The following is a 70,668-nucleotide window of genomic DNA, read 5'->3' as shown; positions in this document are numbered from 1 at the left end:
TATTACTTATATGTCATATATATAGCTCTTTGTCTCCCTTATAAGGGCAAGGAAGTGGGTGTATCTTTTGTGGGTGTATCTTTTGTGATTGGTTCTACCAAACAGCCAATAGGAATTTCAACCAGGCTGATTGGACAGAGGCAGCCACAGGAGGAGCAAAGGGGGCTGGATTAAGGGAATATAAGTGCTGGCCAGAATGGCAGGAGGCCAGGCCAGAGCTTGGTAACCATGTACCACTGAGCCTCTCATTTATTTGTCTGACAAATAAATTACTATTTTAATTTCTCTATTGCTGCGTTGAATATTTCATTCCAGCTAAGCGTTAACCACAAGCAGGGTGCTACATTTTATGGTGCCCTGTGACTCGGATAAGTGGTCTGCTGGAACGCAGCCCCTTCGCCCTACTGGGCAGGGTACAAGAGAGAGGACAACTGCTTACCCAAAGCGCGCACTGGTAAATTTTTCCAGGGGGAACGCAGAAGACTCGTCTGTCTGATACCCTGCTCACTGGCGGCGACGGACCGGGGGAAACAGGGAACCAACCAAGGGTAAGTGCACAAAGGGATTTTTGGCCCTCCAATTAATTAGGAGGAAGAGAAGTCTTGATCAAACTTCTGCGTCTCAGTAAGGGGAAACTGAGTACGCTAGGTGGTTGGGTACATCAGATGGTGATCTGGTGTAGGGAAAGGGAAGGATTGGGAGGTAGAGTGTGGTGAAGTATCCAGCGTATTGTATGTGTGAGAAAGTACAGAGCAATCTGTAGCTGACCTGAGTGTGGAGTGGGCAGTACTTCGGTTCCTAGTAAGGCCGACTTCACTAGGCAAGGAAACCCACAAAGCGCGTCTGTGAGTGACTGAGTGGATACTTCACAGGGCCATACAATGGGAGTTGGGGGTTCAAAGGGGGAAAATACACCTCTTGAGTGTATGTTAAATAATTTTAAGAAAGCCTTCTCAGGGGCATATGGAGTCAAAATGACGCCAGAGCGCTTGAGAACGTTATGTGAACTAGAATGGCCAAAACAAATTACTGGATGGCCATCTCAGGGAACTTTTGATATAAATTTAGTAAGCAAACTTTGGACTGATATCGCCAAAGAAACTGGAGGGTGCCCAGAACAATTTCCATATATAGATTCCTGGCTGAGCACATTAAATAAAAATCCTCCATGGATAAGGGAATGCAAAGTCAAACGATGCAAATTATTGGCTGTAAAAGCCGAAGCTAGGAAAGGAATCTTGCCAAATAAACTCAAACCCATTTTTGAGGGACCAGAGGAAGAGGTGCTTCCACCTCCACCCTATGCTCCACATCGAAGGGAGCTTAATCCAAACACTCCACCAGTTGTAACCCCAAGGCAAGAAACTGGAATGAATAATGGGGGTGGAGTCACAGAGCTTGATTCCTTGATAGATTATGATAAATATCTTCAGGAGGCATTGGAGTCCTATAATAAAGCCCAAGCAGAAGTGGTTATTCCACCTGTGACTCCTAATAGACCTCCATCTACAGTCTCCTTTAGTGGAACAACTGATTGCCCACCCCAAACCCCTGTACATCCAAGTCCCAGAGAAATGTTACAGAAGTTACAGGGAGACCTTGCTCGGTCAGCAAGCAATACAGCCAGGCGTATAAAGCTGCTAAAAGAACGCCTTGCGACAGATACCATCCCCTATGATTTGAGGCCCCTAGAGCAAAGTGAAGAGAAAGGTCACGTAGTAGCCCCTCTTAGAAGAGTATTTGATGCACTTGAGGAGCCTGCGCTGGTTAATGGGCAACCCGGACCACGGCCACCTCGAACTTCGACCCTGCAATATATTCCATTCACAACTACAGATCTGATGAATTGGAAAACACACACCCCATCTTTTGCAGAAAAACCTCAGGCTATGATGGACTTGGTGACTTCAATAGTAAATACTCATAGCCCTACTTGGACAGATTGTCGCCAGCTCCTAAATACTCTGTTCACCACTGAGGAAAGGAGAGACATAATTGAAAAGGCACAGATATATTTGCGTGAGCAGGCCAGAGTGGGAAATATTTATAATATTGACCGTCATCTCCAAGATAACTTTCCCTTGGAAGATCCTAATTGGGATCCAAACAATGCAATTCACCTGGCCAGACTCACCACCTACCGCCAGACACTTGTGCAAGGTATCCGCAGGGCATGCCAGAAGCCCACTAATATGTCTAAAGTCTCAGAAGTAGAACAAAAACCAAATGAGAGTCCGGGAGACTTTTTAGAGAGGCTGCAGGAAGCCTATCGTATATGGACTCCTTTTGACCCTGAAGCCCCTGAAAACAGCAGAATGATTACTGCTACATTTGTGGCCCAGTGCGCTTCTGACATTCGTAAGAAAATTCAGAAATCAGAAGGATGGGAAGGGGTGCTGATGAGCCAAATTATGGCCATTGCACGCCGAGTTTATCGGAATAGGGATGAGGCTGAGAAGCAAGAGAAGAAGAAGTGGCAGAAGGAAAAGATGGTAATGCTAGCCACAGCAGTGAAGCAAGACCACCGCCCCTTAAATGGAGGGAGAGGGCGAGGAAAGAATCCACCACTGGGAAGGAATCAATGTGCAAATTGCAAGAAGGAGGGTCATTGGAAGCGGGAGTGTCCTGAACCCCTGAGGTTGGAAGAAGTACGCCCAGGCCCAGGCCCAGGCCCAGGCCCAGGCTCCGGCCCAAGAAACCAGGGACGGGGACGGGGAATGATCCGAGATGGAAGATATCAGAGACCAGGACAAGGAAGGAGTAGAGACAATTTCATTGGACTGGCAGAAGAGGATTTTACTCAAGACTAGGAACGACCGGACTCCATAAAGTTAGGCTTCCAGGAGCCCACGGTCACGATTCAATTAGGAAGCCATTTAATAGATTTTATGATTGATACTGGGGCTGAATACTCAGTACTCCCAGAACTATTGCAGAAAAAGGCATCTAAAAGTGTAGTCATTAAAAGTGCCACTGGACAGTCAGCCAAGAGGTCTTTCCTCCAACCTTTGGAATGCCAGATTGGGGGACATCGTTTAACCCATCAGTTTTTGTATATACCTGAGTGTCCAATACCTCTCTTAGGCAGAGATATGCTGTCCAAATTGCAGGCCCAAATCACTTTCACTCCTCGAGGTCCAGAAATGAAACTGCCATCAAAAGCAGCAGGAATAATTACCCTCTCAGTACCTAAGGAACAATCATGGCGCCTAATGTCAGCCTTGCAAGTCCAACCCACATTGGATACAGAATTAAACAAGCTCCTCCGAACTCTACAGGTGCCACCAGGAGTATGGGCCGAAAATAGCCCACCAGGAATGGCTAAGAATATAGCTCCAATTGTAGTAACCCTAAAACCTATGGCTACCCCTGTATCTGTAAAGCAATATCCCTTACCCCGGCGAGCAGCAGAGGGCATCCAGAAACATTTGGACCGCCTATTAAAATATGGTCTGCTTAAGCCTTGTCAATCAGAATGGAACACACCCCTTTTGCCTGTTCGAAAACCTGGGACAGATGAATACAGGCCAGTGCAGGACTTGAGGCTCGTAAACCAGGCTATCGAGACCTTGCACCCAAATGTACCAAACCCATATACCTTGCTGAGTTTGATCCCACCAGAAGCAACATTTTTTACTGTATTGGACTTGAAAGATGCATTCTTCTGTTGCCGGCTGGCACCACAGAGCCAACCTATATTTGCCTTCCAGTGGGAAGACCCTTTGACAGGAACAAAAGGCCACCTAACCTGGACAAGATTGCCCCAAGGATTCAAAAATTCCCCAACTTTATTTGGCACTGCCTTGGCGAGGGATCTAACAAGTTACCCCTCAATACCGGGAGAAAAGGTGGTTCTGCAATATGTGGATGATCTTATACTAGCTGCAAAGGATTTTGATACCTGTAAAGAAGGGACAGAGGAACTGCTCCACTTGCTCTGGGAAGCTGGCTACCGAGTTTCCCAGAAAAAGGCACAGTTATGTTTAGAAAAGGTCAAATATTTGGGCTTTGACATCTCACACCAACAACGAGCATTGAGACCAGAGAGGAAAGAAGCTATTTGCCTTATCAAGGAACCTACCACAAGAAAACAACTTAGGGGATTCCTGGGAACAGCAGGGTTTTGTAGACTATGGATACCTGATTTCAGTAGTCTGGCCAAGCCCTTACATGAAAGCACTCGAGGTGCAGAAAAGGACCCATTCGTATGGGGACCTGAACAGAAACAAGCCTTTTTAGTTATCAAACAACGACTTATGGAGGCACCAGCCCTTGGATTGCCTAATTCGGAAAAACCCTTTCAGCTGTATGTACATGAACAGAATGGGATTGCAGCGGCAGTCCTGACCCAGAGATTAGGAAGTTGGAACCGTCCAGTAGCTTATTTGTCTAAACAATTGGACTCAGTAGCAAAAGGATGGCCTCCATGCCTAAGGGCAGTAGCAGCCACTGCGAGCCTTGTCAAAGAAGCTGATAAATTTACCTTTGGCCAGACGATGTATGTGAATGTACCTCATGCTGTTCTGACACTCATGGAATATAAGGGTAGTTATTGGCTAACGAACCCAAGGATGGCTAGATACCAAGGCCTATTGTGTGAAAATCCCAGGATTCATCTACGAGTAGTGAATATGCTCAATCCAGCGACTTTGCTGCCCCTACCAGAGGTAGATGATGAGGAATCACATGATTGTCTCCAAGTAATGGATGAAGTTTATTCCAGTAGACCTGATCTGAAAGATGAACCATTGAAAAATCCAGATGTTGTATATTATACGGATGGTAGCAGTTACCTGCATGAAGGTGCCAGACGAGCAGGATATGCTGTGGTCACCAATGAGGAAGTTGTGGAAGCTGAAGCTTTGCCTGCTGGCACCTCAGCACAAAAGGCTGAACTTATAGGTTTAACTAGAGCTCTGCAATTGGCAGCCGGATGTAAGGCAAACATCTATACTGATTCAAAATATGCCTTCTTAACCCTGCATGCACATGGAGCTCTATGGAAAGAAAGAGGTCTAATCGGAGCCCACGGGAAGGCTTTGAAATATGGACCTGAAGTAGAAATCCTGTTAGAAGCAGTATGGGCTCCAGAACAGATTGCTGTAATGCACTGCAAAGGTCATGGACGAGGAAGGGATCCAATAACCAGAGGAAATCATGCTGCTGACAAAGCAGCCCGAGAGGCAGCCCAAAAGCCTGTGGGAGGATTTATAGCAGCCCTCATACCAGAGGTAGTTCCAGAAGATGTTAAACCTCACTATACCCCAGAAGAGAGGAAGTGGGCTGAACAGGAAGGAGCAGTTGTGAAGGACGGTTGGATGATCCTGCCGGACAATAGGATTTATGTACCTCATCATCTAGCAGGCACAATTGTAAGAAATTATCATGAATCTACTCACCTTGGCGGTACTGCAACTAGAGAGAGTCTCAGTCGGAAGTTGTATATTATTAATCTATCACAATTAGCAACTTGCATTTCACAGAAATGTGTTCTTTGTGCTAAAAACAATCCCAGGCAGGGACCGGTACAACCTCCTGGAATTCAGCATGTGGGATACGTCCCCATGGAAAGCCTAATTGTGGACTTCACAGAGCTGGTCCCTTCTAAGGGATTCAAGTATCTCCTTGTGTTTGTAGATACTCTTACCGGATGGGTTGAAGCTTTTCCCACCCGAACTGAAAAGGCACGAGAGGTAACTAAAAGACTCCTCACTGAATTGATCCCAAGGTTTGGATTACCTAGATGCATTGGAAGTGATAATGGGCCAGCGTTCATTGATCAAGTAGTACAAGATGTATGTCGAGTCCTACAAGTAAAATGGAGACTGCATACAGCATATAGGCCTCAGAGTTCAGGGAAAACTGAAAGAATGAATCGGACTCTGAAAACCCAATTGGCAAAATTAACCCAGGAAACGGGATTGGGATGGGTAGATGTGTTACCCATAACACTGTTTCGTGTTCGGTGTGCACCCACAAAAAGACTTAAGTTGTCACCTTTTGAGCTCCTGTATGGGAGACCGCCCTCCTTTGTTCAGGATATTCCAGCTGACCTTAAACAAATAGGAGATCATGTGACACAGGGACAAGTGCAATCTCTCTCCCGTGTTTTTGTTTCTCTTAACAGGTGGGCCCTCGAGCGCACGCCGTGCAGCATTGCCGAGCCGATTCATCAGTTCCAGGCTGGCGATAGCGTATGGGTGAAAGAGTGGAAACGTGATCCACTTGCACCTAAGTGGCGTGGACCTTACACCGTCTTGCTCTCTACTCCAACAGCGGTGAAGGTAGCTGAGGTGACCCCCTGGATTCATCACTCTCGTTTGAAGAAGTCCGAAGGCAGTTGGACGTGCAAAGGTGACCCCTCTAATCCTTTAAAACTAACTCTCTCCAAAAACCCCTGTATCTAGCCCTACCGGGAACGGGCTAGGTCACGGGCAACATTTGACGACCGGCCTGCTGCAGCCACAACCTGGAAGCTGGCTGACCTGCGCACGCCTGAAGCTTGAGGAGCGTCTGAACCAGCGACTGTGAACGGAAAGATTCTCTAATACAATTGATTGACTGCCCCCCTTGTGGAACAATTATCAGAGATATTACTCATTGGGGATCCTCGGGATATATGTTTTGGTCTTGGTGGTTCCCCATTTCTGTCACTGGGGGAATTATATTGGGGCTAATAATTATTTGCTATCACAATAAGGTAATCTTTTGTGGAAGGAATGCATATACTAGACATCAACATGATTTTATTATTAATCCTGATCCCTTGGGAAGGGGAAGGGTCCTTGAATCTGACCAAATTGGCTAAATATGGATTCAGCCATGACCACAATATGTGGGTAGGTTTAGCTGAAATGGTAGCTAATGTTGCAAATAGGACCAATTGCCTTGTTTGCTCTCTTGGGCCAGATGATTCAGAGGGAGGTATGCCCTTATTACCGATACCATTAGATGCCATTGGTATGGTAAGCGAAATGCCACACCAAACTGAAATACAGAATTTCCCCGGATGGAACTCAACTAAACCATTACGAGTTATACCTGTACAAGGGGAATTCTGTGTACATAAATCATCAGATGCAGCTGATTCTCCCATGATAGGCTCTTCTCATTGTCACTATACTTGGGATTATATTAAGAATAGTCATACCTGGGCACACGGTACTACCTATCGAACTCGGAATACCTTGCCCTGTGCACCTCCTTTTATTCACGCATGGAAAGTGGTGTGGAACATAACTGTGACAGAAAAAGGCAATCTAACATACTGCACTGTGAACTCTCTACCCCTTTTGGTATTTCGCCTTCTGTATTCCACGTACCAAAAACCTCAGACCCGATGGTTGTGGTGGATATGTGGAGAATGGGCATACAAGAAACTCCCTTCCAAATGGAGTGGGACTTGTTTCTTGGGTTGGGTATTACCACCAATGTGGATTATGCCCACTAGTTCGGCCAGGCGAACACGAAGGAATGCTGATATTTCTCATATAGCAGGAGGAAGTACCCAAAGTTGGAGCGGTACTGATGATTGGCCACCAGAGCGCATTATAGCCTATTATGATCCTGCCTCCTGGAATCCTGGTGAGCTCATACAAGGGGCACGGGATCCTATTTATAATCTAAACAGAATAATTCGATTGCAAGCAGTAGTGGAACTTGTAACCAATGCAACGGCCCAGAGTTTGAGACTTATTGCACAACAGTTGGATGAAAGTAGAGCCGCCATTTTGCAGCTGAAAATGGGAATGGATTATGTACTTGCCAGGCAGGGAGGCCTATGTGGAGTCTTGAACTTGACAGGGAATGCCTGTTGCTTTAACATTTCTGATAATGGTGAGGCAATCCGTGTGTTGGCCACAAAGATGGAGAATATAGCACATGTCCCAGTACAAACATGGGAAGGATGGGATATGGGATGGCTCACCAATTGGTTACCTAATGTCACAGGACTCAAAGGGATACTATTGTCTTGCTTGTTTTTCTTGACAGTAGTAGTATTGGTTTTATGTATGATGCCATGTATCATTTCATGTTTTAGAAGTACAATTAGCAAGATGGTTTCAAATGAAACTCTACCTCATATCATGGCCCTATACAGAGCTTTACCTCAGGAATATGATGAAGGTCAAGCTATCAAGGACACTTGGGATGAAGGTCCTTGAGCTTGAAAGGGGGGAATGAGGCACCTAACCATAAGCCTGCATTTTTATCAAAGCTTCTATATATTTCAATCAAGGCTTGTATTTAAAAATGAGCTTAAAAAGGATTTTCAAATGTTTCATGCCAGGCAGAGAAAACCTTGGCCATTCTCCTAAGACAAGAGGGCCCCATTGATTTATAGTAGAAAAACAATTCTCAAAGTCATAAAAAGGGAGAATTACATATGCTGCCCCAAGGCTGAAAAAACACTATTAAGATTCCATGTAAGATATATTATTACTTATATGTCATATATATAGCTCTTTGTCTCCCTTATAAGGGCAAGGAAGTGGGTGTATCTTTTGTGGGTGTATCTTTTGTGATTGGTTCTACCAAACAGCCAATAGGAATTTCAACCAGGCTGATTGGACAGAGGCAGCCACAGGAGGAGCAAAGGGGGCTGGATTAAGGGAATATAAGTGCTGGCCAGAATGGCAGGAGGCCAGGCCAGAGCTTGGTAACCATGTACCACTGAGCCTCTCATTTATTTGTCTGACAAATAAATTACTATTTTAATTTCTCTATTGCTGCGTTGAATATTTCATTCCAGCTAAGCGTTAACCACAAGCAGGGTGCTACAGTACCTTAATATTTTCCAAAGAAAGCCACCATTTATTTCTGCCAGTAGCAAAATCTTGCACCCAGGACCATGCAACCTAGTAAAGTCTATGTTCTTGCACCAACTGGTCTGTTTCTTTCTGTCTAGCGGCACTGTTCCTCTTTGGATTTTTAAAATAAGCAGTTCCACCAACTTCAATGGGAGTTACTCCAAAGTAAGCTTGCAGAAGTTTACAGCCCCCATAGCACCATAGCTGTCAACTTTCAGATTTGAAAATAAGGGATCAGCAGCCTCACCTGTCCTGGGGACAGTCTATGAGATATCTAACAATCCAGGGAAGCAGCGGGAAACGGTGCTGGAATAAGGGAATTTCCCGCAAAAAAAGCAAAGGTTGACAGCTATGCGTAGCACTATTCTGGAGTGAAAGGGAGGCGTAAAAGATGGCATCTCCCATTTTGACCAAAGGCTGCAATTGTGTACACGCTTACCCCTGAGCAAACATGCATCTGATCAAACTGCGTGCATTGGTTCGATTAACCGTGCTTAGGTTTTAAATAACATGGCGATAGGCAGTTTCCAAACACCCTCTTGTTTCTGAAGCCAGCACAGGCAAGGGGGTAAAGAGCTGATGAATGCAGGAAACAGAAAACAGAAAAGCACCTTCCGTGGTGATTAAAGGGTGCTGGTGTTTAGTGTGATCCTCAGTGTGAGGCCAGGAATGCGAGGGGAACACCAGTGCCCTTGTTTTCATCTCAAGGAAGCTGACTCATACCCAGTCTGTCCATTGGTCTATCTAGCTCAGTATTATCTACACAGACTGGTAGCAGCTCACCAGGATTTCAGGCATGAGTGTGTAGGGTCTCTCCCAGCCCTACCTGGAGGTGCCAGGAATTGAACCCGGGACCCTCTGCATGCAAAGCACTTAGCCATGTCCCTTCCCCTAATAGGTGACGATCATCTCCCACACTCCACTTTAGGGGCTTAGCTTCTTTTCACCACACCCAGGAATATATATATTTTACGATCCAGCCCTTTTCTTGATTGTGTATTGAGGTCCTATGTCCCCCCCCCCCCGGTTCCCTAAGGTGTAAATAACTAGACACAACACAAGATATTGGTTTGGGATCAAATAAGGCCACAGCTTTATTGGTTACAGATGTGAGGTTTGACCATAGGCATTGGGGTAAGGCAACTGCGCATGTCCCTCCCTCCCGCCCATGAAGCCTGTGGGGGTGGGAGTGATGCCCTATGACCTAAGTCAAATTGGGGTGTCCCCCAAGTGGTTCTCTTAGGAGGAGTGGTATGGCCCTAGCCCCCGTCTGGCCATCGAACAGGAGCCACTCCTCCTGGATCACTTTAACAGGATACCCTTACCTGTGGAGGGGCAGGCGGAGGCTACAACATCCCCTCCAACCACGACTAGGCTTAGCCAATGCCTATCTGCCTTACAAAGTTGTGACGATTGCAACGAGGTAGGCGAAAACCCAAATGGTGGTGCCAATTAGCCAAGTGGGGAAAACTCCTACCCTGCCCCTGAAAATTAGGCGCCTGACATTGCCCAATAGCAAGGTCAAACCGTACCTGAACAAAAACCAATCCAAGGGAGGGAGGGTAGGAAAACCGGCAAGAGAAAAGCCGAAAGGCCACGCTGGCCGGGCATTTAAACTTTCCCTGGGTGCAGGTGGCAAGGGCTGCTATTGGTCGGTTGGTCCAGTGCCCAGGGAAATGCCCATTAACTCCTGCCGCCATTGGCCAATTTGGCAGCAGGGATACAAGTAGGACGGATTTCCAGGGAGGAAAGGAGCCGAATGGACTTAACATCCAGTGTGAAGAAGAGTTCTGGGGAACTTAAAAGCTTGCTTCTTCCTTTGTGGGGTTTGTTGATCATTTTGACAGCCCCGCTTTCTTCCACAAAGACACACAAAGGTACCTTCAAAGGGGGTCAGCCTCTCAAGCAAAGCATCGTGCGCCTTCAGACCAGGCTGTAGCTACATGGTCAAATGGCATCCTCTCCTCCATTCCCAGTCTTTTCTAGAACCATCCCAATGGATTCCATCTCAGGGGGAATCTGCTGCGATTTTCCAAGGTCCTTGCCTAACAGCTGCGGCCAGGGGCAGCTGCTCTTCCTTCTCTCTCTCCTCATCACAGCCATGCCAGCCGAATTCACACTGCCCTCTGCCTGTTGCTCACATGACTGCAGCCTCTTGATAGGGAGATGGAAGTGGTCTTTGGTGGAGTCCAACCTTTGCAGGCCACACCACATCCATTTAAGCCAGGTTCGGGAGAAATGAGGCTGGACATTGCTCCAGAGAGCATCCTTGGCTTCAGACTCTGAACTGCCCTGGGCATGTCCAAACCCAGCCTTCCCAAGAACAAATAAGCTTGTAATGTGAGCAGGAACTACAGTGATTTAGAAACTGTGGGATGAGTTCTGGCTGACACCAGCCAGGAAAAGAAGCTGAGAAAACCTGGCTAGTTTCTCTTTTGTAAATAGTTTGGTAGCTTGTTCCTTCTAATCCAGTCGCTGTGGACCATTCGAAAGCTTGCAGATACTACAAAGCACTCCCTTACATGAATAAACTTAGGAGAGTTAATGTAAACAGGCCTAGCCCCAGGGATAGGCACGGCCAAGAATCTGTTCAGAGCCCTGCAGTTCAGAAAGGCCTTTTGCCAACTGGGCCTAGTCACTCGTGGCACCCTTACCTCGGGTATGATATACTGCTTTTAAATGGGACCTAAGCCATTTTAGGGGGACGCAGGTGGCGCTGTGGGTAAAACCACAGAGCCTAGGGCTTGCGAATCAGAAGGTCGGCGGTTTGAATTCCTGCGATGGGTGAGCTCCCGTTGCTCGGTCCCTGCTCCTGCCAACCTAGCAGTTCAAAAGCACGTCAAAGTAGATAAATAGGTACCCCTCCGGCGGGAAGGTAAATGGCATTTCCGTGCGCTGCTCTGGTTCGCCAGAAGCGGCTTAGTCATGCTGGCCACATGACCCGGAAGCTGTACGCCGGCTCCCTCGGCCAATAAAGCGAGATGAGCGCCGCAACCCCAGCGTCGGTCACGACTGGACCTAATGGTCAGGGGTCCCTTTACTTTACTTTACCCTTAAGCCATTTTATGGCTCCAATCAAATGTCTCCACAGTACAAAGAGTTCTAGTGTTTTGAGAGATTGAGAAAAGCTTTTCTCTCTCCATGCCAGACATACATTGATAAACTTTGATAATGTCACCTCTTACTCGCCTTTTCTCCAAACTAAGAAGTCCCAAACACTGCATACTTTCCTCATGGGGTGTCATGCCTTCCCCTTGACCAGACCCCTCGTAACCCTCCCCTGCCCTGCCCCCACCAGCCTCCCCTCTCCCCTGTGCCTCTTGGCCCAAGACTCACAACGGTGTGGTTTTTCTAGCCATTGTTTTTATTAAATTCAGAGATGGTTGGAGAAGAGGGGAAAGCATCTCTGTCCCTTTGGGGCCTCTTCTGCTTCTTGGGCCACTCTCAATGCCTCCTCTCTCTGCCCCCCTTTCTGCTTCCTTTGTGGTGTTTGTGGCTGGTGCTGGAGAAGGAACCCATGAGAATAGAGGAGATCTTGCTGGGGCTCCGGCTGGCAGCTGGAGGGAAAGGAGGAGAGACCCCGAGAGGAGTCAGTGGAGCTGCTCCCACCACCTTCACCTGCTGCCCCTCCCCTCCATGGGCACAGGAATGCAGCACTGCCCCTAACCTTCTTTGGCTGTGCCAGGGCTAGCCAACGTGCCCACCCCCGTTGTTGCTGGACTACAGCTCCAACATCCCCCTGACTATTGGTCATGCTGGCTGGGGATCATGAGAGTTGGAGTCTAACCAATGTCTGGAGCCTTTGCCTATCGAAGCGTGCCATGAATTTATTCCTGCACTGCAGAGGGTCGGACTGGATGACCCTCAGGGTCCCTTCCTATTTGACAGTTCAATTATTCCATTGCCTTATTTTCAAATGCTACAATTCTCAAATCCATTTGATTTTGGAAATGTTGATCCAATATGGCATCCCTGGATTAATGGGTGGATGGAGATTCATGGATTAAGGGCTTCTGCTTGCCCGTGCCTAGAAAGCACAGCTCCAATAGGTTTTCTGCTTGTCCAATGCTTTCCAGGCACAGTCAGAGTAGTTTCCATTTGCACCACCGCTTTGCTTTGAAAACCCGTCCTTTGCTGCTGAATCACAAATGCCAATCTGCAGACAACCCAACTGATGTTTGCTTTGATTCAGCGGAGGGACAGGCAGAAGCACAGCTGATCCCTGAGATGCTTACAGTGGCATGGATCTTCCAGCGTATTTGGGGATGGGATCTGAGAAGCTGGCCGGAGCAGCTCTTACCTCTCTTTGATGAATGGCTTCGGCGTGACTTGCTTGACCTTTTCCTTCTGCTGCTTTTTCTGAAACAGGAAGAGCACCTGTGAGAATGGCTGCCATGTCCACGTGAAACCTCCTCCATTCGCCATTCACCATGAGGACAATCAGAAAGTGGGTAGGGTCCCCCCACCTCACAATTAGGGCTTGTCCACACTGGAGTTTACTGTGGGTTTGCCGCTTTTTGCAGTCCCATTTAATTAGCACAATCCACATAATATTACCCTCAAACAGCACCAGTCTCAATGCTTTCCTCCTGAAAATTTGGCTTTACCAGATACAGGATGTACTTGTGGGGTGGGGCACTGTTGACTCCACCCTCCCTGAGCCTGCCCAGGCCTTGCTGCTGAACAACATCAGCCCCAAGCTGCTTTGCGAGGCTGCAATGATCCCAGCCTCACAAAGCAACACAAGGCTCACACTGCCCTCTCTGAGCAGCTTTGCAAGGCTGGAATCTGATTAGATCCCAGCCTCAAGAAGCTGCACCAAGCTGGCTTGGGGAGGGCGGCGTGAGCAACACCCCCCAAAAAATGTGCCCGGGGCAATCGTCCCGGCAGCCCCCCCCCCCACTACACCCCTGCCACTGTGAGAACAGAATTCTGGACAAGATGGGCCTTGGGTCTGATCCAGCAGCCCGGCTGTTCTTATACTATAGGATATTGCGAACTAGTTGTCCAAATAACCATATGGGTAGCCTATGTTGTCAGAATACAACTCCCATCATCCCTAACCATTGGATATGTTGCCTGGGTGTAATGGGAGCTGGAGTTCAAAAACATCAGGTGTATGTGTGCACCACCAAGCTTGCCATAATGTCAAACTGGAGCTTTCTGTCAGCGTATGTTTGTTTGGGGTGGTATGGGTTGAACCTTTTCGCCATCAGCCTCAAATCCTAGCTCCCCACTCTGGCTGCCAGCACAAAATTTCCCTGGTACCTGCTTCCAGACGAGCGGTCCTTAGGCCTCCTGTCCTTCTTGTTGCCCTTGGAGGACCTTTGAAGGAGCTCTTTGGAGCTTGGACCCTCTGAAGGTGGGAGGCTCTCTGATTCTGCTGGTATCCCTTGGCTGGGAGTTGGAGATGGGCTGCTGCTGGGTTCAAGGATGCTATACTGATTCGTCAAGGGCTCAGCTGGGTTCCTCTTGCCCTCTTCTTCTTGCAAAGTGCTTAGGACTTCTGCAAGGATGTACTCTCTGTCCGCAGGGAGCTGGGGCACAGGATTCTGGGTGGATGGAGAACAAGGTATTTGAAACAATGGGCATGGACCTAATTTTCTTTCCTGCGGACAGAGGCAGATTTAGGGCAGCGCGAACAGTTTCCCCACATTGGGTGCCAAGCCTAGGGGGTGCCGTAAGGCGTCACAACTATGACATAGTGAATTGAGCAGAACAGAAGGTGAGATGTGGGAGGGCGCCAAATTTTCAGCTCACACAGGGTGCCACTGAAGTTTCTACAACTATTTGACTGTAACATTATTTGTTTGAAGAAAGTTCTATTAGTAAAGCTTTGGAACCATATTTTGGGTCCGGACAATATTTATTCCAGGAGGAGTCAGTTTTTATCCACCCTATTGCTTCAAGCTGTGCAGTAGTAATACCTGCAGTATGTTGTAGGGATGGACAGACTTGAGGCTTGTCAGACTGACTTTGCTTGTTGTTTGCTAGAACTGTCAGATCAGCCAACCAAAGCCAGAAATAAATAACGCATTTTGAGCACAGGCTGAGGCTAGGAAGACGTTTTCAGAACCTGAAATGAGTGGAGCTCACAGTCCTCTCACATACGCACTCATGGTTACTCCAAACTTACTTTATTTTAGCAGCCTTATTTAAATGGAGAGGAAACAATGTGAACTAGTATTCAGAAACCTTTACTAATCTACTTCAGAACACACAGAGCTCTAACAAGCACTTCCCAATCTATTAGCACTCCACCCCAGCTCTGCTAAGTAAATTCCCTTTGAACCTTTTTCAGCTCGGGTTCCCCAGATGCTGTTGGACTGGGACTCTCATCATTCATCATTCATCCCAGACTAACTGCTATGCTGGATGAGCTATAGTCCAACAGCATCTGAGACTCCAAGGTTGAAGAACACTGCTTTTTAAACAGCTAAGACCAGTTCAATGTACTGTTATAGATTTGAAGGGTCTAGATTATACCTGTGGGTATAATCTAGACCAGTGATCCTGTGTATGGGAGGCCAGAATCTATAGGAGGAAGCTTGCTGAACCAATCAGGCCAGTTCATTTGTCAAGGTAATGGCTTCAGCTGCTCACTTAAATAAATACCTGTCATTCACATCTTAAAAGAGTGAGCTCTGATCCTATAGAGACATGTGGATGAGTTTTTTTCCCATCTGTTCTGGTTATATGCCACATCATCCTAGGATGGAGAATAATAGGCCAAGATTGTGTATGTGAAAGTTGTGAGAGAATTTTTGCTAATGCTGGCAGCTGGAGACTCAGAGGCATGTTTTGCTCGGTGCTGGACTCCAAAGCTTTGGGCTTCCCTGGAACTCTAATGGGGAGGCAATATCTGTTTTGGTGTTAATGTTGTGAGCCCCTCCATCCTATGCTCAGGTTGAATATGTGTCAAGAAAACCATATATCATAAAGACACCACAGTCTCTGTTGACCTTTATTCCAAGGAAACTGAACCCTGGGAAAGAGCAAGCACGCCTGGAGTCTCTCACTGTTCAGAGATTGGGATGTGTGCAACACTGGTGTCAGAAGTGCTGGAGAAGAGTAAAGTGGGGTATCTGTGAAGGGATGGCAGAATGCACCTCAAACAGCAGTCCTTGGTGCAAGAGTAGGGATGGTGGAAGTCCTCAAGGATTATCCTACTTCCATCTCTGAAATGGTAGAGATCATCCATCTGTGAGACTGGAGAGGGCTGGGGTCTTCTGAAGTAATCTTTGGTGTGAGAGGAGTGTGTGTTAACTATAGGTGTGTTCCTATTTTCTGTTGGGAATCTGAATACGTGCAACTATGCACACAGAGTCAATTAAGGTTTGGCAGACAGCCAAGGCAATGTGAAGGAGTAAGTCTGCCTGGTGATACAGAGGCATGGAGACAGCTCCATGATTGGTCAAGCTCTCTCACAGGAATATTGCTTAATGGCCTACTAACTGGAATGTACGAGTGTCAGTGTAGGAGTTGTGAGTCGTGTATGAGAGAGCAAGTTAAAGATCCGTGTTCTGTTCTGTTCCTGTAAATAGGCACTGTATATAATAAACACCTAACTACAAGTTACTGGTTCCTGCTTCATCCTTCCTGTCTGCAGCCAAGTTGCCAATTGCTTTCGTGAACTCTATGTTTACTCTGCTAGGTCTGGCTAAGGTCCTGCAACTAGTCAGAAAGTTGTGAAACACCAATAGGTTTTGCCAATATTTCAACCTTCCTTCCCACATCCCCCCTGCATTCCTAATGGTCTGGGTGTCCTACTTTTAGGGGCTTCACTTCCATCACCCCAAAGGAACTCACAGCTGTAGCGTTGAGAGCAGGCTGGCCTGGCTTCCATAGGTCTTCAACAGGCTCCTTCTTCAGGCTAACGTCCGAGGGGGGTCGCAGCAGGTGGACAACCTTGACCCATGACTCAAACTCACTTTCCTGTGTATCTGGTAGTGGGCAGAGCTGGAGGTAGAAAGTGCGGCCGGTGGACATTTTGAATCGGAGCTGTTGCTTATCAAAGTCATGGATGGAGATCTTGACAAAGCACAAGGGAAGGAGCCTGCAGGGAGACGGGGAGAAAAAGGAGGAAGATCTGTACGTGTGTTTGTTGGGGGAGTGCAAAATGGGGTCCATGAACTGACTTGCCGTCACACCACAATCTGCACCTTCTTTATTTATTATGACTTTTTAATGGCATGCACAAGATTTAGGAACTTTCACTGAAATAGCCCAGCCATTCTTAAAAATTACCTCTGAAAGCAGCAAGAGAATTTAGAATGAAACAAAGTGAGGTTTGCTACACTCATGTCCTGCTTGTGGGCTTCCCATTGGGGTTGCCAACATTTTGGAGCCAGTGTCTACAGTTCCCAGAGTTCCCTGTAAGGAGGGATTGACTGGTAAGCCATCCTGGCCCAATACATTTTTGGTACTTGAGGTAAACCACAAAATGGTGCCCCCTTCCCCACCAGGTAAGAAGGGGTGAGTGAAAATCTACATCAGGAACAAGGGAATAGAGACCTATACAGTGGTACCTCGGGTTACATATGCTTCAGGTTACAGACTCCGCTAACCCAGAAATATTACCTCGGGTTAAGAACTTTGCTTCAGGATGAGAACAGAAATCGCGCAGTGGTGGCGCAGCGGCAGCAGGAGGCCCCATTAGCTAAAGTGGTGCTTCAGGTTAAGAACAGACCTTCAGAACGAATTAAGTTCTTAATGAGAGGTACCACCGTATTAGGATCTGCTGTCCCTGTGGATCCTGCCACCTGAGGCAGTCACCTCACTTTGTCCCATAGGTGGGCTGGGCCTGCTGGAAATTGTATCTCTATGGGGATAATAGGGGTCTCCTAACCACTCTCAGCACCCTTAACAAACTACAGCTCCCAGAATTCTTTGTGAGGAAGTCTTGACTGTTGTACCATAGTGCTCTAAATCATGCAAATGTGGCCTTTTTAAGCAGGGTGCTGCCTTGGTGTGAAAATGGGCAAGCTGGGCCTCACCTGGTCAGCTCAAACCTCGTATTCATCGAAGTGCGGTGTAACCGGGCGGCCTGGAGGCTTTGAGGCTGCTGTCGGGAAGGGAATATTGGCCGGGCCAGCAACAGCACGTTGGGGACCTGAAGGCCTGGGCTGGTGGCCGCAATGGCAACCCGCACCATCTGGACTTGATTGTGGACGTCCAGGGTGCCACCTCGCTTGCTGACCTGCAATGCAAAGAGAAGTTACCATGTGATGACTGTTGTATCAATCCATCAACCTCTGATGGATGACTTAGAAGGATTGGGTCCAGCATCACTTTCGCTACGAGTGTGTGTGCCAGTATCCATACTCGGCAGAGTGACATCTCAACGCAGCTCCTTCCTTGGAAGTGTCTTCAGGGTTGAAGGTACACACAGCAGCCAATAAACACTCATGGGCGCCATAAAGATTCGATCAAGTGTAGAAGCTTACTTGACAGCCATAAAAGCATATTGGTAGCAAATATATACAGGCATCCACCACTGCTGTGGTCAAGGCATGCTTAGAGTCCAACAAGAGTCCAAGACTCACTCTCCCTGCTTCTCACCTCTCTTTACACTTGGGAGAAAAAACTGACGCTGCCTTTAGGAGATAGAGATGAACTCCTTTTCTGGCCTCTAACAAACCAGCCTAAGAAGATAGCTCCCCAGAAGGGGTCTGCTTCCACTGACACAGACTGAGCAAAATCCCCCTGACAAACATCACCTCACTTCTCTGCCAACAACAGACATCACTCCCTATGTTCCTGGAGATTTAACAGCTATTTACTGAACTGTACTCAAAACTTGACAGCACAGCCTGCAATTCCATACTGCTCCAGTAGTGATAGGAAAACACTCCTGCTTTTAACTCCACAGAAAACTAACTTACTAGACTGCAGGTGTACGTTACCAGCTAACATCCTCACTGCATCTGTGAAACTCACTGACACTAGAACAGCAGCCTAAAGTGTTTGCTTTAGGCCCTAGACATGGGGGCATGTCTCGTATCAGCACCCCAGACTATTTGCAGGGGTGGTTACAGCAGGGAGAATTCTGCCAGGGCCAAATTTTCCAAACATGTTTCTGCAGTGATGGAGAAAGGGGAACTCTCTTTGGCTGAGTTTTGCCCAGTTCTTGAGAAACTCTGGATGTGAGTTGGGGAAGGATCTTGACTCAGTGCTCCCCCCGCCCCGCGCCTTGCATGCAGAAGGGTGTTGAGTTCAACGCCCGGCATTTCCAGAGTCCCAGGAAGCAAACCGAGGAGCAGGTTCCCATACCTGGACAAAGTCGCTTTCAAACATGGTGGCACACTTGAACAGGTTGTACTCCCCGGAGCGTAGTTGGCGCTGGAGGGGCCCCATAGCTGTATTGAAGAGGCCTTTGGTGGTGATGTGACTGGGTGGTTTGGGCGCCTCCATCGTCTTCCCTTGCTCCATGGCCTACATGGGGTGTGAGAGACTAGTGGTTAGAACAAGAGCAGGGAGGGGCGAGAGGCAGGCAAGAATTAAGGGCTGCAGCAGATAAGTATATGTGTGCATGTGTCAGGCTACTGTTATAAAGGCACAGGAGCAAAGCTGAGAGGAAAAGGTGGCAACCTTCCCTGAGTGCCTTGGTTTGTGAGTTGTTTTTGCAGGATTGCCAGGTTTCCCACTGACTGCTGCTCCTGTGCCTTTAACGGCCTCTTGATTTGCAGACCTTCTCAGGTTAGAAAGCTGTAGGTAGCTGTAGGTCAGGCATAGGCAAACTCGGCCCTTCAGATGTTTTGGGACTACAACTCCCATCATCCCTGACCACTGGTCCTGTTAGCTAGGGATGATGGGAGTTGTAGTCCCAAAACATCTGGAGGGCTGAGTTTGCCTATGCCTGCTGTAGATCTTGACCTTATAGGTATGGCTTCTGCAAAAGCAGATCAAGCTCTCCCCTCATCAGTTGGCAACCCAACTCATGGGGCAATGGGGCTAAGGACATGCTCCGGTGCCTGTGCTCATCGCTTGCTTCTACCACGGCTTGTTTAAAGGGTGTCAGCAACTGACCTGTGGTCTTTTTCCGGCCCCTCCTGCCAGCCCTGCTCAGTCCCTGTTTCTCCCAGGCCCCTTGGATGTCGCTCTCTGCGGGAGCAATCTTGTGATGTCATCCTTCCCTCTATGACCTCTCACTCCATTGCCATGGATCTGCCTGCAGAATTCTTGAGCCAAGACAGGTTGGTCCCCGGACTGCCACCTTTTTGTGTTTCAGGGGAGGGTTCTTGTGGATGCAACAGCCACAATGTGGACAGCAGAAATGCAATAGAGACAGAGGTTGCCGCACGGCGGTTATAAAGGCACAATGACTCCATCTAGTGGAAGAAACAAAAACACACTTTTCTGAAGTGCAAACTTTTGACCAAACGCTAATGTCTCCTCCCACACTATTGTTTATCCTTGTTAATAGACTGTCATATCAAGTGGGCTTTTAGCAACCATGGGCATTTAATTTCATGCCTAACTGATATTGCAGAATTAAAATGTTTAAAAAATAAATAAGAACGGAACACCTGAATAGCTCTGTTGATTAGAACACGGTGCTGATAATGCCAAGGTTGCAGGTTCGATCCCCTTATGGGACAGCTGCATATTCTGGCACTGCAAGTAAGGTTACCAGATTTTTTTCAATGAATCCAGGGACACTTTTCAACTTCAATGGATTTTGTAGGGGGACAGATTTGTAAATCTGGGGACTGTCCCCAGGAAACGGGGACATCTGGTAACCTTGACTCTGCAAGGGGTTGGACTAGATGATCCTTAGGGCCCCTTCCAACTATACAGTTCTATGATTCTAAGAGCCTGTTGGATCAGGCCAATGGCCCATCTAGTCCAACTGGGAAACCAGCAAGCAGAACCCAAGCAGAAGAGCTGTCTTCCTTCCTGCTACAATAGTCAGAAGCATTACTGCTTCCAACCAGGGAGGCAGAGCATGGCCACTGTAGTTAATAGCCATGGACAGCCTTATCCTTCATGAATTCATCTAATCTTTTTAAAAAGCCAACTAAATTGGTGCCAATCACTGCCTCCTGTGGCAGTGAGTTCCATAGTTTAACTATGCACTGTGTGAAGAAGTCCTTTCCTTTATCTGCCCTGAATCTTCCAGCGTTCAGCTTCATTGGACGTCCACAAGTTCTGGTGTTACGAGAGAGGGAGGAACAACAACAACAACAACAACAAAATCTCTATTCACTTTATCCAGGCTGCACATAATTTGATAAACTTCTATCACGTCACCTCTTACTTGGCTTATTGCAGCCTTTCATCACAGAGGAGCCACAAACTGAAACTGACACGGGGACAAATAGAAGAAGACGCCTTCACCCCGGTATGGTTCCCCCAGCCCAACAAGACAGCAACAATAATCCACCGACAGTATATGAATCAATCTGGCTAACCTGATCCACACACACCCGACTCACACAAAAACAAATCTCTTCTGTAACCTGAAGCATATGAGCCAACAGTGTGACGCGGCAGCTAAAAAAGCCAATGCAATTCTGGGCTGCATCAATAGGAGTATTACATCTAGATCAAGGGAAGTAATAGTGCCACTGTATTCTGCTCTGGTCAGACCTCACCTGGAGTACTGTGTCCAGTTCTGGGCACCACAGTTCAAGAAGGACACTGACAAACTGGAACGTGTCCAGAGGAGGGCAACCAAAATGGTCAAAGGCCTGGAAACGATGCCTTATGAGGAACGGCTAAGGGAGCTGGGCATGTTTAGCCTGGAGAAGAGGAGGTTAAGGGGTGATATGATAGCCATGTTCAAATATATAAAAGGATGTCACATAGAGGAGGGAGAAAGGTTGTTTTCTGCTGCTCCAGAGAAGCGGACACGGAGCAATGGTTCCAAACTACAAGAAAGAAGATTCCACCTAAACATTAGGAAGAACTTCCTGACAGTAAGAGCTGTTTGACAGTGGAATTTGCTGCCAAGGAGTGTGGTGGAGTCTCCTTCTTTGGAGGTCTTTAAGCAGAGGCTTGACAACCATATGTCAGGAGTGCTCTGATGGTGTTTCCTGCTTGGCAGGGGGTTGGACTCGATGGCCCTTGTAGTCTCTTCCAGCTCTATGATTCTATGATTCTATGATGTAACCTGAAGCGTATGTAACCCGAGGTACCACTGTAATAATAATAATTATACCACGCCCTTCTGGCTGGGTTTTCCCAGCCACTCTGGGCGGCTTCCAGCACATATAAAACATAATAAAATGTCAAACATTAAAAATTTCCCGATACAGGGCTGCCTTCAGATGTCTTCTAAAAGCTGTGTACAGTAGTTCTTTATCTCCTTGATATCAGATGGGAGGGTGTTCCACAGGGCAGGTGCCACTGTAGACGAGGCCCTCTGCCTGCTTCCCTGTAACTTGCAAACTCAATAAATGAGTTTCATTTTTTAAAAAGGTAAAACAGAGGGAGCACTTGGGCAAATCCTGCCTCCTTAAAAGCACCAGATTCACCTTAAAGTATCTTTCCCCAAACATAGGACCCTGCAGAAATTTTGGACTATGCCAGCACCATAAAGCTGGGCTGGCAGTGACTGATGGGAGTTGTAGTCCAAAACATCTGGGTTTTGGGGGGGGAGCCGCCTTAGGGCAGGCATGGGCAATCTCGGCCCTCCAGATGTTTTGGGACTACAATTCCTATCATCCCTGACCACTGGTCCTGTTGCTAGGGATCGTGGGAGTTGTAGTCCCAAAACATCTGGAGCGCCGAGTTTGCCTATGCCTGCCTTAGGGTCTCTTAGGCTTGCAAGCCGGCGCTGGCAGCGGGAAAAGAAGGGAAACCGTAACTTATCCCCGCACCTCCCCAGTTCCCCAAATGTGCGTGACTGGCGGGACTGCGCCTCTCAGAAACCGGCAGAAGAAGCCTGATGATGCCACAGGCAAGAACCGCCTGGAGATGCAACATTGTGAATTGACCTGCTCAAGTCGGAACGAACGTTAAGCTTGGAGGCGGCGGAGGAGGAGGAACCCCAACAATCAGGAGGAGGCTGGCATTCCCTTCCTTGAAGCTGACAGCCCTTTGCGTCGCTCATTGGCTCTATCCACCCTCTCCGACGCCTCCTCCCCTTTAAGAAAAGAAGAAGAGACTCGCTTTGGGAAACGCCATCAATGGAGCCTGCGGAGCAGCTGGATTGGCTCGTTTGGAAAGGCTGGCTCCGCCCCGTCGCCTGGGCTGCCTTTTGAATGGAGAGGGTGAGAAGGGAGCGGAGGGCTCGCTCTAATTCAGGCTGAAGGATGAATAGGGAAGCGGGAGGAGAGCGGGGGCAGGGGAGTCTGTTGGAAAGGGGCTCTTTTGTCAGGCCGTCTTCCCACTGAGGCTGCAAGCCGAGGCCGGGGGAACAAAGGTCTTCTAGCATCAGCCTCGGTCCCCTGCCTGCTCCCACCCCGGTCCCTCTGATGCAGTACTTTGCCATCCCCCCATCCCCACCCCAGACAGAGCACCCGATAGATCCCCTCCGAAGGCCGGCCAGCATTAGCCTGGCTGCGCAAACCCACTGGATTCAGAGAAGTGACACCCCCACCCCGGATGAATAAAGCTGTGTAAACTTTTTTTTAAAAAAAGTGACTTACCCTGACTGAATAGTTTCTAATATTATTAATTCATTCATTATTTTCACTTTGAAATCTCTTCCTGTGAAGTATCTCAAAATGATCCGATCACGCGTTGTGGCGCCTTAGGTTTCTCAGGACCGAACTCCACATGGCATTACCTGCATGTTTGAGGCGCCATGTGCACTGTGTACAGTGGTACCTTGGTTTACGAACTTAATCCGTTCCAGAAGTCCGTTCTTAAACCAAAGCGTTCTTAAACCAAGGTGTCTCAATTTACAAATGGAACACACTAAACAAGAAGCAAAACATGTTCTTATTCCAAGGCAAAGTTCACAAACCAAAACACCTACTTCCGGGTTTGCAGCGTTCTTAATCTAAGTTGTTCATAAACTAAGCTGTTCTTAAACCATACAGTGGTACCTCGGGTTAAGAACTTAATTCGTTCTGGAGGTCCATTCTTAACCTGAAACTGTTCTTAACCTGAAGCACCACTTTAGCTAATGGGCCACCTGCTGCTGCTGCGCCGCTAGTGCACAATTTTTGTTCTCATCCTGAAGCAAAGTTCTTAACCCGAGGTAATATTTCTGGGTTAGTGGAGTCTGTAACGTGAAGCGTCTGTAACCTGAAGCATCTCTAACCTGAGGTACCACTGTACCACTGTATTTTAGCCAGTATCTATATATTTTAACCAGTATCATACCAAGCCAACAGTTGTGGCCAAAGAACCCTGGGAAGTGTAGGTGCTGAGAGCTGCATTTGACAACTGTTTGTTACAGTTTTTTCATTTACTGAATTTGCCCCCAGAAGGCTAAATACAGCCTGGCATTCTGATGCAAGCAATACAATGGTGTCGGTTCTTGTAAACTTTTGCATGCATGACATCAGCCTGAAATTGATGGTGAGAGGCAGGCCGACAGAATCAAAGTGCTGGAGCATTTTCCAGGGCATTGTCGCAGGGTGTGTTTGTGTGCGTTCTGGGTCTTTTGCACTGACCTTCTTGCCTCTTCCTCAAAAACTTGCTTTCTTTTCCACTTTGTTTACAGAGTGGCTTTCCCTTTGAAAGCAGGCCTAAATTTGCATGTATAGTTTTGCAGATTTGTTTCATGGGCCCGTGAGGAGTTCAATGAAGGGCCTAGCGATGCCTCTCCCTATCAGGAAAAGTGTTGGGGCGTCTTTGAGTATTTTGGGGTGGGATTCAGTCACATGCTGGCAAATTCAAGTGGCACAATTGCGGATGATTGGGAGGACTTGTGCAAGGAACCCAATTCCCCAACAGATCAGACTTAGGGTGGGATAGCACTTCTTTGAAGCAATGTTATCTGACTAAAGCAAACAAATCGAAATGAATGCTCAATAAATAGCAGGCAGTCATCTCATCTCCTTGCAAACAAAGGATGAATGCTCAGTAAAAAAGGTTGTCTGGAAGTGGCCTTGGGTTAGAAAGAAGATGGCTAAAGCGATGGAAATGTGTGAGAGGTTTGTTAAAATTCTGCATGCTACACAAGGGAAAGTGGATTGCTTGATTCCCTTCCCCACCCCTGCTCCTCAAATCAGAGTACTACGAATCAGGGTCACTGGATGAAATGGATTCGCAAACAAACCAGTACAGGACAGTCCAAAGAAATACTTCACACATGAATATTACTTGTGGAACTCACTGCTGGAAGATGTAGCTTAAATGGCTCTAAAGCAGATTTATCAAAAGAAGTCTATCAATGGGTTCCTCCAGCCATGATGGCTAAATGGACCCTCCAGGCCTAGGAATTAGAAAATGGCAACTTCCCTGGTAGGGACGGAAAAGGGTGAGCCCCCCATGCTTTAAGGTCACACTTCACTTTGTGCTTCGAGAAACAGAATATTGTAATTTGATGTTTACAGGTTCCTGTGTGCCTAAAAGTACCCACACAGGAGATGTGTTGTATCTCTGAATGAGGAGGTGTGGCAAGAGATTAGGGTGTTTTCCCTAGGACTGCCCCCCCCCCTCCAGGCCACCATGAGATCAAGGCCAGCAAAGATGTCTTCCTTGGGGTCTCTCAGACCTCCTTTTCCTTCCTCAGTTCAAGGTTCTCATTTGCTACATTTCACCCACCGTTTCCGCTCTCTTTCTGCCTAATCTCCTCGGATCCTCCCTCCTGCCCTGGCCCCTGAAGGCCCCACTGAACAGAGTGAGGGGGTGAATGATCCGCAGGGCTCAGGGCAGGAGGGTAGGTAATGAGAGGTGGCAGTTCTAGGCCGCCCACTTGACCAGGGATGCTGTAATGACCACAAACCTGAACCTGGCAATTATCTCATTGCCCTGGTGGGTGGCATTTGTGGAACGCCGGGCGCAAAATTCAACCTCAATTAGAATAATGGGGCAAATTGCAGAGGGAGGGGGCAGGGTAAGGCAAATTCCAAACATATATAATGACTCTGTCTCGGAGATAGCTTGGGTGGTCCACTGGACTGTGGGGTGGGGTGGGGGGAAGAGCTGTGTTGCAGTCCAGCATTTCACAGACCAGGAGAGGGTCATGCTCACAACACACCAATTTTCTTACCAAGAACCACTTTGGAAATGTGAACTTCCCTCAATTCCACACATTGTTGATGGCTCATTGTCACCTGTCGGCTGATGCAAAATCCAAGAGAGCTTTCAATTTTTTTTTAAAAAAAATGCATTTGGAAAAGTATCATTGCCTGACAGTTCCAAATGTGAACAGTTCCAGCATCTGTGGTGCTGTGCAAAAATTGCAGGATGCACATGGCAGGAGGCTTAGTGTTCATGTGCATGCATGGCTATTATTTATCTTACTTGTTAAATTTCTTTCTATACTGTTCTTCCTCAAAAGACGATAAGGCAGTTTACAACAGACAACACAAATGCCGCAACGTAATATCTATGCAACGTTAAAAAATTAAAACAATTCTATAATGACAATACTCAGAATTACATAATAAAATGCAGGTTCTTGGAACAGCATGAAAGATAATGGAGGAGAAGATCTGCAGCCGGATATCAGAACCACAAATGGACCTTGCCTGGCACCGAAAGGATAGTAATGAAGGCCATCAGGTGACTGCATTTTATTTATTTAGGATTTGTATTTATACTCCGCCCACTAACCAAAGTTCTCAGAGCAGCTTACAGTATATTTAAAACACAATAAAACAACCACAATAGTTCCACCACCTTGTTCTCTGGTGTTCCACCAAGTGCTATTCTGCAGCTGATCTCCTGTTCGTCCCACACAGGCCAGGATGCCCTTGCTGGGCTGCGGCTCCTGCAGTGTATCACACAGTCCTGGCCCTGGTGGCTGATGCAGGAGGTGCTGGGTGGATCAGAGATGTCACATGCCTTCCTAGGCTCCTAGAACTCCATAAACCAAGCATAGGCAAACTCGGCCCGCCAGATGTTTTGGGACTACAACTCCTATGATCCCCAACTAACAGGACCAGTGGTCAGGGATGGTGGGAATTGTTGTCCCAAAACATCTGGAGGGCCGAGTTTGCCTATGCCTGCCATAAACTGTTGGTCTGTTTAACTTACTTCTGAGTAAACATTTCTAGGCCCCGGCTACACAGCTGAGCTGTAAGTCACAGGCTTGACATAGTTTAGCTTGCAGTGTGATCCTCTGCATGTTTACTCAGAAGAAAATCCCACTGTGCTCAATAGGGCTTCCTCCTGGAGAAACTGTGCATAGGATTGGCTTTCAAAGCCATCAAATTCCTGGAGGTCAGGGCTGCCCATGGCTATTAGCCATGAGAACCCAGGGGCGGACTTTGGCAATCTTTTGCAATAAAGTGCGCCATGCAAGCCCAAAAATTGGTGCCCCCAAATGGATCTTCTCGATTATGGATATTCTCAATTTAGCACTTTCTTGACCCCCCTTGTCAAAGGCAAACAGCAGGGGAGAGCAACTGCATTCTGTGGGCTTTCTGGAGGCATCTGGTTGGTCACTGGGAAACAGGATTAGGCCCTCACTCTGATTCAGGAGAGGTGTTCCTATAGCTGTATTTATTTGGCAGTTATGTAGGTCCCACTGAACCCTGTGGAATTTACTTCTGCACAAATGACCTTTTTGGATCACATTGTTAGACTGAATTGTGATCAGGTACTAAACATTATTTCAGAGGCTTTAAAAATAATAATGATAATAAAATTAAATCTCTTTCTGCTTGTCCTCCTCTAGTGTCACCTTTCAGAAGCAAAATTGTGGGGGGGGGGGGGAGAGATTCTAAGAATAAAAGTTTGGATTCCCAAGCCTGCCCCCTTCAGATTCCACCCCTCGCAATCCCATTCTACTCCCCCAGGAAAAGCAAAACAAAACAGGTGCTGTAAAACTAGGTTAGCTAGTTATAAATTGCCAGAAAAGAGAACACGGTTCTGCATAAAAGTTGCATGTGATAAAGAGATACAGTACACATTTTGAAATCAAATATACTGTTGATGAGATTCAGCTGGGTCCTACTCGCAGTAGACCCACTGAAATGAATGAACCTGGTTGTTGTTGATTAATTCAATTTGTTTCTCTGTTAGGAAAAGAACACAAATAACAGCTTGCTGGATCAGGCCCATGGCCCATCTGGTCCAGCATCCTGTTCTCAGAGTGGCCAACCAGATGCTCCAAGGCTAAACCCACAAGCAGGATCTGAGCACCAGAGCACTCTCCTCTCCAGTGGCTTCCAGTATTCACACAAATCCTGTTGGCATATCATTGCCATTGTGGTCAATTGCCCATTGATAGCAATGGCACAGGGCACAGCCTGACTCCCTCCTTCGGCAATCTTCGCGGAGCTCTGGCACAATGGTTGCCATTGGTTTGATTTGAATTAATTTTATAATGAATGATTTTAGAGTGTTGTGTTGTGTTGTGTTGTACTGTTGTACTGTTTTATTGTTGTTAGCCGCCCTGAGCCCGGCTTCGGCTGGGGAGGGTGGGATATAATTTATTTATTATTATTATTATTATTATTATTATTATTATTATTATTCTGCTCCATGAATATTTCCATCCTCTTTTTAACCAGTTCAAGTTGGTGGCCATCATTACATCTCTCTAGTGGGCTTGAGTTCCATATTTTAAATAGATGTACAGTACAATCCATCGACACCAGGCGACAGGGGCACCTGCTCAGGCTGCTGAGCAAATGCTACCAACTACTGATAGGTAATTTTAAGGCTCCTGTTCCTCTTTTAATGGTAATTTACCTTGAAGCCAGACTTGGATCCAACAGCCCCTCTGTACTAAAGGAATATATATATGTGGAGCTGCCCTATGTAAAATTAAACAGGGTATAGGAGCAATTCCCTGGGTGCTTTTTAAGTTTGGCTCCTGCCTCGGTCGTCTCCAGTTTATTTCCTAGACATCTCTCTCTCTCTTTTATTTTTATTTTAAAAGCGTTTGGAAAGGGTCAAAAGTCTGGAGAAGGCGAAGTTTCGCCCCCGCCCACCCTGCTTTCTGTCTTCCTTTCCCTTTAACAGTAAACCATAAAACTAATTGGGGCGGGAGGGAGAGTGGAGGCACTGGGAACTTCGCGGCGGAGACAATGGAAGCGCCGGAGGGAGGCGCGCGCGGGCCTGGGAACAGCCGCGGAGCGTCCACAGGTTCGAATCCTCTCCTGTTCACACGCCGGGAGACGCCGGAGAGGAGTGGATCCGGAGCTGCCAGTGTGGGCGGTGCGGCTGTTTGCAACGACTTCTCGCCTTTTCCCAAGGCGAGGGACCGCAGGCTTGTTGAATCCTTGTGCTCCCCTCTCCCCTTTCTATCTTACACATTTTCGAATTGGATTTCCTCCCCCTCTTCCTTTTTTGTAATTGCATGGAAAACGGAAGGAGACGCCCGAGAGAGAGAGAGAAAATTGGAATTTTGCAGGCAGTTTGGGTGGCTGGAGAGAAAGGGCCGGGAACGAACAAAAGCCGCCGAAGCAGGGAAGGAAAGGAAGCTGCTACGTCCGCCTTTGTCATACGCAAGCCGGAGAGCAGCAGGATCGGGGCCGCTGCTTGCTGGATGCAATGGTAATTCGGATCGGCTGGGTCTTCCTTTTGTTTCCTCTACCCCCACCCCCTCGAAATCAGAGTTTTGCAAGGATGGCAAAGGAAGGGGCCGTTCCGTGTCTGCGCTCTCCCCCGCCCCCCCCGCTTTCAGCTGTGGATGTGCGGGAGGGGACTTGAGAGGAGCTTGTTTGAGAGGAGGGGGCACTTGGAGGGGGTGCTGGGGAGGGCGTCTGGTACGACTGCTGAATCCTCCTGCTCCGATGGGCCTCTGTAGAGCCTGGGATTTGCCTGGGTAACCTGTCCAGGGGAAACGGGGGCATCGATCGCTTTGCAAAGGGGGTGTGGGGTGGTGGTGGGAAGCCTGGGAAATCTTTGCAATGGGGAGGAGCGGGTGGGGGAGGGAAACGGGTCTCGTACAGCGCTGGAGGGGGGTGGGCGGGTGCGAAATAGGCGTGGATGGTGGTTGCAGATTGATTTGGCATTTCCCCCACTTCTCTCCCCCCCCACTCCCGCCCCAATCTCTACTAAATTGCATCCAGCACGTATCTTTAAAACTGGAGGAAGTGGCGCGCCCGGGGAGCGGGGGCGGGTTTGCTCCCCTGCGTGGGCTGGTCAGGTGAAAATTTGCAGGGCTTCCAAACAGCTGGGAGCTGTTGATTTTCCTGTATTCCCCCCCCCCCGTTTTTTTAATCTGAATGATAAGAGTCTTAAACACACATGGGCGTGGGGAAACGGACGTTGGGAGCCCGCGGTTGCTCCGCCAGGGCCACGTTTGGAATGGTTTCGTGTAGAGCATTGTGCCTAAGGAGGGGTGTTTGGTGCAAATCGCTTGTGCAAACGGGCCCTGTTTGGCCAGGTAGCTGGAACAGTAACTGAGCCAAACGCCAGAGAGCCGGCGGAGTGATCGGCTGGGCAGTTGAAGCGCAAGTCCGGCTTGTTTCTGTGCCTGCCTCCTAAGGCGTCATGGGAATGCAAGGCGGCTTCTTTGGCTTGTTGCCTGGCCGTGGCCGTTGGAGCGGCGGTGGCCTCCGAAGCCAAAGGTGTGCCTGGCTGGGAACCCGGATAGAGCGCACAGATCGACTTGGGAGACTGTAGCCACGGTGGAACGCCTGTTTTATTTAGACCCCGAAAAGCTTCGCACGTGTGTGTGTGTCTGTGTATGAGAAAATTGGGTAGCTGCAAGAAAGACCCCCCAAAATGGAGGAATTTCCACCTTCTGTTGGATGGAAAGATGCTACGCCCTCGCCAGGGGCATCTTCCGTTCCTCCAAACAGGCATAAATACCCAGAAGGGAAGGTAGGGGAATTATGGGCTGTTCCAACACCTTTTCCAAAGCTACTTGGGGGTGGGCCTGTTTAGCACGGCAGCTTGTTTGCAGTTTTGCTGGCCTTCCAGGAGTTTCACAAACAGGACGAGAAGGTGATCTCCATGCCAGTTGTTTTGCTATTGTAGCTAGTTGAGGCAGTTTTCTTACTGCCACCCCCACCCCCAGTATATTTATCAAGACTCCTTTAAATAGCCATTTGTGGCAACATCCTGTGGCAATGAGTTCCAAAGATAAGCAGTGGGTCATGAGGTACTTCCTCTTTTTGCATATATAAACATGGGAGCCTTGGAGGCCATTCCAGGCAGGATGCTTGATGAAAACTTTGTCTCCCTTTAGACCAAGACAGAGAAACTCTTGACTGCAGCCAGATACTACTAAGTCCAGGGCCACCTAGTGACCAGACTAAATAATGGCACTATCCACATATCTTGATCTCTTTGTTTTAAAGGAACAATAATGAAATAAGTCAGCATTGTTGAAACATCAGGTCATTGAGGTTAGTCATTCATCACTAAATCTTAAACATTTCTAAATAACTTGACCCAAGAGAGTGATTGTCTGCAAAGTATCATTGCTGGGAGCCTTGCAAGATGGCTTTGGTAGTGTCTCAGAAAAGGTGAGCTTGCATTTGGCCAATTGCATTCTCGGGGATAGAGAAAAACAAGTTTTTGTATTCCACATTCAATGTCAACACGTGGGTGCTCCATGCTCCTTGCATAGAAGCTGGAGCCTAGCATTGGCCTGTTCACTGAGTTTGATATAAACTCTAAATATAGTTCTTGTGCCAAGTTGAACCAGCCCTAAAAACACAGTTGTAACTTCTGTTAGCTTGGAAAACTGAAGAAGCAACTTTTCCCAAGGTTGGAATGGGTGTTCCGATTTGTCTTCCCGTTTGCAATATATCTGAGCCAAATCCAGTGGCGTATCCAAAACCCAAGTTCTGTAGCTAAAAAGGGCAAAGTTTGGGTCATGTTAAGGTTTGCTGTCCTCATATGCCAATTCTCTCTGCTTTTCCATTTCCTTGAAGGTAGCGAGGGTGGGCGGTAATATGGCAAAATATATGGTAAATATATCCAGTTCACCTAGATCAGCTGTGGACCTTTTCCAAGGTCTATCTAAAATCAGGGTGTAGAGACAAAAGGTTCCTTTCATGATGTCGATCTGTTTATTCTGTAATAGCCACAGGATAAGATTTTATTATTTCTCATGTCCTGCCCAGCTCCAGCCCTTTTCTTTCCTCATAGACAACATTATTAGACTTTATTCGCTTATTAGACTTTCCAATTCACTTAGTGGCCCATTCTCAACAAAGTACTTAACAGTCATCTCTGAAAGCATTACCAGGATATTTAGGCCGTCCTGATCTGAAATATATTAAAAGGTTGTGGATTTCCATAAGTAGCTGTTTGGATTCACTGAAACCTGCATTTAGATGCTGCTAGGTTCTGGAAGAATGTAGTACCTTAGCAGTCTTCTCTGATTTGTAACTCTCTGCTTGTGTTTTGAGGGGGTTTTTTTTGGCAGGTGTTGGCAGTGGTATGGCCAACTTTTCTTTCTGTGATGTATTCAGCTACTGGGTTGAATCTTATCATTCTTGCGAGAAGACATTGGTGTCGTCATGGTCTAATTATTTTCCTTTTAATCAAGGTCACCAAGGGTTTATGGTCTGTGAGGAGCCTGGAACGAGCATCTGCAAAAGGGTTTTAGTGTTAAAATACTAGCTAGGCACTTCAGGCTTTTTTTGTTTTTTGTTTTTTTGTAATGTTTCTCTGCTGTGAAAAGCGTTCTGGAGTAGAATGTTGCTAGCATCCATTCTGAATCGTGTATTCTACCTAGCTTGCGGTTGTTTGCACAAGTGCTGTGTATGTTGGCATCATAGAACTGCAAACGTGGGGCAGTGGAGATCGTGTCCTTTATCTTTGTAAAGGCAGCCCGCTAATCTGATCTCCCAAACGAAGACGTGATGGATTTCAGTAATAGGTTTAGAGGGTGTGCTCTATGGGGTCGTCTTGCACATATCAAGCAAGATAATTCACATTTCCAAAACAGTGTGGTAGTTCTGCTTTTGAGCCTCTGATAGCATTTATCTTCACCTGGCATGTCTTAATTGTTGCAAGAACTTTGCCTCTGTGAAAAACGCATTTCTCCTTGTCTACCTTGAGTCCAGATTCATGGATCTAAGTCAAGACTGTCCCCTGTGTCCCCAATCTGTCTTCCAATACTGTACCTGATTGATGTCATCCATGAAGACCTCCTTTTATGCCTTGGACAAGTTCTGTCATCTTCCTTTGAAAAATCTCAGAAGCTGTTGCAATTCCAAATGGCAAGCATTGAAGAGTGTGATAGATGGCGTCGGTGTATAACTCTGGTATTTGGTGCTTGCCAGAAACTGCTTGAGGCATCCAATTTAGTAAATACTTTGGTTCCTGTCACTTTTGGGAGAAAGCCCTCTAGTGATGGTAGCACATATTTCTCACGGGCTACAACTTCATTAAGCTTCTTCAGAGATATACAGATTCATATCCTCCCCCTCCCATTATTGGAACCATCGATGCACACTATGGACCATACATAAACAATGTCCCTTCATCTTTCATTGCTCCATTTCCACCTTGTTGAGTAAGGGATGGGGAGTCCAAGGGCTGTCTTGTATGGTTTGATGTCTAAACAAAGCTGAGTGCACAGATTCTCCTCCTGTTAGCAGGCCAGTTTCTCCAGCCATACACTGTTTTCAGCAGTCCCATTCCAGCAGCTACTCTGCGAATGAGGAGGTTATGTAGTTATGATCCCATATCACATACATGGCAAACATATAACTGCTCTTCTTTGGTATCATTGTGCTTTAAATATATAGTGTGAATGTGAACCTACCAAGGATTCCAGAACCTCCCCGCCCTGGATAAGGCAGAAACCCTTTTACACGTCCAAGGGGAAACCTAGACTTTCTTGGATGCTCTGTCGCACAAGCCAGGACAAGGTGTGTGTCTTTACTGAATATGGAGCCAAAATAAAAATGGCGCTCTCCTGCTGTGGTCACTTTTTGCTTCATCTGGGAATGGTGTGCAATAGGAAAATGGCCCGTTAGTATGCATTTCCTGCATGGCGCTCTTACAACTGGACAACTGTCTCGTTTTTCCACCCCTTACATTTCTCTTATTGCTGTAGAGTGTTTTTAAAGAATATCCTAGCCTAGCTGTTGGATCACACCAAAGGCCTATCTAGGCTAGCATTCTGTTCTCCCAGTGGCCAAGCAGATGGGAAGCCCACAAGCAGGACCTGAGTGCACTCGTGACCCCTGGCGCTGCAACTTCCCAGGGAGGAGATTGCCATCTCCTTTTCATATCCTGCTGCAAGGTTTCTTCTTGGAGAAGACAATCTATGAGCCCAGCTATGGATAACAGGCTAAACCATGGCTTAGCTTGCAGCAACGCAGCAGGAACCGAGGATGAGCAAAGTTTGTGATCTCCTTTCCGGGAGCTTGTGGGTTTGCCCAAAGCCATGGTTTGGCTTGGTGTTACGTGCGAATGGAACCATAAATCACTTGCGTTTACGTATCTTCTTCCTTTTTCCTCCTGGATAAATATTGAATTGCTAATGGATCCTCACACCTGGGTTGCATCTTGTTGCCCTTCTGGGTTTTTTGTTCTCTGTATTCAAAGATCAGCCTTGGCTCTCTCTGCGATGGGAAAATGCTCTCCCGAGTGCACATTGGAGCTTTTTATTTGGTCCCCCCTTCAGGCGTGAACATAGTAATTGCTGAGAAGGTGCACAGGGAGAACTGCTTAATCAAGGAGCCCTGGCTGATTGCGCTGGGACTCTTTTATTTGGCTCTGGGGCTGATCCTGCTCTCGCCTGACTTGGCACCTGTGCCTGCATTGAGGATGTGTGTCAGTGTGCAGGATCCTGCTCTCTTGAGTTTTTTAATTAAGCCGTGACTTAGCTTCAGGCAGAAGACTTGCTTGAAACCCATCTGGATTTTTTAATTTAGGTGGCGATTGGGGGAGCTGCAGCTTCTCTGCCCCCTGCTGTCTGGAGTGGTGTCTTCAAGCAGGGAGAGATGTGGGGTCTCCACTTCGCCTGAAATCCCTGTTTCCCAGCCCTGGAAGCGCAAAGCGGGGGCAGGGGTTCTTCTTGCTTATAGGGGATGGAACATTGATTGATTATTCTACATGCTGCTGATGTAGAATCTTGGAATTCTGAATGCTACATGAATTCACCCTGTTGGGGATTGAGCCTTAGACCTTCTGCATGCAAGGCAGGTGTACTGCTACCAGGTGTACTGCAGGTGTACTGTATTGCTCTATCTAGATCGGGGTGGCCAACTCCTAAGAGACTGTGATCTACTCAGAGTTAAAGACTGGCAGTGATCTACCCCCTTTTGAGGGGTTTGGGTCAAACATGTTGAGCTTTTTTTAGGGAGCCAGTCTTGTTGAGCTGCTTTGAGGGGAGCCAGTGATCTACCACAGAGATCCAGTGATCCACCAGTAGATCATGATCTACCTGTTGGACATGCCTGAAATAATGACTGTGGTCTCTTAGAGAGCTGGGCTGCAGAGGCGAAACTGAAGCCCCGTCATGATAAAGGCCCAATCCCAAGGCAGCTGGCATTTCAGTGCTTTGTAGCACCCTGCTATAGGAGTAGGCAGCATGACTCCCCTCCACATGTCGTTGCACTCCAAGTACCACCAGCCCCTGCCAGCGCAGGCAAAGGCACCATGGGAGTTAATAGTTTCAGCAAGAATTGGAGGGAGCAGCCTTGGAGAAGGAGTGTCGCTGCTGCTGTGTACTGGGAAGAGGCGGGGGGGAGGTGAGGTCAAGGGTCGGGGTGGTGCAGGGGCACTGCCAGCCCTGCTGGTGCCCCTGCCAACCCCAATCTTACTGCCATGGGAAGCGGTAGCAACTTCTCCCCTCAGTAAGGAGACGGTTGAGTTGGAAACAGTGCAGAAAAGTGTGAACAAAATTCCTAAGAGGATGGAGCGCTACTCCCCTGTGAAGAAAGCTTGCAGCGTTTGGGACATTATAGTTTAGGGGGAAAGGCAGGTAAAAGGCGACATGATAGAAATTTATATAATTTGCATGGCACGGAGAAAATGAATACAGTGGTACCTTGGGTTATGTACTTAATTCATTCTGGAGGTCCGTACTTAACCTGAAACTGTTCTTAACCTGAAGCACCACTTTAGCTAATGGGGCCTCCTGCCGCTGCTGTGCCGCTGGAGCACAATTTCTGTTCTCATCCTGAAGCAAAGTTCTTAACCTGAAGCACTATTTCTGGGTTAGCGGAGTCTGTAACCTGAAGCGTATGTAACCTGAAGCGTATGTAACCCGAGGTACCACTGTATTGAGAAGTTTTTCACTCCCTCTTGTAACACTAGTATTCGTGGACGTTGAATGAAGCTAAATGTTGGAGGTGAACGTCAGGACAGAAGAATTACTTTTTCATGCAGCGCATAGTTAAAACTATGGAACTCCCTCCCCTGGGAAGCAATGATGGCCACCAACTTGGATAGCTTTAAGAGTATTGGACAGATTCATGAAGGAGAAGGCTATCGATGGCTACTAGCCGTGATCACTATACTTCTGAATACCAGTTGGTGGGAATTGCAGCAGGAAAGAGTGTTCTTGGGACCTGTGTGTGGGCTTCCCATTGCGGCATCTGGTTGTCCATTCTGAGAAGAGGATTTTTGACTAGAAGGGCCATTGGCATGATCCAGCAGGCTCATCATATGCCTTCTGGGCCAGCCACTCTTACTCCGGCAACTTAGGAGGCTACAGGCTGTTTATATTTGCTCTCTAGAATACTCTGTGCTGCTTTATTGGTAAGTGTTGCCATAAGAGTGTCTAAAAGAAGTCTGGGTGTTGGCTCAAGCCAGCGGCCCACCGAGTCCAGCATCCTGTTCTCACAGTGGCCTGCCAGATGTCTTTGGGGGCAGTGTTCAAAATTTGGCAGGTGCATTTTGCACCTGGCTATCTGCCACTTGCGACCAAGTGAAGATGCCGAGGTGTCAGGATGGCTCCTAACATCTCCACCTTCTGGAGATGCGTGTCTTAGATCTTGCCTGTTTTCACACAGCAACAACACATCCTGTAGAATTCTGTCTCTGGTATTTTATCTTCACAATCAGAATGAATTTCAGGAACCAAAAAGCCGTATCGAAAAATATGACCTTTCGAGCCATCTGGCCCCAAAATGGCAACTAGACATTCTGTTTTGGCAGTTGTAACCCTGGTTTTAAGGAGTCATTTGGCACCTAGCTTATATACCTGAGTTTCTAACACTGCTTTGTAGGAAGCCCAAATGTAGGATCTGAGCGCCACAGTGCATTTATGTGTGACACTGTAATTTATGAGGAAATAGCAGCCTCTTTGGCCTGGTTTTCATTGAGGTGGCTGACTTTTGTCTTGGATGTACCGCTAAGCTAAGGCCTCACCTGATGGAATGCCTCCCTCCCCAAGTTTGTTTTTTAAATCCCGCATGAAGGTTGTCAGGGAGAAAGCTAAGCAATAACCTTTCTTCTTGATCTGCTAGTTTCCTGTGGTCAATGTTTTGTTTTTAAAAAAGAACAAAAACAAAAAACCCCCAGAGTGTTGGAATTTTCATTTTATTGCAGGAAAGAACGTTCCATCATGTGAGCTGGTCCCCTTCAGTCATGAAGTGAGGCAACTACCTATTGTGGGAGAAATGGCCCTTTGGTTTGCAGATGTGCTGTTTTGCTGCACTGGTTTCTGTGGCAGGCATTTTAGGGTGATGATATCGGTGTGAATGCAGTCTCTGTTGTCTAGCAGGGAGCCTGCCATGCCACATTTCAGGCCTTCCATTTTAAGGGTTTTGTGTGGGGTTTTTGATCTGGAGATAATGAGGTGGTTGCCGGCAGCCCCTCAGTCAAGTGTTTTCATTTGCTAGGACGGCCTGTTGGAATGAGGGCGGTTGGGGGGGGGTGGCTCTGTGTGGGAGACCTCAGAGCTGCAGATGGTGTGTCCTGTTGTGGTGATCAGCCTGCAAATGACCGGGAGGCAGGGGAGGGGGGCAACTGATCCCCCTCGCTGCTGCTGCACTGGCAAAAACTGCTCTTGTGTTTTCCTCTTGGAAATGGAGATAATGGTCGTTGGGGAGTATGGAATTCTGCCTGCGTTAGGGGAGGAGGAGGAGGAATTCCAGGACTTGACATTTCTGAATGTAAGGTACTAGCTTTTATTGCTGGCTGCTGTGATTTGTGTTTTCTGGAAAACTTTTAACTGTAATGTCCAATCCCCCCCCCCCAGAGCAATCTTGCTTAGCCTGTTTATTTTATTTCACGTTTAGTAAGCAAAGCTAAAAACTTTGCAGCTTCCATGCCTGCCTGATAATTTTGCAATGCGTTGTTGCAGAGAGACAAAAGTAGTAGGAAATTTTCGGTCCCACAACACCAGCTTGCTAATCTGTACGATTCTCTGTTTTAATCGCAAAACAAGAGTCTTGCGGCGCCGTTTTAAAAGACAGACAATTTTTATTGTGGCAGAAAAACACTGGAACTAACTTAGTCACATATGCCCCCATAAAAGCTGAGGCACTGTTGAATCTCTTGGGCGTTTAGGTTCCACAATACTGTTTTTTTCCCCCTGCTGCAGCAAGGCTACCCTTCTAGAACTGGCTATAATTATAAAATTGTGGCCTTTACCTCCCCTTTATCCCTCTCACCAGCCCTGCTATGCACTCTTGTCTCTGCAGTTCTTGCTTTGGTTTTAATGCATCTTTCAGCTGTGATGTGACTGGACGGAGGACAGAGAGATGAGTGGGTTGGGGATGTATGGGGAAACTGCCTTTTGCGAGGCTGGTACGTAACTTTCTGTACAAAGGGGAGGCTCTTGCCTCTTGCTCTGGCTGTTCCCAATTTTATCTTTTGGCCTGTCCACCAGTGGCATGTGGCCAGTGTTAGAAACTGGGATATATGTTAGGCAACAAATTCCTCCTTACACCAAGGTTACAGTCGCTAAAGTGGAATGTCTAGTTGCCAGTTCAGGGGCAAGATGCCTCTAAAGTCTTGTTTTTCAAACGATGGACTGAATGTGATTGGTTCTCAGTTACACATCTGGCTAGTTCACATGACTACCTTGAGCTAGGTTAAGAGCTTTGAGAGAGCTTTAAGAAGACATGTCACTTGAACCAGGGACAATCCACAAATATATTGGCCAATTCCAACCTCTTTTTCTTAACGGCGCCTGTGCCTGCTCAGGTTGCACAGAAAAAGCAATTTGGTTCCTGAACTTCATTCCGATCATGCAGATAAAATATAACTGAGGGAATCCTACAGGGTGGGTTATTAGTCTGTGAAAACAGTCCAGACCCTCCCGGCAAGCAGTTTCTGGTCTAATTAATTTAGTTTCTAATGGAAAATTGACACTTTTCTCTCTAAAGGCTCCCACGTTGTGAGTAATACTTGAACAGAGTTGTGCTTTGCTGCACACTTGTAGGCGCAAGAAAAAGGTGAGACATTTATATGGGGAGATATTTATACACCTAAAAGCATGTGGTGTCATCCTAAGGAAGAGACAAGAGGTGGCCTGTCCTTTTGGAATAGCTTTGTTGTGGTTTGTGAATGTGCTGGAGAGAGAGAGACATAGGGGAGCAGTTTGCTTTTGCCTTATCTGCAGAGGCCTGGGAGTCCTCAGACTTTCTCCTTCTCTTCCCCATCTCTCTCTCTCTCCTCCCCCCCCCCCCGCCTGCTACTGTTCTAACAAAATCTTTGCCCCTGTGGTTGGTGGCAAGGGGGGCCGGCCTGGTGTTGCACGTTCTCCACGGGGGGTACGGCTGGTTGCAAAGTGATGGACGGGAGGCGAAGATGACCCTATTGTGCAAACCCAGCTAGGCATGCTCATTTCCTTTAAGCCAGAGAAAATCCTGCTTGGGAGCGCCGTTTAGCACTCCTGCCTGATGGCTACAGATGGCGGCAAGCAGAGGACGGAGTGTGTGTGTGTGCGCGCATGTTTGGGGTGTAGCCATGAGCACCTCAGCTGCGGAGGCAGGTGCTGAGCTCCTGCGTTACTGCAGATTTTGTAAACGGCTCCCACCTGTTTCTCCCATCAGCAGGTGCACAGTGGACTGCCTCTCTTCTTAATGCTACAATAGACTTTTTTAAAAAAACAACAACAACAGAAAACTCTTTTGCTTAACAGATAAAAACACAAAGAGACAGCTGGATCAGTCCAATGGGCCCATCCAGTCTAGTTCTTAAGCTTTGTATTTTTGTATTGTAAACTGCCCTGTGGTCCTTGGGTGAATTTAGTAATAATAATATAGCATCCAGTTCTCACAGAGGCCAACTCCATGTTTGTGGGAAACTAACAGGCAGGACCCCAGCACAGAAGCAACTCTTCCCCTCCTGCTGTTTCCAGTAACTGGCATTCAGAAGCATTGCTGCTTCCGACTGTGGAGGCCAGAACATAGCCATCGTGGCTAGTTAGCCCAGAAAGTCTTGTAGGACCATCATAGTGCCTGGCTGGGGCTGATGGGAGTCATAGTCTAAGATGCCTGGTGGGAGCCAGGTTGTCAAATGCTGCCCTAGTTGAGCTGTGGGATGCGTTGTCTTGCTCTGGTTTGTCTTTCCGGTGCAGGCAGAGGAATGCCTTTGTTTCACAAGGATGCAAGGAGAGGCTTCTCAGTCACGTCTGTCTAGTCCAGCAGTGGCCTAGCAGATGCTGTCAACCAAGGCAGGCTGTGAGGGCCGCCATCTTCCCTCCTTGTTTGCCCTCTGTACCTTGTACTCGGAGCTCCCTCCAAGCATTCTATTTAGTTAGCACTTCTAATTTTCCTGGGTGGGTTCATCCTCTTTTCATGAGTTTGTCCACTCCTGTAAAAGAAAGAAACGGTCAGACTTGTCGCTATATTGCGCGGTGTTGAATTCCATGAAAATTTATGCCCCAGCTGTGCAGTGCATACAGTTGTACCTCAAAAGTCGAACAGAATCCGTTCCCAAAGTCCTTTCAACTTCCAAAATGTTCAGAAACTAAGGCGTGGCTTCTGATTGGCTGCAGGCACCACAACACTCACTTCTGGGTTTGCGGCGTTCGGGAGCCAAGACGTTCGACTCGCAAGGTGTTCGACTTCCAAGGTACGACTGTACCATGGTTCCTTCTTTTGCACCTTCAGAGAAACCTCTTTCCACTGCTGAACCTAGGAAATTCCCTGATCCTTGGATGAACAGCCCACCTGTCTTGCCACTATCTACTCCCAGCAGCGTTCAAAATCCACCAGGTGCATTTTGCACCTGGCTGCCTGCCACCTGCGACCAAGTGAAGATGCCCAGGTGCCAGGATAGCTCCAGATGCCTCCACCATCTGGAGGCGTGTGCCTTGGATCTTGCCTGTTTCCGCATACTAGCAACACATCCTGTAGAATTATTTCCATTATATTTTATCTGCACAATCAGAATGAATTTCAGGAACCAAAAAGTCTGACCCCAAAATGGCAACTAGGTATTCCATTTTGGCGACTGTGTAACCCTGGTTTTAGGAGCCATTTGGTGCCTAGCTTTGATATCTGAGTTTCTAACACTGATCAACGGCCCACCTGTATTCACCATTATCTATTCCTAGCTAGCCAGGTCTTGAGCAGGAAGAAATCTTTCCCATCACTGGAGATGCTTGGGATTGAACCTGAGGCCTTCTGCAGTCAGAGCAGACACTCTGCCACAGAGCCAAATCCTTTTGTTGGCGGACCTGCTCTCTCTTTATGGCCTTCGCAAGGCTGAATTGGTCTTGCTCAATGTGAGAAGTTGCTCAGTAGTAGTAATCCTATCCCGCTGGGGCCCACCCTCTCTCTCCCTTCTTCTGCAAAACGGGGGTTTTCAAGTGGGTTTCCTGCATTAAACCCCAAACATTTAATCAATTGCCCACATGCTGGCTCAGCTTCGGCCCTGTGGGGTTCCGAATGCAGAGGAAAGACCCCTGCAGGGGCAGCTCCTGTGTCAATATGTCCTGCTGATGTGGTCGCATTCAGGCAAGAGCCCCTGGAGCGCAGAATATCTGAAATTGTTCCCAAGAGTTGCCCTGTGTGTGCATATGCAGGAAGGGTTTGGTTCATCTGTTGTATTAATGTGGGTTTCCTAACCCGCCCACTCCCAGGAATTCTCACCCGGGAAGCTCCTCTTTGCCTTAGCTGGATCTGCACTGATTCTCGCCTTCCTGGAAGATTTGGAAGTGGGCGGAAAGGGAAGCTGTTCTGATCCGCTTCACTTCGTAAGCTGGGGAAGAGCCCACCCGCTTCTCTCACCCCCACCCCCAGATCTACGATAATTACACCTATTTGGGTAACTGTTGCACCAATAACTGTCAGCTCTTTAAATCGGCGAATTAGTAGAACGGTGACGAGGCGGCTGCTAATTGCAACCAAGAAAACCCCCAAGTTAGTTAGTCTACCATTATAAAACCATGTAATTAAATTCCAAACTATTGCTTGCAATCAATTATTTACAGCCAGCCGTGTTCTGCAGACACAAACAGACGGCAACCAAGGGCGAGGGACCAGATGCTTCATCTGAGCTTCCTGGTTCTGGAGCACCAGAGAAGAGCCCCAAAACAGTGGCAAATTACTGCTTTAAATTGAAGCAAGGAGACAAGCTCAGTGACTCTTAAAAAAAAACAAAAAATGGATGATTCTTAGTTTTTGAAATGCAGTTGTGGTGCCGCTACCCAGAACACCGGAAGATGCTTTGTATTCGGTTCAGCATCTCATCCATTCAGCGGAAGACTATCCGTTTCAATTGGGAGGGTCTTGGGCAGAAGGAAGTCTCCTCTGTTAACTGGCAACCTGATCCTTTAATTAGATTTAATTAGAGATGCTGGGGCTTGAACCTGGGACCTTTTGCATGCAAATCATGTATGTGCTGTGCTACTGAGCAACAGTCTTCTTAAATGGCCAGACTCCTACAGGACCAGAGAGTACCTCACCAGCTACTTTTTGTTTTTGGATGGCAGTTGGGGTGCCAATTGGAGCACTGGCAGGGAAGGGGCATCTCTCAATAAAGCTGGGAATGCCCCCTCTCTGAAACGCTGGAGAACCACTGCTTTTTTTTTTTTTTATAATAATTTTTATTGATTTTACAACATAAACAAAAAACAAACAAACATAATGCGACTTCCCCAAACCTCCCCTTCACTGCATCCAAATTTCAAAATTTTTAGCAATTCTTCATCCCATTTTTATATTTAATTCTCTTTAAAAAGAGTTTCTGCTTTATAAATTTCGATTTATAGCTGTAATTCTTTGTGTCCAATCCCCTGACATCTTAACATTCCGAAATTTTACAACAATTTTTAAGATAGATTTTAAATTTTTTCCAATCCTCCTCCACTGTCTCTTTCCTCTGGTCACGGATTCTGCCGGTCATCTCTGCCAGTCCCATAAATTCAGTCACCTTGGTCTGCCATTCTTCCAGAGTAGGTAGTTCTTTAGTCTTCCAATACTTCGCCAAAAGGATTCTTGCTGCTGTTGTTGCGTACATAAAAAAGGTCCTATCTTTCTTTGGTACCAATTGGCCGACCATGCCCAGGAGAAAAGCCTCCGGTTTCTTTACAAATGTCCACTTAAGGATTTTCTTAATTTCATTATAGATCATTTCCCAGTAGGCCTTAATCTTTGGGCAGGTCCACCAAAGGTGATAAAAGGTTCCTTCACATTCATTACACTTCCAGCAATTGTTATTGGGCAAATGATATATCTTTGCAAGCTTGACTGGGGTCATGTACCACCTATAGATCATTTTCATTAAGTTCTCTTTCAGGGCACTACATGCCGTAAATTTAATACCTGTGGTCCATAACTGCTCCCAGTCAGCAAACATAATATCATGGCCGATATCTTGTGCCCACTTAATCATGGCTGATTTAACCGTTTCATCTTGTGTGTTCCATTTTAGCAGCAGATTATACATTCTAGACAAATTCTTAGTATTGGGTTCTAGCAATTCTGTTTCTAACTTTGACCTCTCCTTCTGAAATCCTAGTTTTCTGTCCTGCTTAAAAGTTTCATTAATCTGGTAATAATGTAACCAATCTCGGACTTTAGGTTTCAATTTCTCAAAACTCTGTAGTTTCAACTTTTCACCATCATATTCTATAATTTCACAATATTTTGGCCAGTCTGTATCCATGTTCAATCTTTTTACCGCCTTAGCTTCCATTGGTGACAGCCACCTGGGGGTTTTACTTTCAAACAAATCTTTATATCGATTCCATACATTATACAATGCTTTCCTAATAATATGATTTTTAAAATTTCTATGTACCTTTACCTTGTCATACCATAGATATGCATGCCAACCAAAACTATTATCATAACCTTCCAGGTCCAGAATGTCTGTATTCTCAAGAAGTAGCCATGGTTTCAGCCAGCAAAAAGCTGCTGCTTCATAATAAAGTTTTAAGTCCGGCAGGGCAAAGCCCCCTCTATCCTTTGCGTCAGTCAAAATCTTAAATTTAATTCTGGGTTTTTTGCCCTGCCAGACAAATTTAGATATATCTTTCTGCCACTTCTTGAAACAGTCCATCTTATCTAAAATTTGCAATGTCTGGAACAAAAACAACAATCTCGGCAATACATTCATCTTAATTACAGCAATTCGGCCTAACAAGGAAAGTCTCAATCTTGACCATATATCAAAATCTTTCTTCACTTCAGCCCAGCATTTCTCATAGTTATCTTTAAATAGGTTCACATTCTTAGATGTTAAATTCACCCCCAGATATTTTACCTTTTTGGTAATTTCCAAACCAGTTTCTCTTTGAAAACTATCTTTTTCCTCCACCGTAAGATTTTTTTCCAACATCTTTGTCTTGTGTTTATTCAATTTAAAACCTGCTACCTGACCAAATATTTCAATAAGTTCCAGAACTCTTTTTGTGCTAGTTTCTGGCTGTTGTAATGTCAAAACTAAGTCATCTGCAAATGCTCTTAGCTTATAATGTTTAGTTCCGACCTGTATACCTTTAACCAGCTGGTCTCTTCTAATCATATTAAGGAAAACCTCCAGTACCGATATAAACAATAGAGGGGAAATTGGGCATCCCTGTCGTGTCCCTTTCTCTATTGGAATTTCATCCATAACCATACCATTTACAATAAGTTTAGCCTTTTGTTCAGAATAAATTGCACTTATACCATTTTCAAAGTTCTTGCCTACCCCCATTCCTTGGAGATTCCTCTTCATAAAGCTCCAACAAATATTGTCAAAGGCTTTCTCTGCGTCCACAAAAATCAAAACAGCTTTTCTATTTATATCAGTTTCCAAAAGTTCTAGAATATCTATAATATTGCTGGAGAACCACTGCTGGTCAGTTTAGTCAACGGTCAGACTTGGTATTTCTGGCATCCCTGTGTTCCTTAATGTGATTACCATGTTGGATCAGGTAAATGGTTCTGTTTTTGGTCATGGCTAGTCTGGCCCCTCTGGGATGAAGCTCCCAAGCAGGACATGGAAGATGATGGCCCTTACCTGAGTGTTTGTCCTCAGCATTAGACCTTCAGAGGTACAGTACCACTGTACATGGAGGTTCCATTTTAGTGATCTTGGGACATAGTGGTTGGATTTCTTAAGCCAAGTGGCCACCAGCTTATTGTAACGGCATAGCTGTGCAACCCCAGCAGGACATTTGCTGCCTGTCAGACGTGTGTTGCAGCCTGCCAAGTGACAGTCTTAGCAATCCCTGTGCGTTAGCAATCCCGAGTATCCGGTTCATAGAGGTGTCTGGCCTTCTGAATGTGGATGTTCCACTTGACTATCATAGCAATTAGCTGGTCAGTACAACTCCAAGGCTTGATGTGGTAGCACTCTGCAATATTCAGCTATAGGGCAGCTATCATCGAATGCAAGGCAGTCAATTGACAGTAATTAGCAGGTCAATTGTCCATCGTCCCAGCTCTATAGACCCTTGGGCTATCCCGCCTTTCAAGTTTACTAGCTCTGCAAGAAGAATCAAATGTGAATTTGTTAATAGTTGAGTTGTGAAACTGAGTAACAAGGTACAGTGGAATGTGCTGGTTGCCAGACTGCTGTGATAGAATCATAGAATTGGAAGGGATCCTGAGGGACATCTAGTCCAACCCCGTGCAATGCAGGAATCTCAGCTAAAACATCCTGTCCACTAGCTACAGTGGTGCCTCGCAAGACGAAATTAATTTGTTCCGCGAGTTTTTTCGTCTTGCGATTTTTTCGTCTTGCGAAGCACGGACTTTGGAAAAGCTTCAAAAATCACCAAAGTCTTCAAAAACCTCAAAAAAGGCTACCACACCGCGTGCTATGAGTTGCTCCTCGAAGTGAATGCATGGTTTTAAGAAAAAGGAAACAAACTTGCAAGACAAAGGAAACAAACTTGCAAGACGTTTTCGTCTTGCGAAGCAAGCCCATAGGGAAATCCGTCTTGCGAAGCAACTCAAAAAACGAAAAACCCTTTCGTTTTGCGAGTTTTTCGTCTTCCGAGGCATTCGTCTTGCGAGGTACCACTGTACTTCATTCAAGGCACCTGCCCAACCACCCCAATAAGAAACCAGCCCCTCTCTGGCCCAAACCATCAACTCTTACTTTAGAAACCAATTTGGATGGACTCATTACTATTTGGCAGCAGAAGGAAGCTGAGTCAAATGGGGATGACCTCTTAAGTGAGCCTTCGCCAGCCTGGGGCCCTCCAGGTGTTTGGACCACACCTTCACAGTGTTTCTTAAACTTGGGTCCCCAGCTGTTGATGGACTACAACTCCCATCATTCCTGACCACTGGTTGTGATAGCTAGGGATGATGGGAGTTGTAGTCCAAAAACAGCTGGAGACCCAAGTTTGAGAAACACTGTGCTTAACCCACAATAACTTGCAAGTTTACCTGTAAGATTACCTTAGCCCATATATGCCTGTTTGACTGTTTTGATTTGCAGAATGCCATGTTACAAGTGATACACAATATCCATTCTGTGTTTGTAAGAAATTGAACTTTGGAACTCCCTGCCTATTGATGTCAGGCAGGCAGCTTCACGGTTACTCTTTTCGATCCCTGTTAAAAAAAAAATTGTTGAGGCAAACCTACCCAGATATGTAGAACTCTGGCGGGTGTTTTAATCTGTGTTTTAAGCTTACCAATTTTAATTACTCTCTGAATGTTTTAAGTACAGTGGTACCTTGGTTTACAAACTATTTATAATCCGTTCCAGAAGTCCGTTCTTAAACCAAAGCATTCTTAAACCAAGGTGTGCTTTCCCATAGCAGCGGGGGACTCAAATTACAAATGGAACACACATATTCTGCTTCCAAGGCAAAGTTCACAAACCGAAACACCTACTTCTGGGTTTGCAGCGTTCTTAATCTGAGTTGTTCATAAACTAAGCTGTTCTTAAACCAAGGTACCACTGTAGTTGTTTTCAGCTGTTGTTTACTGATAATTTCATTGTTTTGTTCTTTTTGTAAACCACTCTGAGGTTTCTTTTGCATTCATGTGTTTCATAAATTTTATGAAACGAGAAACAAAAACATCTCATTAGCCCACAGAATCACAATGAGACATATCGTCCACAGGGCTCCAGGCCCCTCCTTTTCAGCTGAGGCGGTGGGTGGGCGGGGCCTGTGGACACCCCCCCCCCCGTCTTTCATATACCAGTGACTTAGAAGGGCCAAAGGGCCAACACACTTCATTCCCTGCTTTTTGGAACAGTCTGGACACGCCTTGTCTTGCAGATAAGTCCAGAGACATTGCTAGGCTATAAAGTGTCTGGAGCCAGCAACTTCCAAGGCTGGTTCTTTGTTGTTGTGCATTGATGGCCTGGAGGGGTAGAGAAGGAAGGGAGGAGGAGAAATGACTCCTCCAAGTTCACAACTATTTCTTCGGCTGGTTCCCTGGAGGGAAACCTTTATGTGCTATATTTGACTACGCCTGCCTTGCAATGAAGCCCTTGTTGCGTGTCCACTGGATAGGCAAGTTCCTCTGGAGTGTACCTAGGGTTTGCAGTCTTAGTTTCTGTGCTGTGGCATGGATGGGTTCATACCAGTGTTTCTCAAACTCTGGTCCGCAGCTGTTGTTGGACTACAACTTCCATCATCCCTAGCCAGCAGGACCCAGTGGTCAGGGATGATGGAAGTTGTAGTCCAACAACAGCTGCAGACCAGAAGTTTGAGAAACGCTGGGTTATACTCTGCCTCTCCAGGCCAGGAGTGAGACTGAGCCACCCTTGTAAAGTATTAGACAAAAATGATGCTGCTTAACCTGGTGACAAAAACAGAATGCAGAGCATTCCACAAAAGGGGTGCCACTGCAGAAAAGGCCCGTTCTTTTGTTGCCACCCTCCAGACCTCTCATGGAGGAGGCACACAAAGAAGGGTGTCAGATGATGAATGCAGAGTTCAGGGTTGGTTGTTATGGGGAGAGGTGGTCCTTGAGGTACCCTGAAGTCCTGGGGTCAACATGGTGCAGATTGAGAGTGCAGCACAATACACGAAAGGGGGCTTGTTTGTCTCCCATCTTGTGTTCCGTTCCTCATGTCTAGTGTACTTTCGATGGTTGTTTACGGCCAGTGGCTTCAACAGCAATAAGATGATCACTGAATGACCCTCCTTATCCCAGGCCCAGTGGAGGTTGTTTTCTTGCTTGCTGATCTCCCATTTCGGGTTTGGTCTTTCCACAGCTCGCTTCCAGAATCCCTGCATCGCGGCCGTTGTAGATGTTGAAAGCTGGGGCTCTCCCCACGGAGTGGGACGGGGCGGGGGGTCTGACCCCAGCTGCTGAGTGTTTTGAAGGCTCCATGATGCCCAGCCACTTGCAGGACTAAGTGGATGGTGGGGGAAGGCACTGGACCGTCAACCGTGACTGCGCCTTGGTGTGCCACCAAGTTGGTGAGTATTGCTTAATTGCTTAATGCAAGACGGGGGTTGGGGGGGTTGCGCATTTGGAGTGCAGACCTCACGGTCTCTGCCCTGTCCTGAATTTGCTTTTCTTTATTTTAAGTGCATTTCTGTCTGAGAGAAGTGTCTACCTGCTGAAATCTTGGAGGTGGGGGGTTGAAGACTCACAGGCCTGGGAGCTAAATGTAGCCCTCCAGGCATCTCTTTCTGGCCCTCTGATCTCTCCCCCAGGACACACCTCTCATCCTGGGCATTTCTGGTTGGTTTGAATGTGCTCTAAAATGCCGATACATAATGCTCTTGCTTGCCTGCATGGAGGATGAAGAGGGATTTGAGTGTGTTTAGAAACTAGCCTATTATACAAAGATGAAATCTGCATTAGTTGCTCTGCGCCACGTACGCCTCTGGCCTGCCCTCCACCGGCATTTTGCTCTTGGAAGGCTGTGTAGAAGGGACTATGGATAGCTCAGGCGGTAGAGCATGTGGCTTAATCTCAGGGTCGTGGGTTCAAGCCCACATTGGGCAAAAGATTCATGCATTGCAGGGATGACTCTCGTGGTCCCTTCCATTTCTACAATTCTGTGATTCTGTGGCTTTGGGCTTAAAAGATTATTTGCCCTTCTTGGGAGGGTCTAGAAATCCTTATGGTAGGAAGATTTTTTTATTAGTAATTATTATTTATTGTTCATAGTAGGTAAAGGTAAAGGGACCCCTGACCATTAGGTCCAGTCGTGACCGACTCTGGGGTTGCGGTGCTCATCTCGCTTTACTGCTCTAGGGAGCCGGCGTACAGCTTCCAGGTCATGTGGCAGCATGACTAAGCCGCTTCTGGCGAACCAGAGCAGCGCACGGAAACACCGTTTACCTTTCCGCCATTTACCTTACCTATTTATCTATTTGCACTTTGACATTGGCAGGAGCAGGTACCGAGCAACGGGAGCTTACCCCATCATGGGGATTCGAACCGCCGACCTTCTGATCAGCAAGCCCTAGGCTCTGTGGTTAAACCCACAGCGCCACCCGCGTCCCAGTTGTTCATAGTAGTTTTGATTAAAACCAAAACCTAAAAAGATTAAAAGGAATAGTAAGGGCAGAGAAGTGTGTGTGTGATGTGCATTTTGTCTTAGCTGCTGTTTTTGGAAATTTTTTTTTTTTTAAAGTCAATAGTGAGTTCATGAACCAGGAAGAGAGTTTGGTGTTCAGCTGGCTGTGGTTTGTCCTCCTAGTCAGGATGAACCTCGTGGCAGTCAGTGAGAGGATGTCTCTAGGACCAAAGAAATCTTGATTACACGTCTCTGCCCAGAATGAGGCGATGAGCTCATGGGCCTAAGATTGCAAGTTGTGTTCATCCTTTATCTGCTTCTTGGCTGTAGCCCTCTTCAAGCAATCTTTCGGTGCTATGGACAAGAGGGGTGGTGCTGGGCTCCCTAAGCTTCACACCTTTGCATGTTGAACAGGAAAGTCTGAAGGGGATTACAGGTGGTACCTTGGTACTTGAACGGCTTAGTTGTCGAACAAATCGTCTCCCGAACATCACAAACGGTTTGCGGACGTTTTTTGGAAGCCAAATGTCCAGCGCGGCTTCCGCAACTTCTGATTGAGTGCAGGAAGCTCCCGCAGCCAATCGGAAGCCGCGCCTTGGTTTTCGAATCGTTTTGGGAGTTGAATGGACTCCCGGAACGGATTAAATTCAATAACCAATGTACGCCTGTATTTTCATATCCTGCCGAATGTGCTTCAAAGCCTCCACTGGTTTTTCCTTGCGGGGAGATTCCTGGAGCTGCAGGAGACTCCTAGCTTCAGACAGTCACTCTCCATGAGTTGAGAGGGTGATGGGCTGTGAGGGCATGAGAAAAGACAAACCTGGTGCCTGCATCACACCAAAGGCCTGTCTAGTCCTCTGGGAAGAACAGCTCAAGCAGGGCATGAGGACAACAAGACTTTCCACTTGAAATTCCCAGCAACTGGTATTCAGAGGGTACCACCTCTGATACTGGAGTAATGTACAGCCATCATTAGTAAATATGTACCCTCCAGACATGGTGACAGTGACCCTCCCTCCCTTGTTTACTTAACACTCAGTGGATTGTGTGTGCCAGGGTGTGTGTGTGTGGACACCAACGAAAATGCTTGTTCTATTGCCAGCCCTAGCTCAGTGTTTCCTAAACTTCCAATCTGTGATATGGTTTTAAAAAAAGAAACAAAAACTTTCCACTGTTCAGAATCTGGATACCTGATGGAGGTTGTTTATTTGACTTATTTTGCTTTTGTTTGCTAACATGCATGTTACTAATTTCATGTTTCATGTAAAGATTTGCAGAGTTTTTCCATTCACCCAAAGTACCTGAGATCAAATGTTTGCATGGGTTAGAGGAAAATCATAAATTTCATTTAGGCTAAAATCCTATAAATAAATAAAATAAATAATTGTCCAGTAGCACCTTAGAGACCAACTAAGTTTGTTCTGGGTATAAGTTTTCGTGTGCATGCACACTTCTTCAGATACACATGAAAACTTAAGCCCAGAACAAATTTAGTTGGTCTCTAAGGTGCTACTGGACAATTTTTTAATTTTTTTCTTTATTTCGACTGCGTCAGACCAACACGGCTACCTACCTGAATCTACAATCCTATAAACACTTAAGGTTACTCCCACTGAGTGTAATGGAGCTTACTTCTGAGTTGACAAACATATTGAAATACTGACTTCAAAATTATTTTTATTGCACTCCTTGTATATATTTTAAAGTGTGACCGTTAAATAGTGTATATGCTTCCTTTCATAGTTTTTAAAGTAAAAATGTCACTCAAAACTATTTAACATATTTATTTTAGCAGTTCTTAAGAGCTATGCACATAAAATATATGTACTTTCCATGGAAGTTTAGCTGGAAAAACAGTTGGTTACAAATGTGATTTTAGATTTGACTAGGTTTCTCAGTTGCACTCGTTTTATGCCACTAATTCATATTTTTTAAAAAACAATGTTTTTCTTAAAAGTGGGTTTCTGTCCCAATTTTCTGCACAAGTCATGGGCATTTTTTCTCTTTGGATGATGCTCTGCAGAAAAGGTTTCTCCCCTCCCACTCCCCACTGCTGCTTCCGATTGCTGAAGCATGTTTGTTTTCTGACTTCAAGGCAGAGGTATGCCAATTCATGGCTTGAAAGGTTTACTTAAAATAATCTCCTGTCCTTGGCTAAATAAAACTGGTTCTCCTCCATTTGACGGGAGACGCTGGGAATTGGAACTGGCAACTTTCTGCAGTTGCAGAGCATGTGTAATTAAGTCCTCGGGCCTTGCAGGAGCTTTACACCCAGATCAGCAGCTCATGCAAAACCACAGTGTGGGCTTCTCTGAGGGCAGGTAATATCTACTCTGATGCATCTGGTGAAAGTTAAGCATTGTAGGGTGAAGAACTGTGCTTCTGGATGAGTCAGTGTTCCGGGCACACATCTCCTGAGGGCAAGTAATCCTGCCACATTGCTACAGAGGATTATTAGGTTGCTTCCAGTAGCGTATTGTTGAGGTCTGGTAGTATGACCCATTAATTCCTCACCCCACCTGGAGGCTGGCTGGAAGGAAATTAGGCCAGAGAATGACCCGTGGAGAGAGGCAGCCTCCTCCAAGTCTGGGTAATCCTCCTTCAGGTCAGACTGCACCATGCAGTCACACTCTGTGCAGCTGAAGCTGCCTGCTCCCCAGTGTCAGGAGGCGGCTGGACCAGAACAACAGCTCATTCAGAGATGCAGTGGGAAACCTCCTCCCATGTCTAGGAAACTAGGAAGCTGCCTTGAATAGCCCTTAAATAATAATAATAAAATTTTTTTATTTATATCCCGCCCTCCCCAGCCGAAGCCGGGCTCAGAGTGGCTAACAACAGTAAAAGTAACACTTCATTCTAAAATCAATTCAGAATCAAATTAATGGTTTAGTATTGCTTATGCTGACTGGCGGTGGCATGCTAGGGCTTCACCAAGCGATACCTTCTGCATGCAGAGCAGTTACAGTGCCCCTGAGCTGCACCCAAAGTCCGGGGCCTCACAGGAATCACGTTAATGTAGCTTACTTTTCCACTGCACATCCTTTGGGACTGATTCCTAATCAGAGCCCCCCCCCCAATCCCAGCTGGGTGCTGAGAACAAGAGAGGGTGTCTTTGGTTTTTTATTTTTGGCTTTTCCACTGCCATGCCTTCCTCTTTTCCATAAATCTCCCCCAGAGACACCGCATAACACTGTGAATAAAATTGAGAAAATGCAATGCCCGACCCCTGGTTCTTTCCAAAGAGGCCCCTTGTCCTTTGGCCTGTTCTAAATTTTTCATCCTCCTCCTCCCCGCATCTTCTGCTGCATTGTTTCTTAAGAAAACCCTTTGCCTCCCTCCAAACAAATCTTGGAAGGGGGTGGGGAGAAGGCGGGGAGGCAAGGGAACACTCCCCCCTTCCTCCCCCCCCCCTTCTGCTTTAGTTCGCTTTGGATGCTGGCCTGCAAGCTCTCAGGCCTTGTTGCCATCGCCTAGGCAACCAGGGTGTGCATGTTTGCAGGGCGAGCTTTTGTTTCCTCTTGTGATAAATGTGCAAGAAAACCTCCTGGCATCTTGTACAAAAGGCCACTCTCTCCCCACCGCCGCCCGTTCTTCGTCCTCTTTCTTTCCCCTCTCCCCATATTCCCCGTTTTCGTCTCTTCGAGGCGAAAGAGTTTGGACAAGAGCAAAAATTCCATCCCTTCTCCTCACTAAGCACACACCCCACTTCCTTCAGTGACATGAGTCCTATTCCCTGCCTGTGCTTTGGAGGCTGCTCTGTGAAGGGGGAGGTCTGCTGATTGCACATAGGCCCTCCCCACAATTGGGAACCCCACAGCAACAGTGCAGGATAAGGCCTGCCCATGTGCCCCCACCTCCATGAAGTCAGGCCACAACCCTACCATACTATTGTTTACTGAGGGTACTGAGAGTTGTGATGAGACGCTGCACCCCCCTAATTCCTTTTCTGGAGCAACAATTCCCAGAGTGATTTATCAGTTCCCTCCTCACAGAGAACCTTGTGAATTGTAGCTCTGTGAGGGGAACAGGGGTCTCCTAACAACTCTCAGCACCCTTAACAAACAGTGGCTCCCCTCCCAGAATTCTTTGGAAGAAGCCATGACTTGATAGTGGTACCATAGTTGTTTAAATGCATACCCTCCAACATTTCTCTGATGAAAATAGGTTCATATTATTTAATAATAATAATAATATGCATACATACATACATACATACATACCCACCCACCCCACCCCACCCATCTGGCTGGGTTGTCCCAGCCACACTGGGAAACTTCCAACATATAAAAAAATAATAAAACTATGTAGGGCTGTCTTCAGATGTCTTCTAAAGGTTGTATAGTTACTTATCTCCTTGGCTCTGAGGCTGCATAGCTCCCTACTCTACAACATTTCTCTGATGAAAATAGGGATGTCCTAAAGAAAAGCAGGACATTCCAGGATCAAATCAGAAACTGGGATGGCTTCTGTAAATCTAGGACTGTCCCTGGAAAATGCATGTAAATGTATGGTGTCGCTGGCCCATACTGTGCTCTGCCTGCTTTTAGTGCTCACACTGGGAGCACCCATGACTCTGTGATCAATTACATCCATGTCTCTATGTGCTGAAGACCCCATGTTCAACCCCTGCCATTTCCAGCTAACAGAATATCGGGGAGCAGAACTGGTGGAGTCCTTGGTGAAGCTCAGCCACCTCTGGTCAGAGAAGACCCTCTGCATGGTTGCCAGTTAGCCTGACCTGGTTGGGAAAAGACCCTTCTCATGTAGACACTCTAGTTTGCAGTTTAAGCCGGCCTTAGACCAAGCCAGGTGATTTGCCCACCTAGCAGCTTCCTGAGGTATCAGGCAGAAAAATGTCAGATTCCATTTAGCTGAGGAGGACCTGGGATAGAGTCTGGGAGCTTCTGCATGCCGAGAGCAGGCCGTTATTCTCAACCAGGGAAGGAGACAACCCCTGGGACTCTCCAGATGTTGTGGGACTACAACTCCCATTGGCCAGGCTGCCCGTGGCCGATGGGAGTCGGAGTCCCACAACATCTGGTGGTTCCTCATCCCTGCTCTGAACTGGCCTGTCCCTTTGCTGCCTTTAAGCCCAAAGCAGAAGCACCGCGTTCTTATTTCTTAGCCATACGGTTGATTGCACATTGAGGACATTTCTCCTTTCATTCTCCTCTTAGCTTTCCCTTTCTTTCCACACACACACACTCCCCCCACCCCCGGTTTCCCATAAAACTATTGCCAAGGAAGCCTTGTAACCTGGGGAAGGGGGGGGGGGACTCTTCCAGCTGAAGCCTCTTGCAGTCCTGCTGTTCCAGAGGGGGGCCTCTGGCGCTTTGTGTTTGCGCTCTGTTTTGCTGAGGCGGCTCAGCATGGTCTGTTATTGCTGCTGTTGCTGCTGCTGTTGTGTTTTGGCCTGGTCAGACTCGGGGATGGAGGACGGAGGTCCATTTTGCGGAGGGGGAAGCTGAAGACCACGAGGAGGAAGAGATCAATAAAAAAGGGCTGGTGGTAGTCAGGAGGACTCAGCTGAGGGAATGCACGATCAGCACAGTGTTGGTTGAGCAATGGGAATTGGCTTGAGCTGTTCTGTTAGTTGCATGACTTTGCATGCAGTTAAAACAATTATTTTTGAAACAGGCAGGCAGGGAGGAGTATCCTGCTTCTGGGTGATTCGCACACGTGGCAGCACAGCACCTCTGTGAATGGGGAAGGCCTCTTCTAAGGAAAAGCCTGTCTGCAGTTTTTTAAAACCAGTATTTTTAATACAAGTCATGTTTTAAAATAAAGTAATTTATCTTGTAAAATTTATGTACCCCTCTTGATTGCAAGAAACAACCTCCAAAGTGGTTTCAAAAAAGAATAAAAGATCAATGAAATCAGTTAAAAAGCAGCAGTTTAAAACATTCGAATAATGATTAAAATCAAAGGTGAAATTATAAAAGGCTGCCCAAATAATTGGGGACGCTGTTTTTGTTGATTTTTTAAAAAAGCTTCTGAATCAGTGTTCGGGTTTTGGGGGTTCGCTGAGCTCTGGGCAAGCCAGGAGAAGAAGGGACTGTACCTTGGAAGTAGAACATCTGCTTTGCATGCAGAAATTCCAAGTGACATCTCCAGGGAGGCCGGGGAAAGACTCCAGGCTGAAACCCTGGACAACTGCTGCAGTCAGTGTAGAACAGCACTGAGCTAGATGGATTAATAAATCACTTTGAGGTGTTTTTTCCCCTCCAATCAAGCGGCATATAAATTTTATGAAAGGGATAAAAAAGGCAGACTTTGTAAAAGGTAACTTTGACATCCCTAGAGGAACATAGTCTTTGCCAACTGATGCCTTCCAGATGTTTTGGACAACCAGATCCATCACAGAAACATAGAACTGAAGAGTTGGAAGGGGACCCTCAAGGGTCATCTAAGCCAGTCTCAACTAGATCAGTCTGATAGGTGTCCCAAGCGACAAGGGCTGATGGGGAGTTGTGATCAAGAATATCTGGAGGGCCCAAGGCTGGGGATGGCTGCTGTAGTGTGTCTTGCATTGAGTGGCTTGCCCAAGACTCCACCGGGAATTAGTGGCAGGGCTCTCCTCAAACCCTTGTCTCTGGCTTTCTCATTTTGATTTCCAAAGAAGCATTGGTGTGCTGCCTTTATTATCTTAACTAGCTGCAGGCGCTGCTGACTTGGCGTGGATCCATTCCGTAGCCGCCATCTTTAATTGGTCCATGGCCTTCCCCCTTGCCTTTGTGTGCCGGGGTGTGTTGCATGTAAAAGGGGCGTTTTTGGATCAAAACCCGGATTGGGCTGTTGACTTGCCCCGCTGCAGGTAGATCCAGTTCTCCACCTGCCACAGGCAAAGCCCTTTTTGCACTCCTCCGACAGAAAACTTAATAGGCCTTTGCTCTAACCCTCTGGCATTGTGCAGAGCACGTAATTCTCCCTTATCTTCCTTTTGAACTGGGGGACTCCTTGCCAGTGGTTTTGGGCGTGAGCTTGCAAGGTGCGCTGGGGTGGTCGACCTGTGATTCAGATTCTTGGAGAATCAGGAGAGAAGTGGCTGAATCCATCTCCCTTTGGGGCCTGGCCTGCAGGGAGGGAGGGTGGTGGGACACGCCTTGTTCGTTCCTGCAGTTGCTCCCCCCTTCCCTTCTCCCCCCCCCCCTCTACCATGCACACGTCTGCGCTTTTGAGTCTGGAATGGTGCAGGTAAGTCATACCTGGAGGCCCTGAGAGGAGAGAAGTGGAAGGCCTGGTAATTAAACAGCAGCTGGGCACCATCAAAGCATTGCTGGTGGAGCTGCTCCCCACCCCTGCTTTAGGGACCCGCACCCTGCACTGAGGCATGTGACCCATTTGAGGAACAACACTGAAAGCCCATGTAGGTTTCCTGCTTGTTTTGGCAGCCAGGTCCACATCTGCGCTCCTTACTCCCAAGTCCAGTAGCAGAATTAGAAATGCAAGATATATAAGCTAATTGCCAAATGGCACCTTAAATCTAAGTTACGGTCTCCACAACAAATTGTCTAGTTGCCTTTTTTAAACGATGAAATGACAACAAATTTCATTTCTATACCGCTTTATATTTTAAGGGGGGGGGGAATCTCAAAGCGGTTTACAACACATTAAAACATCAAATAAATAATGCAGAAACAAATAGCAACAAGACATCTGCACAGATTAGCTGCCTTGTGGGGCGAAGGAGAAATCCTCACCTTTGGCTACAGGAATGCAGCTTTTTGCATTTCCCTTTTTTAAAAACCTGCCTCTGTACAGCTTGTTTTTGGAACAAGTCCCCCTTTTTGCATTGATAAATTTGGTTTAAATAGGTTACAGGGTTGGTGACCAAAAATGGAGTAGCTTAGGTTGGCCAGCATCCTGAGACATCATTTGGGATATGTGTGAGGGGGTCTTTCCTAGACCAGCTACTGGTGGGGGGTGGGCTGTTTGGCTTGCATGGAATGGAGGTGGCAGAGCCCTCCTGTTTGGCCTGCTTGCTTCCTCTTCCCAGGACTTTACTAGCTCAGGCCGGAAGGACTCTTTCTCTCTCTCCCCCCCCCCCCCGCTCCTAAACGGCACATATTTGGACTGTGAAGAGCTGACAGAAGTACTTGTGATGGCCCCAGGGTGGTGAGATTGCCCACAAACTAGGATGAGGTAGAAGGAGAACAGGCTTCTCCCTCAATACACTGGAGGGATGTGGATAAGATAATAAACAGAGCACACAAGAAGGCTGCCTCAGATCCTCTTGTGTGTAATAAAGGCCAGAGTTTGTAATGACATGCTTGCATCTCGCCTCTGCCTTCCTTGGTCGTAATGGGAGCCTGTATCTCCTCCAGGATGCAAGGGCCAGCCAGGTGTTTTCCAGGACACTCCTGAGGGAGGCTGCAGGTAGAGGCAGCAACCCCCAACTGTTGATTGTCCCCAGCATGTGGTATGCAGATGTGTTGACTGGGTGCTGCTATTATTATTATTATTACTACTACTATTACTATTATTAATTATTTCCTTCACCCTAAGGGCAGGTGACAGCTATTAAAATGCAATATTAAAAACAGTTTAAGACTACTTACAACCACAGAAAAAATAAATAAATATGCATCTCAAGTGTCAAAAGCCAGGGTAAAGCGATGCAACTTCAGCATTTGACAGAAGCTGAATAACAAAGGTGCTGGATGCATATCTGGGCAGAGGGAATTCTACAACTTAGGGGCTGACACAGAGAAGGCCCTCTCCCGAGCTGTCACCCCCTGAGCTTCTGTGGACCCTAACCAGGAGGGCCCCCCCCCCCTGCTGATCTTAACACCCGAGGAGGTCCATAGGGAAGGGAGGCCTGAATCTAAGGCTTTAAACACAAACATGAACACCCAGAAATTAACCAGTGCATGTGTTTAAAAACAAGGGTTATATGAGAACTAAACAGAGCCCCAGTTCTGGGCAGTTGAAGTTTCTGAGTCGTCTTCAAGGGCAGTGAAAGATACACGCATTGCAGGGGGTTGGCCAAAATAGTCCTCGCTGTTCCTTCCAGCTCCACAGTTCTATTATTGTTTTGTGGAGCCCATGACTGTCTCTTATATTTCCTCGTGAGCCCCACAGCCCCCAGACTTTGAGGACCTCTCACCCTCACCCTGCTGGTTGCAGTGACTCTCTGAAGTCTGAGGCAGAGAAGATCAGAAAAGCTACCTTCTACCAGCTTGGACTGTTTGCTTCGCTGGCCCAATATTGCCCACTCTGGCTGGCAGCAGGGCTTCAGGCCGTGCGAGGGGCCTTGCCCCATTCCTGCCACCCTGTGGACCTTTTATCTGGAGGTGCGACTCAGAGGTGCCTCTATTTCTGCTGTTCTGACCTCTCCCCTGGGAGAGGGGAAGAACCTGATCTGGCAGGTTGGGTTTTTTTTTTTTTGGAAGGCCCCTTTGCCGAGCCGGCTGGGATTCCTCCCAGAGCTCCAGACTTGCCCGGACAAGAGTCCCGAAGCCCTGCGGTGGGCGCGTTTGCCTTGGATGGCTGATTCCTTGCCTTGGCTCCAACCCTGGGCTTGCTCGGAGGCAAGCGATATCTGGAGCAGAACATTAATGCGAGCATAAGTCATGTGAAACGCTCGTCATTTTGCAACATTGGTAATAATCAAGTGGCGCTGTGCATTTGTGTATGTGTGTTGACTTCTGGTCGCCTCAGCCTCCCTTCCCCGGGGCTGTTGTAAATAACTGAGCAAGCACAGTAAGGTCCTTTCTTGTTTGGGGTAAGATGTTCCCGCTTCCAGGAGAAGCTTCTTTGTAACCCAGACGGTCGGATTTAGAGGCCCAGGCCCATTTTAATTCTCCTAATAACCGGGTCTGTCTAATCACGTGATGCTGGTGAGGGCTTTCGGTATCAAGGAAATCTTGTACGTGAAACTGGGATCTGGCCTACGCAACTGAGCATTTTTGTGTGGGTATGGAGATGGGGAGAGAGCTTTTTTGAGGGGGGGTGAGAGAAAAGCCTGAATGTATTGAGGAAAATTATGGGGTGTGTCACTCTTTTTTGAATCGGGATCTCTGTGTCCACAGTTCCTATTTCTGAGACAATGGCTTCTAAAGTAAGAGTTGATTGTTTGGACTGGGGAGGGGCTGGTTTCTTACTGGGGCGGATGCCTTGAAAGAAGTCCAGTAGCTAGTGGACAGAATGATTTAGTTGAGACTTGTACATTGCAGGGGGTTAGACTAGAATTGGTGGCAGGGAATGGCTGACCATTGTCATGGTAGGCTGTTGACCCCAGTACAGTGGTGCCTTGGTTTAAGACCAGTTTAGTTTATGAACAACTTGGATTAAGAACGCTGCAAACCTGGAAGTAGGTGTTTTGGTTTGTGAGCTTTGCCTTGGAAACAGAACATGTTTTGCTTCCTGTTGAGTGCAAATTGAGTCTCCTGCTGTTATGGGAAAGCACACCTTGGTTTAAGAACGCTTTGGTTTAAGAACGGACTTCTGGAACGGATTACGTTCATAAACCAAGGTACCACTGTAAAGCAACATTTTCTAACCCCCCTCCAATGCCTTACACAAAAAGTTAAAGTAGACACAGCACTGGGTGCAAATCTTTCTGTTCAGCAGCACCCTGATGGGAATACACATTGTCCCCTTCCCCAATGTTCAGATTGATAATTTGAGGGGGAAGGAGGGGGAAGCAATGATAAACTCTCCTCAGCTGATCTACACAGATTAAATACAGGGCAGGGCTATGTGTGCATGTGGGTTCGTTACACCTATTGCTGGCATTTCGGCCCCAGAGGGCAGCCCCCAAAAGGTTAGTGGGGTGACTTCCTGCAGATTTGGAGATAAGCCTCTCCTCTCCTCTCCCTGATCCTGGTGTTTTATCTCTTGGGGATGGGGGGGGGAGGGGGAAGGAGGAAGGAAGCACCTGGATTTATAATAGTCAATTTAGGTGTGACACTAGTATATCCAGCTTCTCCGCCCTCCTCTGCACAAACACACTTAAAAAAACAAAAACAAAAACAAAACCCTGCAGGTGGAATGCTAGCATATCAGGTAGAAGGGTTCTAGCTTGAAGTGCTGCTTTTCTACATGCGGGGTCCTTTTTTTCTTTGTCTTTTCTTAGTAAATATGCATTAAGCATGCCAGTCCTTCAGCTACAGATCGTACCATATGCTCTCTCCTGACTTGTCTCGAGGGCTGGGCGTGATGAGCATGGTTAAGCAGTTTCTGCCTCCTTCCTTCTGCAGGTGCCCCCTTTTTTTCTTCTAAGACGAGCCCAGCTAGCCGATCAAAATAGAGTCCCTCAAGGTGAAAGTTGACTTTCTGAAGGTGCCCCTCGGCCTGAAGAAGCCCACTCTGAAAGAGGCAGCGGCTGCCTTGGCGGCTGTCCCGGGGCCTGGGAGACCCAAGTCCATCAACGTGGACCGCTACAAGGCGCGGCGCTCTGACAACATGGACAACGAGTCTCAGTATTCCGGGTACTCCTACAAGTCCGGGCATTCCCGCAGCTCCCGGAAGCACAGGTGAGTCTGCTGGCAGGCTGCACCCTTGGGCCTCCCGCTTTGAGCCAGGGGGAGCAGTTGGTTTAAACCAGGGTTTCCCAAAATTGGGCCTCCAGTTGTTGTTGGACTACAACTCCCATCATTGCTAGCTAGCAGGACCAGTGGTCAGAGATGATGGGAATTGTAGTCTGAAAACAGCTGGAGAACCAAGTTTGGGAAACCATGGTTTAAATTGTTGCAGTGAGCTCTTGGTGTGGGGCTGCCCTGGGAGACTGCATTAATGTACAAAGCTCTGAGCAACTTGGGTTCAGGAGGTTCCCTTGTCTCTGCCCACCTTGTGTCTAGGAAAAGGAACATGAAGTACTCTTGCGCACAGCTCTGTTCGTCGTACACTCTGCCTTATTATTATTATTAAATTTAATTTAAAAACAAGTCATAATAATAAACTCCAAACAAAATTAAAAGTTATAATATAAATTTGTCCATTGCCTCAATGTTACAAAATGATGACAGTAAGCTTTAATTAAAAGGGACGCGGGTGGCGCTGTGGGTAAAACCTCAGCGCCTAGGACTTGCCGATCGTCAGGTCGGCGGTTCGAATCTCCGCGGCGGGGTGCGCTCCCGTTGCTCGGTCCCAGCGCCTGCCCACCTAGCAGTTCGAAAGCACCCCTGGGTGCAAGTAGATAAATAGGGACTGCTTACTAGTGGGAAGGTAAACGGCGTTTCCGTGTGCTGCGCTGGCTCGCCAGATGCAGCTTGTCACGCTGGCCACGTGACCCGGAAGTGTCTTCGGACAGCGCTGGCCCCCGGCCTCTTAAGCGAGATGGGCGCGCAACCCCAGAGTCGGACACGACTGGCCCATACGGGCAGGGGTACCTTTACCTTTACCTTTAAGCTTTAATTATACATTACCGTATCGAATCCACTGCGCACCTCAATTTTCAAAACCTTGAAACCAAAAGCACCATCAAATCTAATGCACACCCTAGTTTTCGTGAGTGAATTTGACCAAGAAAGATGCACATTACATTCAAGTAAATAAGGGTTGGAAATGTTTAATGAGCAAACATGACAATAGGGTTGGGCAGTATATTGATATATTGTCCAAAACCAATTTGAAGCTCATATTGTGACATCGGTTTTATAGTTTTTGACTATATATATTGCGAAACATGGTGTGTGTGCATGTGTGAGGTTAGTGGGCTAAGGGCCTGATTCTGTTCAAGGCACCTTCCTGCGGGTCCAAAAGCTACAGAACTATGGGGCTGTGTCTGTAGGCAACTGTGAAGACAAGATGGAGGACTTGGTGGGCTGTAGCTGCCCTGAGGTGCTGAGCAGGACAGTGTCCTATTTCCTTCCATGGTTCTCAGTGTGCATCTCTTCCTCCTCTCTGCCCATTGCAGAGATCGACGGGAGCGGCACCGTTCCAAGAGTCGAGATGGGAGTCGAGGGGACAAGTCGGTGACCATCCAGGCCCCTGGGGAGCCTCTGCTGGACAACGAGTCAACTCGAGGCGACGAAAGGGTGAGTGGCTTGTGGCCGAGTAAAGAGGAAAGTCCCCCTGCGAGGGCCAGTGGCCGCCACCTCCTGCCCCCCTTTTCCTGCCTGGCTTTCCCAACCAGCTAACACCCAAACAGCGAGTGATTTATTCTGAGGTTGGGCTGGGCAAATGTTCCAGGGAACTTCCATGTGCTTTGTTTGGTAATGGAGAGAAGCAGCGGCAGGCAAACCTGCACGTCAGTCTGGATAGCTCAGTTGGTTAGAGCATGGTGCTGATAACGCCCTGGTTGCTGGTTCGATCCCTGAATGGGACAGCTGCATATTCCTGCATTGCAGGGAGTCGAGCTAGAATTCTCAGCTAGAATTCCAACTCTAAAATTCTGTGGAGTTCTGTATTTGGCGAGTCTCCTAATTGGATACAGGTTTCCTGCCCAAAGTGACTCGCAGACAGGGAAATTCTATGTGCCATGCTGCTGGTGGATCCTATAAACAAATGGAAATGTTCTTTATGTGGTCAGTCATTTATTTATAATGTAAGTTGGATATGGGCCACATATTCTTGTGCTTATAAACTGAAGGACAAAGGAAGGGGAAGTATTGGGGAAGACTGAGGAGGGAGATCGGTTTGACAGTGCCCAGGATGAGGAGTTGCCCCCCAATTTGCCGTCCATGGATGAGAGCAGTGCATTGGGGCCACCGTTCTAGTTTAGCCCTAGTATCAATAAGATACTTTCATCATGCTCCGACTGAAGTTAAAAGCACCTGTTAACGAGAAAAGTATCAAAAAGCCCTTGGCAATAGGCTTATCGGGGATCAAAAATATTAGGACAGAGGTGCACATGAAACACTTAATACAGAGATAGTCCTATCTGGCCCAGCCAAAATGATCAAGGGGCCGGAGCGATGCTCCTAAGAGGCAAGGTTTTGCAGCATCTGGAACTTTAGAGGAAATGTGAGTAAGGGGTGACGCGAAATAACTTTATGAAATTATGTGCGGCATGCAGAAGATGCATAGAGCAAAGTTTTTCTCCTCCTCTCATAATACTAGAACTCTGGGACATCCCACGAAGTGGAATGTTGGAAGGTTCAGGGCAGACGGAACCTTCACGTGGTGCACAAACTATCAACTCACTCTCACGGGAGGCAGGGATGGCTTTAGAAAGAGAGATGGACAAATCTGTGGATGTTAAGGCTATCAATGGGTACTGGCCACGATGGCTCTGCTCTGTTTGCCTCCATAGTCAGAGGCAGCAAATGCTTCTGAATCCCAGTTGCTGGAAAACTGCAGGCGTGAAGAGTTGTTCTTTGTGCTCCGGTCCCGCTTGCGGGTTTCCCATTCATGCATCTGGTTGGTCCCTGTGAGAACAGGACGATGGACTAGATGAGTTATTGACCTGATCCTGCAGGCTCTTACAGGCGTGTGACTAGACAAGGGAGGAGCAGCACCCGTCTGCTGAAGTACACATGAAGAAGCTTTCAGGCAGAGTCAGTCCACCTGGCCTGTTCCTCTCTGCCATTACTGGCACCTATTTGTAGCAGAGGAAAGCCGTGCTCAGGACCCCAAGACTTGACCCTTCTTGGTGCAAGAAGTTGTCCTACCATGAGGTGTCTGCCTGCTCCCTCACCTGCCCCTGCTTGGCCCTTTCCCTTCTTTTGCAGGACGACAACTGGGGAGAGACCACCACGGTGGTGACGGGCACGTCTGAGCACAGCATCTCCCACGATGACATCACACGCATCACCAAGGACATGGAGGACAGCGCCCACCTGGACTGCTCCCGCCACCTGGGCGTCTCGCTGGGCGGGGCCCTGGCCCTCCTCTCCTTCCTTACGCCCTTGGCCTTCATGCTGCTGCCCCAGCTGCTGTGGGGGGAGCGGCTGGAGCCTTGTGGGACGCCTTGCGAGGGGCTCTTCATCTCGGTGGCCTTCAAGCTCCTCATCCTCTTGCTGGGCAGCTGGGCCCTCTTCTTCCGCCGCCCCAAGGCCTTCTTCCCGCGGATCTTCGTCTTCCGCGCTCTCCTCATGGTGCTCGTCTTCCTCCTGGTCGTCTCCTACTGGCTCTTCTACGGCGTCCGGATCTTGGACTCTCACGACACCAACTACCAGGGCATCGTCCAGTATGCTGTCTCCCTGGTGGATGCCCTTCTCTTCGTCCACTACCTGGCTGTGGTTCTCCTCGAGCTGCGGCAGCTCCAGCCCCATTTCACCCTCAAGGTTGTCCGCTCCACCGATGGGGCAAGCCGGTTTTATAACGTCGGCCACCTCAGGTGAGGAAGGGCTGCCGTTACATTCACGAGAATAGAGTGGAGCATGAAAACACACATCTTGGGGTGCTGAAGGCCAGGATCGATTTGTTTGATTGACTTCAGTAACGTGTGTTTTTTTTAAAAATACATCTCCCATCTGACAGCTAAACAACTATTTGTTGTTGACATCTGAAGGCAGCCCTTTCCAGTGGAGTTATTAATGGCTGATGTTTTATTGTGCTTTAAATACTTTGTTCGGAGCTGCCCAGAGTGGCTCTGGGGCAACCCAGCCAGATGGGCGGCATATAAATAATGAAATCATTGCTATTGTTATATTATTAAAATGAATGAAATAAGTAACAGGCCGCGGGCACTGGAGACTCCATTAATCAATCAGTCAATCAATTATGCTTCCCTTCATCTGAGGACCCCTTTTTCTTTCTCTGCCTCCTTGCAGCATCCAGCGAGTTGCTGTGTGGATCCTGGAGAACTACTACCACGACTTCCCGGTCTACAACCCGGCCCTCCTCAACCTCCCAAAGTCCGTTCTCTCCAAGAAGATGTCTGGCTTCAAGGTGTACTCCCTTGGCGAGGGTGAGCGATCCGGGCTCTCTGAATCATAAAATCGTAGACTTGGAAAGGGACCCTGAGGCTCATCTAGTCCGGTGTTTCCCAACGTTGTGTCTTCAGCTGTTTTTGGACTACAACTCCCATCATCTTTAACTAGCAAGACCAGTGGTCAGGGATGATGGGAATTGTAGTCTGAAAACAGCTGGAGAATCAAGTTTGGGAAACACTGAGCTGGTCCAACCCCTGGCGATGCAGGAGTATGCAGCTTTCCCATATGGGGATTGAATCTGCCACCTGGGCATTATCAGCACCGTGCTCTAACCAGCTGAGCTAGGTGTACATGTGAAGCAGTCTTGCAAATTGTCAGACCGTTGACCCACTCAGCCTGTCAGCCTCTTTCCTAGGGCTCTAACCTGTTCCCTTCGGTCTTCTGAATGGGAGGGCTGGGGTTTGAACCCAGCATCATAGGAGCCAACTGCTAGGGGCTGAGGTCCCTTCTCTCTCTCTCTCTCTCTCTCTCTCACACACACACACACGTTGACGGGCATTGCCATTCAAATGGTGTGTGTGCATCATGTCATGTCATTTACAGTGGTATCTCGGGTTAAGTACTTAATTCGTTCTGGAGGTCCGTACTTATCCTGAAACTGTTCTTAACCTGAAGCACCACTTTAGCTAAAGGGGCCTCCTGCTGCTGCCACGCTGCTGTTCTCATCCTGAAGCAAAGTTCTTAACCTGAAGCACTATTTCTGGGTTAGCGGAGTCTGTAACCTGAAGCATATGTAACCTGAGGTACCACTGAATTATGTGAGGTGGGGGTTACCTGTCCCCCCATATTTTATTCAAGTTGGTACCCCAGCTGAGCATGCAGTGGCTGCTCTTCCATTGAATTATGCTCCCTTCTCTGGTCCCCGTCCCCCCCGCCATCCTGCACAGGCCTGCCTCTTCACTGCTGTTTCCTCTCTCCTCTTTGGCCACATTCACACCATACATTTAAAGCACTATGATACAACTTTCAACTGTCATGGCTTCCCCCAAAGAATCCTGGGAGCTGTAGTTTAAGATTACTGAGAGTTATTAGGAGCTACCCCCACCCCCATTACTCTCCCATTTCCCAAAGTTTCCTGGAAAAAGAAGATTGATTGTTAAGCCACTCCGGGAATTGTAGGAGGGGAATTGGGATCTCCTAACAAACTCTCAGCGCTCTGTGTGATTGCAAAAGGTGGTGGCCAGAATTTCAAGCCTTCTTGATTCCCTTCTCTGTTCCCGTCCTCCAGAAAACACAACCAACAACTCAACAAGCCAGTCGCGGGCTGTCATTGCTGCAGCGGCACGACGGAGGGACAACAGCCACAATGAGTATTACTACGAGGAGGCTGAGCATGAGCGCAGGGTGCGCAAGAGACGCGCAAGGTATGCACAAAAGGGGTTGGCTGTGTGTTCCTGTTCGTCCCACAGCAGAGAAGAAACTGAGCTTGGCTTGCCAAGTCCTTACAGTTGACATTATGCACTGTAAACTCCTCGAGGCAGAGTTGTGAAATTTATGGAAATTCTGGGAAATTGTGCAGTGCTGACTTCCCTAGCGAACCTAAACTTGTTTCATCGGTTTAACAACTTAAAATGCATTCGTTTTATACAGTAATGGCTTGTGATATTGTGTTGTTTTTGCACATTTATGAAATTCACACGGCAACCTTTCCTTCCTTCTGCAAACGTTCTGATACCTTTTGCTCCTTTTCCTTCCCTCCACTCCCTCCTCTCCCCTCGCTGTGGCTTTGAGAGGTGAGCATGCAATGGGTTCCGCAGTCTTACTATATCACAGGACCCCTCTTGTCCCGACAGGCTGGTGGTGGCTGTGGAGGAGGCCTTCACTCATATCAAACGGCTCCAGGAGGAGGACCAGAAAAACCCGCGGGAGATCATGGACCCGCGAGAGGCGGCGCAGGCCATCTTTGCCTCCATGGCCCGCGCCATGCAGAAGTACCTGAGGACCACGAAGCAGCAGCCGTACCACACGATGGAGAGCATCCTGCAGCACCTGGAGTTCTGCATCACACACGACATGACGCCTAAGGTAGCAAAGGGAGATCAGAGGGCCAGCCGAGATAAATGGCTGTCCTGTTAATGTTATATAGGATTCTTCTACAGAAACTGCATCATATCCCACTAAATTATATGTGGGGCAGACCTACTGAAATTAATGGGCCCAAGAGAGTCATGCCCATTAATTTTAATGGCCCTTGATTAGGATTAATAATGGTGTGCAACCTAGAATATTTGGGTGTGGGTATGTGTCCAAGAGGGACGCGGGTGACAATGTGGGTTAAACCACAGAGCCTAGGACTTGCCGATCAGAAGGTTGGCGGTTCAAATCCTGTCACGGGGTGAGCTCCCGTTGCTCTGTCCCAGCTCCTGCCAATGTAGCAGTTCGAAAGCACATCAAAGTGCAAGTAGATAAATAGATACCACTCCAGTGGGAAGGTAAACGGCGTTTCCGTGTGCTGCTCTGGTTCACCAGAAGTGGCTTAGTCATGCTGGCCACATGACCCGGAAGCTGTACTCTGGCTCCCTCGGCCAATAAAGCGAGATGAGCGCCGCAACCCCAGAGTCGGTCACGACTGGACCTAATGGTCAGGGGTCTCTTTACCTTTACCTATGTGTCCAAGAGTCACTGTTGTTGCTATGCCATTTTGGCATAGTTAAGTAGAGCTCTTCTGGATCATAACAAGGCTTGGACCTGGTTCGTTGTCCTGACGGCAGCAGCCCATCCCATAGTTGCATATCCCCATCAGCCAGCATATCCCCATCAGCCAGCATTCAGAGATAGACTGCCTCTGAACTTGAAGGTTCAAATTTAGCTCTTAAAAAATTGTCTTTTCTTCTGTTTAAATTATAACACTCAGCAATCTTCCACAGTGACCTTCAACACTGAGGAAACCCAGACCCTAGCCATTAAGGCTTTAAAGCCCAAGAGCAACCTCCCCCAACTTATGGGGCCTTCAAATGTCTGTTTGGACACTTATCTCTCATCATCCCTGATCACTGACTGTTGCTGGCTGGGACAGATGGCTTGGGGAAAGGCTGAGTTTATCTTTTGATTTTTAGTCTTCGTTAATTAATGTGGTAGCCACCTTTTTGAAGTATAACAGAACGGTGGGATATAAATATTTTTAGTCATTCCAGGCTTTTGTGTATGTGTGCGGAAGCTGACTTCAGGTGTCTGAGCTATAGAGGAGCCAAAAGCGCTTTGCCCTCATTCAGATGGCCTGCCTAACCAGGGGTGTTGTCATGGGGCCAAGTCTCAGTGAGGGTACTAGCTTCCTGCTTGCCCTAGCACTACCACCATTCAAATATATGGTAAAGGGTCAATAAACAGGTTCCCAAATGCTTGTTTGGTCTGTCTGAAAGTGCTAAAGATACCTGCTCCAGAGACTGTTGGGTTAAAAAAAACAAAAACACACCAATGGCGCCCCCTAGCAGCGTGAAGCATGTTTGCAAGTACTGTTAAAGTTGGCCTACGCTGCTTCTTGGTGACTCTCCCCAGCTTTTGTAGCCTGCAAACAAGCGCTAAGCTCTTTCAAGCAGGATTTTAGTTTTTGCCATGTGTTAGGCAGTGCAGTTGAATTGGAGTTGGAGGGTGGGGGTTACATATTTCAACTTCAAGTAAAGCTTCATTCATTGGATATTGGATTGTAGGATATTGCCCTTACATTCAGAGCCAGATTACAGATTCCTTGACATGATAGAAGTCTATTAATGACGTGATGGAAGTTTGCAAAATTATGCAGAGCATATAAAGAGAGGATAGAGGAAACATATTTCTCCCCTCTCTTGCAACACATGTGGACCCTCAGTGAAGCTGAAGATAGTAGTAATAATAATAATTTTATTATTTATACCCTGCTCAACTGGCTGGGTTTCCCCAGCCACTCTGGGCAGCTTCCAGCACATGTAAAAACATAACGTCAAACGTTTTAAAAGTACTTATTCATGGAGTGCACAGTTAAACTGTGGAACTCTCTCCCACAAGAGGCAGTGGTGGCCACCAACTTCAATGGCTTTAAAAGAGGGTTGGACAAGATTCATGGAGGGAGAGGGCTATCGATGGCTATGAGCCATGATGGCTGTGCTTTGCCTCCACGGTTGGAGGCAGCAATGCTGCTGGATTCTGGTTGCTGGAAACCAGAGTACTGTTGTGCTCGGATCCTGCTCGGGGGCTTCTGTTTGGCCACTGGGATAACAGGATCTGGACTCGGCGGGCCATTGGCCGGATCCAGCTGGGCTCTTCCTCTGTTCTTAAGACTTGTCCTTTCGCTCTTTTCTGCCTGCAGGCCTTCCTCGAGCGATACCTGACGGCTGGGCCCACCATCCAGTACCACAAGGACCGCTGGCTGGCTAAGCAGTGGACTCTCGTCAGCGAGGAGCCAGTGACCAACGGCTTGAAGGACGGCGTGGTCTTTGTCCTGAAGCGCCAGGACTTCAGTCTGGTGGTGAGCACGAAAAAGATCCCCTTCTTCAAGCTCTCGGAGGAGTTTGTGGACCCCAAGTCGCACAAGTTTGTGATGCGGCTTCAGTCAGAGACCTCCGTGTGAACTGAATCTGGGGTTTAGGGGCTTGGATGCCAGAGGAGCGATTTGCGACGGGGAGCAGCCCTGGTGCACAACACCTGCCTCGTAGGAATTTAGAGGAGATTTCCAAGCTCGGGGTTTGGAAAGAGGCATTTCCACCAAGTTTTCCTTCCTGGAGTTGGGAGTTTGCACCTACGACCTTATATCTTCTGATGCCGCCATCGATGGACCTTTCTTCACAATGCCAGTGGAGGGGTGGGGTGGGTGGGTGTGCCCCCTTTTTCTTGTACCTCCTTTTTCATATTTTTTTGGTAGCAAAACTCCCAGGAGCCCAGAAGGTGTGCAAGTGGAAAGGATGGTATCTTCCCCACCCTCCCCCAACCCCTGGCCTGGTCCCGAGTGAAGTGATTGAAATTTATGGTGCCAAATTTTAAGGGCTAATTCCGTTCACTGTCTTCACCAGCATCGCCAAACACGGTTGTGGGTCTGAGGAACCTTCTTGAATGTTTGTTTGGTTGTTGTTGTTTTTTAAAAAAGAACACAAACCGACTCTAACCTCACAGTTCTGGCCTTGGAAATATCACCTGATGCTGTTGTTGTGGTTGCCGTCCATCTTCTCTTGTTCTCTGTGCTTGCACAAGACTTTTGCGGAGTCCCACGAAAGCAAATGCCTGTGGATGGTAGGCTTGTGTGGCTGCTATTTTTTGTAATCTTCCATCATTCTGTGGCACATGCAAAAAAACCC

At 47.4% G+C, this 70,668-nt stretch overlaps 2 protein-coding genes across 5 annotated transcripts; one reads left to right on the top strand and one right to left on the bottom strand.

The window, feature by feature from the left end:
* Window positions 1–12,153: 12,153 nt before the first annotated feature.
* LOC309330819 (Golgi-associated RAB2 interactor protein 4-like) lies at window positions 12,154–19,968 on the bottom strand. The gene is made up of 7 exons (XM_081842703.1): window positions 19,839–19,968; window positions 19,083–19,244; window positions 17,807–18,009; window positions 16,620–16,866; window positions 14,079–14,362; window positions 13,111–13,169; window positions 12,154–12,367 (listed from the first exon to the last, which is right to left on the bottom strand). Exons 2-7 carry the CDS (start codon window positions 19,239–19,241, stop codon window positions 12,255–12,257), a joined length of 1,065 nt encoding a protein of 354 aa, XP_081698829.1. The 5' UTR covers window positions 19,242–19,244; window positions 19,839–19,968; the 3' UTR covers window positions 12,154–12,254.
* An 8,974-nt stretch (window positions 19,969–28,942) lies between these two features.
* Window positions 28,943–70,450, top strand: VANGL2 (VANGL planar cell polarity protein 2). 4 transcript variants are annotated; one of them, XM_081841938.1, is made up of 9 exons: window positions 28,943–29,381; window positions 48,324–48,531; window positions 60,785–61,060; window positions 62,443–62,563; window positions 64,199–64,806; window positions 65,243–65,379; window positions 66,633–66,768; window positions 67,198–67,429; window positions 69,687–70,450. In XM_081841938.1, exons 3-9 carry the CDS (start codon window positions 60,990–60,992, stop codon window positions 69,945–69,947), a joined length of 1,566 nt encoding a protein of 521 aa, XP_081698064.1. In that variant the 5' UTR covers window positions 28,943–29,381; window positions 48,324–48,531; window positions 60,785–60,989; the 3' UTR covers window positions 69,948–70,450. The 4 variants fall into 4 exon arrangements, with proteins under 4 accessions (XP_081698064.1, XP_081698067.1, XP_081698065.1 ...); XM_081841939.1 differs by lacking the exon at window positions 28,943–29,381 and adding an exon at window positions 37,734–37,864; XM_081841941.1 differs by lacking the exon at window positions 48,324–48,531.
* The last annotated feature ends 218 nt before the right edge of the window (window positions 70,451–70,668 follow it).

This window comes from Podarcis erhardii (genome assembly GCF_964252035.2).
Source record: "Podarcis erhardii genome assembly, chromosome: 15".
Taxonomy (NCBI): domain Eukaryota; kingdom Metazoa; phylum Chordata; class Lepidosauria; order Squamata; family Lacertidae; genus Podarcis; species Podarcis erhardii.
This window is presented reverse-complemented; position numbering and strand designations above follow the sequence as displayed.

Coding starts and splice junctions, on each gene's coding strand:
- LOC309330819 (XM_081842703.1), bottom strand. CDS start 19,241: ATGGAGCAAGGGAAGACGATGGAGGCGCCCAAACCACCCAGTCACATC. Junction 13,170..14,078: donor GACCGCTCGTCTGGAAGCAG/GTACCAGGGAAA, acceptor TTCCTGTTTCAG/AAAAAGCAGCAGAAGGAAAA. Junction 12,368..13,110: donor AAGCCATTCATCAAAGAGAG/GTAAGAGCTGCT, acceptor CTTTCCCTCCAG/CTGCCAGCCGGAGCCCCAGC.
- VANGL2 (XM_081841941.1), top strand. CDS start 60,990: ATGGACAACGAGTCTCAGTATTCCGGGTACTCCTACAAGTCCGGGCAT. Junction 65,380..66,632: donor GGTGTACTCCCTTGGCGAGG/GTGAGCGATCCG, acceptor CCCGTCCTCCAG/AAAACACAACCAACAACTCA. Junction 67,430..69,686: donor CACACGACATGACGCCTAAG/GTAGCAAAGGGA, acceptor TTCTGCCTGCAG/GCCTTCCTCGAGCGATACCT.